The 63,740-nt window shown below is 40.1% G+C and overlaps 3 protein-coding genes across 5 annotated transcripts in view; 2 read left to right on the top strand and 1 right to left on the bottom strand.

Moving 5' to 3' along the window:
- Positions 1-3,084: 3,084 nt before the first annotated feature.
- amph (amphiphysin) lies at positions 3,085-24,041 on the bottom strand. 3 transcript variants are annotated; one of them, XM_068709297.1, is made up of 21 exons: positions 23,851-24,041; positions 21,417-21,497; positions 19,446-19,500; positions 19,249-19,343; positions 18,260-18,355; positions 18,060-18,167; positions 17,555-17,640; positions 15,604-15,679; positions 15,316-15,398; positions 14,577-14,715; positions 12,741-12,860; positions 12,505-12,588; positions 11,981-12,007; positions 10,993-11,016; positions 9,980-10,264; positions 7,533-7,574; positions 5,498-5,785; positions 5,192-5,242; positions 4,638-4,826; positions 4,385-4,486; positions 3,085-4,260 (listed from the first exon to the last, which is right to left on the bottom strand). In XM_068709297.1, exons 1-21 carry the CDS (start codon positions 23,917-23,919, stop codon positions 4,156-4,158), a joined length of 2,205 nt encoding a protein of 734 aa, XP_068565398.1. In that variant the 5' UTR covers positions 23,920-24,041; the 3' UTR covers positions 3,085-4,155. The 3 variants fall into 3 exon arrangements, with proteins under 3 accessions (XP_068565398.1, XP_068565399.1, XP_068565400.1); XM_068709298.1 differs by having other exon boundaries at positions 9,980-10,261; XM_068709299.1 differs by having other exon boundaries at positions 12,741-12,851; positions 23,851-24,040.
- Positions 24,042-28,900: 4,859 nt separating this feature from the next.
- On the top strand, positions 28,901-35,506 carry inhbab (inhibin subunit beta Ab). The gene is made up of 2 exons (XM_068709296.1): positions 28,901-29,683; positions 32,907-35,506. The coding sequence occupies exons 1-2, from the start codon at positions 29,266-29,268 to the stop codon at positions 33,680-33,682; spliced, it is 1,194 nt and encodes a 397-aa protein (XP_068565397.1). The 5' UTR covers positions 28,901-29,265; the 3' UTR covers positions 33,683-35,506.
- A 20,059-nt stretch (positions 35,507-55,565) lies between these two features.
- The window catches only part of LOC137871450 (cadherin-7-like), a 10,107-nt gene continuing 1,932 nt past the window's right edge, over positions 55,566-63,740 (top strand). The window contains exons 1-8 of the mRNA XM_068709248.1: positions 55,566-55,793; positions 56,273-56,567; positions 58,929-59,048; positions 59,752-59,919; positions 60,531-60,718; positions 61,527-61,777; positions 61,861-61,997; positions 62,755-62,876. Of these exons, the coding sequence (XP_068565349.1) occupies positions 55,566-55,793; positions 56,273-56,567; positions 58,929-59,048; positions 59,752-59,919; positions 60,531-60,718; positions 61,527-61,777; positions 61,861-61,997; positions 62,755-62,876 (1,509 nt within the window). The remainder of the gene's footprint in view (positions 55,794-56,272; positions 56,568-58,928; positions 59,049-59,751; positions 59,920-60,530; positions 60,719-61,526; positions 61,778-61,860; positions 61,998-62,754; positions 62,877-63,740) is intronic.

Genomic DNA, 63,740 nt, shown 5'->3' with positions numbered 1-63,740 from the left:
TCTTTATTCAGGGTCATTTGTGAGAAAGTCATTTGTGTGCGTTCAGAGGAGTGTTTTTGACTCAGCATCATGCGATCACTTACCTGTGGTCTGCACTGTAAATCAGATGCTCTTGTAAAGAGGAGGGGAATTGTGTCTTTCCTCTCAGTCAGCAAAGGCCAGATCAGTGTCTCTTTTAACCCCCTCCTAACTGTTTAACTTGTCTCGAGGTTCTTCCAAGGACCTGCAAAACATTTGTATCAAGCAGCCTTACTAATCTTTAACTAACAGCCTAAATATCATTAAATAATAAACTCATCAACATCTATCTGTGTATGTCACAAAAAAGACAAAATGTGAAGGACAAAAACACTTTTTTTCAGCATTTATTAATTCTTTTATTTATTCATTCCTGTATTTAGCTATACACTTATTATTAGATTTATTTATTTATAATTAAGACATTTTTCCTCTTACTTTATTAATTTTCACATTTATTAATGCATTTAAATATTTCCTCTATTCATTTCAGCATTTATTTATTCTTTTATTTATTCATTCCTGTATTTATTTTTCACATATATATATATATGTATATATATATATATATATATATATATTTGAAGTCAAAAGTAATTTCAAGAGGGTACAGGACCGCATGGGATCACTTTCTGATTTCAAAATCATAGCAGCATTTAGAAGGAACAAAAGTATCAAAGACCTTCTAGTACATGCCTCCCTTGGCGGCAAACACAAAAAAGAAAAACATGGCAGACACTTTAGAAATATCAAATTCATGGTGAACCAACATACTCACCTGAGTGCACCTGTCTGGCATGTGACTAAGCCAGAGTCAACAAACTTGGTCTATTGCATTGACTGCTGTGTCTGTAATAAACTTTATATTGGTCAGACCAAAAACAGTTTAGTTCTAAGATTGAAACAACATTTAGAACGCCTTAGGTGGTCTGGGACCGGTCTACTTTCTGTTCCCAGAGTCAGAACTAAACATGGAGAAGCAGCGTTCACTTCTTCTGCTCCACATTTCTGGAACAAAGTCCCAGAAAGCTGCAGGTCTGCAGAGACCCTCAGCTCCTTTAGATCCAGACTGAAGACTTTTCTGTTTGCTGCCTTTGATTGAACCACATTCAAGGATATTAATCCATTTCTGTATTTTACTACTGTATTTATTTCTTAAACTGCTTCTTAATGTTTTAATGAATGTTCTTCATTGTTTTAAAATCTCCTTTTCTTTTGCATTAGTTTTGATGCTTGTAATGGTTTTATGTGAAGCACTTTGAATTGCCTTGTTGTTGAAATGTGTTATACAAATAAACTTGCCTTGCCTTGCCTCAATCAAATTAATTGGAGCTAGCGGATCCTTGTGTGGGTAATGGAGTGGTCCTGGTTTGGGAAATACATCCTCGTAGGTTATTATGTTTTATTGTGGTTTGATGGCACTTATTCTCTTATTTATTTATATTTTTACATCTTCTTAGCACTTAGAGGTGTTGATCTTCCCCCATATACATTTCCAGGACCCCCCACCTGTAAAAACACAAAAAAAATAATTATAACAAATTTACCTCCTCTGATGATGGCTGGGACACCTCCATTTGGAGACCCGCAAGCTAATTGAATAGCTAATACAAACCCATTTTTGAGAACAAGTGTTCCTAATACAAAGTTTGTGAGCCCGTGCATTCTGGCCGCCTAAGGGCAGCCAGATTTCTTCTTTTTCCCCATCACCTAACCTGACAGTGCCACAACTTTTCCATCATCCCAGCCATTATCCAAACATCTCTCCCATAAACACCTTTCATTTGAATTCCTTTTAGTTCATGTTGGACCGTTTTAAAGCTACCCGACCTTTAGAGGAACCTCCACTCGGGAGACGGACCGTGGACATCCTGCGACTTCTTTTAGATCTCTACTCCTGCTGCCCGGCTTGCATCTGCTCCGATACTCTTTTTAAACCCCTTATATTATTTTATTGTTTTATTATATTTTTATTTATTCATTTTATTCATTTTTTACCCCATTGGTTTAAACTTTTAGTCTTTTAAAACTTTCTTTTCCCAGGTTCTATTGTACTTTTATAGGGGGATTTTAACAAGCTATGCTTTCCAAGAAATAAACTCCAAGATCTTTTTAGACTGACTGCACCACAGTCTGCTCTACTCAACATAGTCTCAACTTTATCCCCACGAAGGGCACCAATAAATCAACACTACCACAAGAGAGTGAAGCTGGCAGCTTATTATCAACACAAACAGGATTCAGAGCCGCTGCCTTTCACTCACAAATCAGAATGAACTTCCACAAGTGTATTGCAGGTACCTCATTGTTACAGGACCACAGTGTTATTGCAGCATTCAGGAGGAATAATAGTTCGCAGGACCTCCTGGTTAAAGCAACATCACAACCCTTTACTAAGCCGAAACCCAGGGGACAGGGTGAATATTTTTAACACCGCGACTGCTTTACTAATCGATATACCAAGGAGGTCTTCCATGCAGTGACCCGTGACAGTCTGAAATCTAAAAAACTGAATTAATTTCATTAAATGTAAACAGTGTGGTTTGCAATATGTGGGTGGAACTGGCAACACCATTCCAATTTGATTTACCCAACCCAAATAGAATATATTGAATAAGAAAAAGCTACTGACTCCCTTTAAGAAACATTTCCTCCAACATGGCTGGAAATCTGTTCTGACAACAGTTATACAGTGTACTCCTAGATGGAGCACTCTCCAAAGACAGAGGGTGGAAAGGATCTGGATATATCCAGACTGGATACCACACATCCAAAACACCTCAATGAGAGACAGGAGCTTCGTGGTGTGAGGCAGTGATGGACAGTCACTACATCACTGGTGGTTCCCAGCAAGATAATCACAATCCCCTAACTCCCTAACCCAACCACAACCCACCACAACCACGTGACATGTTGAGATCTGGGAAAATTGACACACTGTGGTGAACTTCCCCAAATCTTAACTACAACCAATGGGACTCTATGGCAGCTATACCAAAGAAACGAGCCACCGTCTCCAAACTGAATAAACATCAGCACAGGCATAAGACAAACAGACACAACAAATGTCAGGACTCTAGCATAAACTTTACAAAACTTATATTCTGTGATTCTCCAATCACCTAATTCCAAAGAAAACTTTGACAATTTCTATCTCAAGAACTCTTATTTATTGATCATGACAAATATTTATGGAATGTGCATCACAAAAAGGTCTAAATTAAGGTTCAACTTTAATATCAAAAGGAAGTGACATTATATTTGTTCATCTAAACAACTGTAGCAATATGAGACCTTAAATATATCAACAACATAGATTGCATATTGCAGTTGTTAATAGCTTACCTGTGATCATACACTTATAGTCTTCTGGTTGGCTCTGTTTCTTGCAAATACAATGTAAATAACACGTGACTTAAACAGCTAAACAGTAATATTTGCAATTGTGGGAAGATTTTTTTTTTGGAAAACTTACTTTGATAAAAGATTTGAGATTTTCATGCTGGATGTGCACTGCTTTCTTTGTCAATGCTCAGATGATAAATGTCTCATTCTTTTGTCAAGAACAAAGCAACACTTGTTACCGACTAAACTCATCACCACATTTGCCAAAGAACAAATCACCACATACGCTCAACAATGATATAATAGAAACACACTCCGTGATTCAAGGGCTACAGTTATGACACGTCTTAAAATAAGAATGTTACACTCGAGAACATTTAAATAGAACACAGCACTACAGAGTCTTGAATAGCAGAGCAACATAAGTACAACAAACGTCTTCTTTTTTCTTCACAAACAATAGCTTTTTGTGAAGAGATTGCAACATTCCCAATGCATTATACTTTTTTTTTCTTTCAAAAGCAACAAAAAAACATCTCAATTCCAGAGAAGGGTAGACCATATAATCACATCATGCTTAGTAATTTTCAGTTATACTGGGAATAGTACTACTTTTTCTGACCATGAATTCTAGTTTGTGTAGATTGTACAGTTTCAAACCATCGTGTTGTCCAGCAGACCGCTGCAGCAGGTTACAAGGTGTTTTAGGTGTCGGCTACATGCTGACTGGACAGCTTGGACACAGATGTCTCAAACTTCTGCTCGTTTCTCTCCACAAGCTGAAGAGACTTCTTATGCCAAACGCTGTATAAAGTTTTCTGGGAATAATCCTTTGTGAGCACCAGCGCCAAGTGTTAACCACTCACTTTCTTTGATCCCTGTGAGCCAGCCGGCATCCTGCAACAACAACCACAAAATGACTATCAGCCTGAATCACTGTTCACATTATGTTCATTACTTCCTTCCTGTATGCTGGTGGCTTTTAATTACCAGACCAAAATGTCTCACCACCACTTCTCACCTGATCCTCTACTGAAGCAGTGGGAACCACCAACACCACTTCACCTCTTTTCAGTTCCAGCTCATCTGAATTTGCAGCCTCAAAGTCATGCATTGTCTCCACCTGCTGGAAGAAAAACACCATCACCCCTCTGCTGACAACAGGTTGAGCATGTAAACTATTTCTGTTGAAAACAACATTACACCACATCAACTGTGTATTTTAGAATCTTCTGCTTTAAACGTTTGAAGTTGGTATCTGGAGTAAGACCCGCCTTGTAGAGGAAGTCATCAGGGAGTCCCGACACTCCACCAGATGGACTCATATGTTTGATAGTCTGGTTTACAGCTGTTACACCGTTGTCACTGACGGCAGTGGGAGAGATGATGTCAGCATCACGGTCGTCATCTCCTTCATTACTGGAGGCCGGCTCGATCACCACGGAGGGGATTGGCATCTTTTCCTGAAGACAAAAAAAATGTAGTCTCACATTAATAACCTTTCACTTTCTCTGAGTTATAATAATAAATAAATAAAGAAGCACAACTAAATGTTTTATACTTAATTACATCGAAATGAATTATGTATTGTATCTCCACGTTACTGATCATAATTTAAAATTCAATGAAGAACGTGTTGTAGTGTTGATTGGGTTAGTTGATTGTCTACTAATGGTCATGTTAAGGGTTAATACTTTCAGACACTGGGTTTACATTTATTATTGATTATTACAGACCCATTCACATTTGAAACTAAATGATAATTAACTTGAATGCTTTTAATGCTTGTTTTGATTACCGCTCATAATGAAAGTTGAGTGATAGTTACCGATGGAGCTGCTTCACCTGGAGATGTTTTAGCTTCGTCAGCAGGAGGAATCTGTTTGCAAACAGAAATCATTTCATAATACAGGAACAGTCACATACGGAGTTAACACAGTCTGCTGCACATTAGTTTAAATGTATTCAAATATATTTATTATTCAGAACACATCAGTTTGTATTTTGGACAAACATGCAATATAAAACTATTTCCCACAATTTCCATGTTAGACAGGGTTGGCGTTAAAATAAAATTGAATTGAATGATGATGATAGCTAGTATTTATTGTTTGTGATAAACACTTCCACTCACATCAGGCTTGTCTTCCTTCAGGCTGCCAGAACTTTCTGCTGTATCTTCCTCACCAGCAGAGGAAGCTCTAAGTTCCTCCAACTCTCCTCCAGCTCCCCCTGCTGGAAGCTCCTCACCAGCAGGTGGCGCTGGAGGTTCCTCACCAGCAGGTGGAGCTGGAGGTTCCTCACCAGCAGGTGGCGCTGGAAGCTTCTCACCAGCAGGTGGAGATGAAGGCTTGTCTTGTTCCTCAGCAGCTTTTGTCACTGAGGCTTCTGGAGCGTCGGTTGAGTCTGCGGTAACTTCATTCTTTTGTAAAGAAAGATGATGGTCAACCCTAACATTGTTTCTGCAATCACTTTGCCCTCTACATGTCTAAATGGACCGTTCATGAATACTCATCCAGCCTCCATCTCTGCTTGTGTTGTTCATCTCAACCTGCATACAAGTTGAAAGTACTGCCCACACCGTACACAACACCTTTCATTTGCAAACCCGCAAAAACCTGGCTTTTCTTCCGTCGACCTTCACCAACTGACTTTAACAATTTCTACGTCTATACCTTCTATCCATCTCTTAGACCCCATCCCAACTAGGCTGCTTAAAGAGGTTTTACCTGTAGTTAGCACCTCGTTACTAGATATTATCAATCTGTCTTTACTAACAGGCCATTACATCCTGTTACAGAGACTAGAACATTTGATTGGCATTAAAAGAAACGCACTAAGCTGGTTTAAGTCCTATTTATCAGATCATTCTCAGGTTTGTAAATGATGAAACCTCGATGAACACCAACATTAGTCATGGAGTTCCACAAGGTTCTGTGCTTGGACCAATTTTATTCACCTTATTTAGGCTTCCTTTAGGCAATATCATCAGAAAACACTCCATAAACTTCCATTGTTATGCAGATGATACTCAATTATATCTATTGATCAAGCCAGATGAAACCAACCAGTTAATTGATACCATTATTACAAAAAATAGAAATGCCAGCAGAATGGTGGATAGGTGAGATAAGAACTAGTTTACTATTTAGAAATGATGCAAAAACAGAATTTAAATATTTTTTTATTATTTTTTTATATATACTAGCTTTGACTGTAACAGTTTGTGTATTTGCACAGAACTGTCTAGGTACGGGGTCTAATGGTATATTAGATTGATGCACGTAACACAGAACCAAAGTCCACAAGTTCTGTCTGAGTTCAAGTTTGAGCTGTAGGCCGTTAACAAAACGATGTGTGGTTAACACAACAAGCTAACGCATAGATGTGCCTACCACTGCAAGGAGGAAAAAGTAAACCTCGTCCTTTTCACCATGTTAGATGCAAAAACTGAACGGGATGCAACAATTACAGAAGCAATCTGCATTTACATTGGCTTGGCTTTATGGCCATATTCCATAGTATTGCTCAGATATAACAGAACTAATAACTCTGTGTGCTTTAGCCACGTTATATCTATATCTATATAGATATATATATATATATATCTATATAGATATATATATCGCACTGCAATACATAAATGTTTGGGTGCTTTGAATATCTATTCAAGGTTAAGCTAATATAAATACTGCTCCTAATGGGTTCATTTCATTTTTTTATTATTCTAGTTATTTAATATTTTCAGTTTAATAGCATAAAAGATTATCCTTTTATAGCGTATTTTGACCTGTTGCTTTTTTGAAACAGGGTAATACAGAAGTGGTTGTTGTTTTTATAATAAAGATACTTTACCAAAGTTGGCCCAGCAGGAGGATTGTGTCTATCTTTGACACCTTCACTTCCATCTGTTCTATATAAATGAAAACTAATTGATCCGTATGCATTTGGTTTTCATTTCTGCAGTACCAATTATATACCGATCAGATTATATTTTTGAGGTTACAAAGCACTATGGATCAAACAGTAAGAAGAGATACACATAAGAAAAAAGTATAATGTCTATTGCAAAAAACAGATTAAAGGATAGAACTGCTAAACAGAAGAGTACATAAAATAAATTAATAGACTATTCCAAGTCACAGGATGTACTTAAATTTAAAACTCACCATCTTATCAAAATCAGCAAAGAATGATGGGGCAGTAGCATCCTTCAGGGAGCATGTGTCAAAAGCAGAGAAGAAGAAGAGTCACAACTGACAATCACAATCTGGAAATACATGATTTTTCATTCAGAGAAGAGAAGAAGAGTCTTTAGTGTATGAAGATACAGGACGTACAGGGAATAAGGCTTCTGAGGGTCTGATGATGTAAGCATGCAGTTAGGGTCAATGTCTACTTTAAAGCAACTAACATCAGCAGTGACCTCTGACCTCTGCTCTGACCTCTTTGTTCCACTCAAAGACGAAACGGATAAGTTCGGTAGTTAGACCTGGCCACTGACAGTTAACGAAAATCTCAAAGATTGAAACTTACAGCTGGAAGGCTGAATGGTAAAAGCAAAAATTACAATGAACTAATATCAGAAGTTCCTGTTGACTGAAATAGCTCTGAACAATCTGCAACTAAAATATGTGAAAGCTGTAATCAGAACAGTTGAATTAATCTCTGCAAACTGCTCATTTCAATGTGTCGATGGACAATGGGTGGAAATTCAAGTTTAGTTTGAAAAATTACCTGTGAAAATCCATTAAATGCATTGGTCACCTAAATTGAATTGCAAAGACACAAATGAGTGTTTGAAGGTTCCAGGTAAAATAAGTCTAAGATGAGCTGCAACGATGGACTCGATGTGTGAATGAAAGAATCAAATGAACAAGCAGATAAAGCAGGCAGGAGGAGAAGTGGGAGGAGCTCAGGCTGGGATCCAGGTTTCAGGAGAACTACTTTCACTTCGATTCTCAAACTGTGGGAAGGTAGAAGACGGAAAACGGGTTTTAATTTTTTCTATTCTACCCTATACTAGTCTACCACAACGAAGACGGAGGAAGTCAAGTACCTCTTCCTTTTCTGTGTCTAGCTCGTGGTACAACTTCCCAAATCTCCGGTTTGCAGACTCATCTTCGGACATGTCTGAATTTTCTGGTTCTTTGTGAATTCTGGTAAGGATTACATCTTTAATTCCCTCTGCTGTTACAGAGAAAGCAGCAGAAGCAAAGTTTTGTTGATTGACAGAAGAGCTGAAGCCACTGTTGTGACTAACTTCCTGCCAGGACATGGCGTTGGAGGCAGGACCCTCAGTCCCTGAAGAGGCTGCTGGGAAAGTGCTGGCAAAAGGGTCTGTATCCCATCCACCTCTTCCATCGCAAGTGTGCACAAGTCCACCTTCTCCTGAGGTCGCAGCAAATGGATCAAATTCAAAACCACCCCCCTTGTCTCCAAACTGTGTCTGAGCAAAAGGATCTGCATCAAACACACCTCCTCCCTGTGTTTCAGCAAAAGGATCTGAATCAAACACACCTCCTCCCTGCGTTTCAGCAAAAGGATCTGCATCAAACACACCTCCTCCCTGTGTTTCAGCAAAAGGATCTGCATCAATTGCACCTCCTCCCTGTGTTTCAGCAAAAGGATCTGAATCAAACACACCTCCTCCCTGTGTTTCAGCAAAAGGATCTGCATCAAACACACCTCCTCCCTGTGTTTCAGCAAAAGGATCTGCATCAAACACACCTCCTCCCTGTGTTTCAGCAAAAGGATCTGCATCAAACGCACCTCCTCCCTGTGTTTCGGCAAAAGGATCTGCATCAAATGCACCTCCTTCCTGTATTTCAGGTGAGGGAACTGCATCAAACGCACCTCGTCCCTGTGTTTCAGCAAAGGGATCTGAATGAAACGCACCTCCTTCCTGTATTTCAGGTGAGGGAACTGCCTCAAACGCACCTCCTTCCTGTATTTCAGTTGAGGAAACTGCATCAAATGCACCTCCTCCCTGTGTTTCAGCAAAAGGATCTGCATCAAATGCACCTCCTGCCTGTGTTTCAGCGAAGGGATCCGAATCAAACGCACCTCCTCCCTGGGTTTCAGGTGAGAGAATGGAATCAAACGCACCTCCTCCCTGTGTTTCAGCAAAAGGATGTCTGTAAATTGATTTGAGATCAGTTACTTTTCCTGGCAGCTCTTCTTCTTCTGAACACTTTCTGTCTGCTGCATCGCTCTCTGGGGAATCTTGTTCTACTGATTGAGACCGATCTGCTGCTACACCATCATATCCACAGCCCAACCCCTCCAAGACATTCACTGGGGGACAATCTTCATATGAAATTTCATCATCGGCACTCGCCCAGCCTCCCCCTTGACCTCCATCTCCCCACTCCTCAGCAGTCTCATATTCAGACCCAGACCCATCTGGAGACCTGGACCACTTGTCCCCTCTGTCCTCTGTACTGTCCTCAATCTGTTCACCATACTCATTGGTGAATATCAGTCCTGGGGTGGACTTCCTGCGATCTTCCTGCCCTGCATCTCCCACTGAGTCTGACTGCCTCCTCTGAACTTCATTACCTCGAACTGCAGAGGAATGAAGGTCGGGGTTAGTTTGAGAGTTCCAGCTGCTAACCTCATCTTCAGCTGCTGTGGCTACCTCACTGTCCTTAGGAGGTGTAGCTGTGTCTGCACCTGGCTGCCAGCCATCTGTCTGGGGCAAGTCATGAGGAGGTGAAGCTGTGTCTGCACCAGGCTGCCAGCCGTCTGTCTGGGGCAAGTCCTGAGCCCCATGTGCCCCACCCTGTGCCCCCTCCGGCCCTACAGCAGGGGCCTCCACTCCTGGAGCAGCATCTTCATTTGCTGACACTGAACCAAAGTCAGCGGACCAGTCGGCGACGAAGCTGGTGTCTGCAGCCTGCTTGGGAAAAGCAGGAAATGTAGTGTTAAAGTTTGACCCCCCTTCTCTAAACCCACAGTTCTGAGTCAAACTGGATGCAAATACACAGTGCGTGTGTTTTTAAGACCGAGACAGGAATGATGTGAGAATCTAGAGAGGTTGCACATAGAATACAACTATGATCAGACTGTCTAAGTAAGAGATGCATGACTCAGTTTTCTACTTAACAAATCTGTATTATTTGCTGACTGATGTTCTACAGGGTGATACAAGGTGAACATGTGATTTTACTGATGTTCTACAAGGTGTAGACACACGTCTACAAGATATGTGATTTTACTGATGTTCTACAGAGTGAACATGTGATTTTACTGATGTTCTACAAGGTGAACATGTGATTTTACTGATGTTCTACAGAGTGAACGTGTGATTTTACTGATGTTCTACAGGGTGAACATGATTATAGTGATGTTCTACAGAGTGAACATGTGATTTTACTGATGTTCTACAAGGTGAACATGTGAAAATATTGATGTTCTATTGGTGAATATCATCAGCGTGGGGACAGTGAGTTGAAATTAAAACTCACTCTTAATTCATAATTCATTGTGTTTTAGTGATGACAATAAACAGATGTGTAACTGTGTGTAACAGTGTGTAAGAGATGTGTAACAGGTGTGTAGCTGGTGTGCAACTGTGTAACAGATGTGTAACAGGCGTGTAACTGGTGTGTAACTGTGTGTACTTACAGGTTGAGCTGTTTGGGCGTTTGCCTACAACAATCAGAAAAGCGTAGAAGATGGTTCAGAGACATCTACTCTGATCTGTGTACTGATGTAATGTATTCATTGATTTATTTTTAGAAAAGTATTGATTTGTAAAGTTACTACACTAACTTCACTTTTACATTCATACCCCAATCTCCAAATATATCTAACTTTAACATCATAAATTTAAAAGATGTTATTCATTGTGCAGTGTAAATTCATATCTTACCTCTTGAACCCTAACCCTATTTTTATTGCATACCCATACTAAAAAGAGTATATATCTGCAACCACAAGGTGTATTTGAATAATTCTGGTGTTATAATAAAGGGAGGACTTGTGAGATTTGTTCATATGTGTAAATATCAGTATATTTGTTACTGGTTAAGAGTAAATGAAGATGGCACACAGCACAAATTGAAAACTTTCAGGTTCGCCAAAAAAAAAAGCACTTTCAGGATGATTATTTCTTTGTAATGATGCAGCTGCAAGTCAAAACCTCTCCCGAATCATAGCACAATATGTGAACAGTCTCTATGCAAAGTTTGACTTTGATAACGTGAAGCAGAACAACATTAGAGAGGTTTTAGTACAGAGAGTTCAGACGAGGTCTCCAAAATGGTCATTTTGGCACAATGTGTGTCATTTTAATTTTCTCATGTACCAAACTATATATTTCACTTGTATATCAAGTCATTGCAAGTCACTTGCCTAGGTGACGCTATATGGATTTTGATGTTTGGTAATAACTTTAGTTAGCTTTTGAGTTGTGTTTGGAGCATGTAAAAACGGCTTAAATATTCTTGTAGCCCAGGCTCTGCTGTTTAATCTGAAGTATAAAATCATTATATTCGTTCTTGATAAGTGCATTCTTATTCACTCTGTACGCTAAACTTTCTCCACAGCCCCCCAAAATGGGGGCGCTCAGGCTCAAGAGGCAACTACAATTAAGACAGAAGACTTTACTTACCGACCACATATCCCAAGGCACAGCAGTCTGAAAGAGGCAGAGCACATATTGTTCATGTGGCTCATATTATAAATATAAAAAATATCAACATATTATTATCAAATGGGATGGATTTGGAATGATAAACTGGACGTTTGACTCTGACCACACATCTTCACTCACTCATGTAGTTCACAGACATTTAGAAAATAATATATTCATGATTATTGTCTATGTTTTACTTATTTTTTGTATTTTGCTACAGCATCAAGAGATTAACTCTCATTTGAACACAAAACTCAACAGATTCCATAATCAGGTAATCAGTGACCCGTCTACCTGAGACTGTGTCAAATGAAATATACTGAGAGCAGGAAAATCAGCAAGTTTTTGTAGTGATCTACTTCAGTCTCTTAGTCACCAGACCACTTTGTTGGTGCAACTTGGCGTTCTAGCATTGTTTTGTCCATCAAACATATTCAAGTGTTCTTGAGTACTCTGGTCAAACTGTTGCAAGTGAAATGTGAATGTCAGTTAAAGAGAACCTGTGGTATCGGAGAAACACTTTCATCTGGCTGAAAAGCATCAAAGTCCATGTCGAGAAGAGATTCTCCTGGTCTTTCATTGGGCTGTGGGCAGCAGCAGCAACAAACAACATCATCAACAACAACACCACACAAAGAGGTAAGCATGTGTATAAAAACACACAAGGTACATATTATCTGCATCGGTTTGTTTTAGGAAATGTTGCCAAATGAACACAGAAGAGGACTCCACAGACCTGCGATGGTGAGGGTGCTGGTAAAAAATCTCCTCCAAATAGGTCGATGATCTGCTCTTCTGCCACCTCCTTGGTAGGTGTAGCTTTTGGTGGTGGAGGCACCGGCGGCCCCTTTTTAAGCTGCCAAAAAAAACAAAGATGTATGTTGTATAAATTGTAAAGTCCTCTGAGGCTAATTTGTGATTCATGATTTTGGGCTATAATTGAATAAAATTATTGAAATTGCTTATTATCAGGCTGCTCTAATAGGTCTCTGAAGACTCTTCAGTCTATCCAGAATGCTGCAGCACTAGGAAAAGAGATCATATTACTCCTGTATTAGCTTCTCTGCACTGGCTCCCTATAAAATCTAGAATATAATTTAAAATCCTTCTGCTTACCTATAAAGCCCTAATTGGTCAAGCACCATCATATCTTAAGGAGCCTATAGTACCATATTATCCTACTAGAGAGCTGCGCTCCCTAAATTCAGGGTTACTTGTGGTTCCTAGAGTCTTAAAAAGTAGAACAAGAACCAGAGTTTTCAGCTATCAAGCTCCTCTTCTGTGGAACCAGATTCCAGTATCAGTCCGGGGGACTAAGACTTTCCTTTTTGATAACGCTTACAGTTAAGGCTGGTTCAGGTTTATAGTTAGGGCAGGCTCAGATATATATAGTTAGAGCTGGCTCAGGTTTATAGTTAGAGCTGGCTCAGGTTTATAGTTAAAGCTGGCTCAGGTTTATAGTTAGGGCTGGTTCAGGTTTGCCTTGGATCAGCACTAGATATGCTGCTATAGACCCAGACTGCTGGAGGACTTCCTTTGATACACTGAGCTCCTCTCTCCTCCTCGCTTCTTTATATTCATGTCCCATTAATGCACATTACTAATTTTGCTTCTTCCCCGGAGTCTTTGTGCTTTTTCTTACAGGTTTCTATGGAACATGGTTTTACCTGGACCCTGGTTGTGCCTTCTGCCATGTCCCTGTTGACACCCACTGATATTATTATAGCGTGTATACCCTATATAGTGTTGGGGTTTGTTTTTTTTTGCTTCAGCTTAACATCATTTTGTTGAATTTGGTTAATAAATGACACCTTTTAACATGTACTCCTGCCCATCAACCGGCTGCATTCAACATTTCAAACGTTTTCCTCAGCCAAGCATCACCAATTTACCACCCCTTCATATTGGGTGGTGGCATGACATATACAAACACATATGTACACACACATCACAGATATACACATACATTACATATATACACACACATATTTGTCCAAATGCCTTTGACAAACATGTAAACGCTATTGAAGGCTAACACTGAGAGTCAGTGTCTCGTGACCTTAACTATTCTAATCTCAGCCATCAACTCTACTGTATAGAACACCTATGGTGTTATATATATTCACTCAACACATACAGTAAAACAGACAAATGTTACATGTTCACTCACCAGTTAACAGACAAAAAGAGGGCAGCAAAGAAAAACAGTCATATAAAGTTACTGTGAAGTTCCAACAGTTGACTGAACCAACAAACAGATCTGATTAAAGTAAAATATATAGAAACACTATATCTGCCGGTACAGAGGTTACAACACAGTTATTTATAAATCACTCTTAAATAATCTACCAATCACTGTTATCAATCAATCATTGTTTTATATATATATATATATAAATACACACGATTAGATCTACCTGTGATGGAGATCTGGATTAAGTACGGATAACATCTACCCATGATGAAGATCTGGATCCAGTTAGGATTAGATCTACTGTGATGGGGATCTGGGTCCATTTACAATTACATCTACCTATGCTGTGAATCTGGAATGATTAAGCATGAGATCTACCTGTATAGGGGATTTGGGCCGCGGTGGTCCAGGTGAGACTGGGCGGAGCATGTGATTAGAGCTGGCGTCTGGACTCTCAGGTGGACTCTCATCTTCTGGTGGTGATGGGGTTCTGGCGAGTCGCAGTGGTCCTGAATCACTGCGTGACAAGACAGAATTCATGTGATCACATGGTGTCAGAGTCTTCTGATGGCCAGTGTCAGATGTTATAAACAGACACCTGTATAGCAGGTGTTTTAATGTAATGCCATAAAGTGGACTAAAGTGTACAACTGGCATTCCTTATCTGTCCCTATATACTTTCATCTTAATGAACAAGTTTATTGGGAAAGGACTTTTTAGATGTCCCACAGACATAAACGTAACATTGTTTAAGGAAACATGAACTGGAAATCTTTCTGTGATGTTGTGCATACGTTTCCAACAATATATCTAACAGGTTAGACTCGGTAGATGGTGATCTGTTTCTAAGTAGCAAAACATCAATGTTTTAGACACATAGCACTTTAACTTCACATCATCTCTGAAGACATAACATTAAAACACACAGATGTGACCCAGTTAACTGAGATCAATGGACTGAAAACGCCTGAGATCGTCTCATCAAGAACATTCTCAAAGCATTATAGCAATCTGAAAGATGATTCGATCACACAGAAAAATACACACTTGATCATTTCCGTGAAATAAAATCAAATATTTTACAAAACTACGATAACGTTTAAAAATAAAAATTGACCTCGGTGCTCCTTGGATGGTGAACATTTTGTCAGAGTGCTGCTCAGCCAGTTGAGTCATCACCTCATACAGCTGCCTACATACCTGAAGGGGAAAAGTTAGAAGAAAAACAACAAGTTCACCTCTCCCCATGTTACATGTGCTGTCACAAAGTGCCCAAACACACTGATGTCTGTCATGAGTCAGACTGAAATATAAGCTTTAAAATTTTCATATTGTTGTTCTAATCGTAAAAAATTGTAAAAAACAAGTAGTTACACCCCCTCCCCCCCCCCCCCCCCCCACTCACCTGAGATATCTCGCGGTGAAATTTGGCCTCCAAATTGGTTACACTTTTGTAGGTGCTGATGTAGAAACCAACCCGGCTACCAAAGTGAAAGAAAAACAGTTTTTGATTGTTAGTGATTTTATGTCGTTGTTGCTTTCCAGATGATCTAAACTTTGTTGATTAAACTCTTCTTCTGTGGATCTGCACACATTTTACAACAGAGGAAGTCTCAATAGTGCAGGAAGAAGCAGTGCTAGAAGGTTTGTATTTGGTTAGTCAGTCAGCTCATGAACATCTAATGTAAACTGTCAGGACGACTTCACATTAAGAGAGACTCAGCACCTGAATCTTCTGCAGTATCTTTACAAGTGGATGTTTTCTCTAACATTTGTTTTAAGGAAATAAGCCAATCAAAGATGTTTGACTTTCAATGAAATGCTTTAATTGTACTATAAGTGTAACTAGAAGCTGACTCAGGTCTATTATCAGGGAGGGTTGTTTGATTCAGCCACATGTTGTGATCATAGTTACATTTCTGTTTGAAATGTGAGAATAATTGCAGTCAAATTGAAGGCAACAAACATAAAGAGGACCACGCTTAGCTGCTGACAATGAATGAGTTCAGGCTCCACTGCAAACCCACATCCTCCCTTTGTCAGTTTGTCAGTTGAGTTGACTGAATGAACTCACTATTAGATACGTTTCCAGTGTACAAAGAAAAGCGTAAAGACTTTGTAAAAACCTTTTTCAATTAAACTCTGAGATCTGAGATCATTATCATGGAATCACATTTCTTCCTATCTTGGTCCCCTCTCATCTAACAGTGCAGAAACCTCAGTATGATCATTGGCACCCACCTTAACTTTGACCAGGATATTAGTTTAGTTGTCTGTTAGTTCATTTGTATCTGCAAAGGCCTTGGAAACAGTAATTCATGCATTCAATTTGTTCCGGTTATATTATTGCAATGCACTCATGCCACACGCAACAAAACCTCAATAAACTTCAGCTTATTCAAAACGCTGCAACCAGTCTTGAGTTCAGAGGAGAGAACACATCACACCAGTTTTAAAATCACTTCATCGGCTCTCAGCCTGAATGCAAGCTGAGATCCTGGTAGGTCATTCCTCTGTCAAACCTCAAAACTAAAGGCGACGGGGCCGATTCTGTTAAGGCCCATCTATAAAAACCTGCCGGAGGAAATCAGGGATCTTCTTAAAGAAAATCACTATTTCAGACTTGCTTTTTATCTTCTTTGCTGTTGTTTTATTATTCTTTTGTGATCATAATATTGTTTTAACTGTTTGCATATTGTCTTCTTTAATTGTATGAAAAGCACTTTTTCACTTATTTTGCTTTTTAAATAATTTTTACAAATAAAAGTATTATTATTATTAATATTAATATTGTTATTATTTTCATCATACCTTGCATTAAAATGCGGAGCAGGAATTTCAATCCATTTCTGCCTCTTTCCTTTCAAAACGGTTTTTAGACACCAGTGTTTTTATTTGGGATTCTGAATTATTCTCCGTCTACCCCCTGCCCCTAAAATTGTGAAAGTACAGGTGTAAATGCACCCAAAACGCATTGAGGATGGATTGTGATCGGCATACAACCAATTATGAAAATATATTTCCACGTTCTCACATTTTTTACCAACACTCATTTTCTTTAATAGCTGTAGTAGCACCAATAATAGCAGGATAATAATAGAACAATTAGGACTATTGATAACATTTTAAAAATAGTATTGTTATTTGCAGGTGCTAATCTTATGTTTTTCAGCAGAAGAGATGCTAGATTTTTAGTCTGAGATTTGAATTTCAACTCTTTCTCGAAACCCAGTTTCCATAGAAACAGGTTATCAAACTCCACAGAGTGTAATGTCAGTTATTTCTTCCTGTTTAACATGCACAAAGCAAAATTTCGTCATCAGCTATCAGGCAGGTGTGTATGATATCTGACTCACCTGTCCCAGAGACTCGGTAGTTCATCCTGCAGACCAATGTTCAACTCATCAAACACTTTCTGAGCCTTTTTCAACTCGTCTTCTGCCTTCAAACAATAACAAGCCTGTTTAATAAAATGAACTCCATACAGCACCTGTACAGGTGACATACAAAACCTGAACAGGTGACATACAGAACCTGAACAGGTGACATACAGAACCTGAACAGGTGACATACAAAACCTGAACAGGTGACATACAAAACCTGAACAGGTGACATTCAGCACCTGTACAGGTGACATACAGAACCTGAACAGGTGACATTCAGCACCTGTACAGGTGACATTCAGCACCTGTACAGGTGACATACAGAACCTGAACAGGTGACATACAGAACCTGAACAGGTGATATACAGAACCTGAACAGGTGACATAAAACCTGTACAGGTGACATACAAAACCTGTACAGGTGACATACAGAACCTGGTCCCTGAAGTTCTAATCTCCCTGTCACACGAGGACTCACCTTCATCATCTTGCGGTCGTTCTTCATCCCTGACACCTGCAGGGTTTCAACGTGATGACGAGCACTGTCATAGTCGATGAGTTTCCGACTTCGTTTGGCCACACGAGTCTGAAAGTCACAAAGTCTCAGTTTTTAGATGAATGAGTTTCTACATCAACACTGGGATTGATTTTTTAATCAAAAGATAAAGTGTTTGTTACTTTGAGGTCAGGAAACTGTAGCAGGTACTCATCCAGGTTCAGCAACGTCGAGTCCACCAGTTTGTTGTGAAAGTCTTCCCACATTGCATCACAGTCCTGCAGGAATCACATAACAACTCATGTTGGCATAGCAACACATCAAAACTTTGAAATTATTCTGTAAGATCTACAATGCCAGGGATCAGCATGCCTCGTTTGGGCTTTGGGTTAAAGCCAGCCAGAGAGACTAGAGCACCACTCCAGGTCTGTTGTGGCCAATTCATAGCTTCAGTGAAGAACTCCTCTGGGCCATAACCTCGGACCACTTTGACTTAATAGACCCTGTAGGAGGAGCTGTTGCCACCAACAACAAAGCTCCCAGGGTCACAAGGAAAAACATTGTGGTCGGGCTTAAAATAACTGCCTAAACTAAGTAAAACATAACAACGTAACATAAACATCAGTTCAAAAGGACTCAACACTGGTCTCCTGGTTGAAAGTCCCGTGTTTGTTTGACACATCCACCTTCTCTCACCTTTCCCCCCGAGCATCTAATAATGATGCGGATAGGTTTACATTGTAGGTACTTGAAAGACTGGCGAGTCTTATATAGACACTTAAGGGTGTCTTGTGAACCGGTATCAGTCGCTGAGGGCCGGGACAAAGTTATATTTACTTATGTATGTACTTGACAACAAGCTGGTAACATGTAAACTTAGATAATAAAAAAGTCTTAGAGTTTAGTTTTAGTTTGTTCCCGGTTCAGAAATCTGTTTAAAACTTTGTTTGAAAATCACAAGTGTTTCAGTTTATCTGGTGAAGACTTGCACACCTAGTCACTTGTGTGTTACAGTGAGACCTGGTCGCCTGTGTGTTACAGTGAGACCTGGTCACTTGTGTGTTACAGTGAGACCTGGACACCTGTGTGTTACAGTGAGACCTGGTCACTTGTGTGTTACAATGAGACCTGGACACCTGTCCTGTAATGTGGGTGATTTTATGACTCTGACCTTCCCAATGACCATGATGTCATCTTTTCCATGCCAGTCTGGTTCATAGACTTCATGCAGAGACTGTGTCAGGTTGATGGAGGCCTGCTGCATCCCTGCAGGGTCAAAAAGACAGTGAGCTGTGAACGTAGTCATTCATTTTTGATATGTTTTATACATGATGTATGATATACTGAACAATAAATACTCTTTCTCGCCTTTAATGGCAGACATGTAGGCCTTCATCTCCCTCTGCAGCCGCGAGCCTTCAGACTGACAGAACAAACACAGAGCTGGTTAATAACACGGACAAACATCAGTCGTTGTACTTTAGTGAATCGTGAATGCCTCCAGTTTTCTGGGATTTTGGTGTGTTTAATAGGTGAATTTGAAGTCAGGTTCATGTTTGTCAAAGATGAACTAAACTAGGCCAGAGCTAATGTCAACAATGAAAGAAACGTCCTTGATAGAGAGCTGAGCATCACCACAGACCGACCTTAATACAAACTAAACCACAGACCGACTTTAATACAAACCAAACCACAGACCCACTTTAATACAAACCAAACCACAGACCCACGTTAATACAAACCAAACCACAGACCCACGTTAATACAAACCAAACCACAGACCCACTTTAATACAAACCAAACCACAGACCCACTTTAATACAAACCAAACCACAGACCCACTTTAATACAAACCAAACCACAGACCGACTTTCATACAAACTAAACCACAGACCTACTTTAATACAAACCAAACCACAGACCCACTTTAATACAAACCAAACCACAGACCCACTTTCATACAAACTAAACCACAGAACCACTTTAATACAAACCAAACCACAGACCCACTTTAATACAAACCAAACCACAAACCCACTTTAATACAGACCAAACCACAGACCCACTTTCATACAAACTAAACCACAGACCCACTTTAATACAAACCAAACCACAGATTCACTTTAATACAAACCAAACCACAGACCCACTTTCATACAAACTAAACCACAGACCCACTTTAATACAAACCAAACCACAGACCGACTTTCATACAAACTAAACCACAGACCCACTTTCATACAAACTAAACCACAGACCCACTTTAATACAAACCAAACCACAGACCCACGTTAATACAAACTAAACCACAGACCCACTTTAATACAAACCAAACCACAGACCCACTTTAATACAAACTAAACCACAGACCCACTTTAATACAAACCAAACCACAGACCCACTTTCATACAAACCAAACCACAGACTCACTTTAATACAAACCAAACCACAGACCCACTTTCATACAAACTAAACCACAGACCCACTTTAATACAAACCAAACCACAGACCGACTTTCATACAAACTAAACCACAGACCCACTTTCATACAAACTAAACTACAGACCCACTTTAATACAAACCAAACCACAGACCCACGTTAATACAAACTAAACCACAGACCCACTTTAATACAAACCAAACCACAGACCCACTTTAATACAAACTAAACCACAGACCCACTTTAATACAAACCAAACCACAGACCCACTTTCATACAAACTAAACCACAGACCCACTTTAATACAAACCAAACCACAGACCCACTTTAATACAAACTAAACCACAGACCCACTTTAATACAAACCAAACCACAGACCCACTTTAATACAAACCAAACCACAGACCGACTTTCATACAAACTAAACCACAGACCCACTTTAATACAAACTAAACCACAGACCCACATTAATACAAACTAAACTACAGACTAACTTTAATACAAACTAAACCGCAGACCCACTTTAATACAAACTAAACCGCAGACCGACTTCAAAACAAACTAATCTGCAGACCCACTTCAAGACAAACTAAACTGTAGACAATTTATATTGATATAGATTTGAGCCATTATTTCAAAGGCCTTTTCTGTTTGGTACATGTATCAATATGCAACACGGTGTTTTAGGGAGCTTACACATCCATTTATGACCAAATGTTTGAGTGGAAATGATGAATGGAAATACATCTATGGAAATAATGCACACGCACATTTCTGTCTTCATGCTAACCAGAGTTTTGGTTGGAAATCTACACAGTTGTGTGTATTGTATCGTTAGCCGCTACAGTGAGTTTATTTAGTCGAAAACTTTGTAATGCTGGTCCGTAAACATCTCTCACCTCCTGTCTCCTGAAGTTTACGACCACTTGTTCAAACTGCTCATCTTTGGTCTCATCTGCTTTTCCCAGTTTCTGCAGCACCTGAGAAATGACAAAATTATACAGATTCATGAATGCTGACATAAAATACTGCCACTTTTCTAAATAAACAGTCACATTTTAACAACAATATGTTACATTTTGACTGTTATACAGATACAATTGTATCTCAGCTCCACCTAAACATCATCAACATACATGTGACTAAGTGCAAGATAATGTAAAAACAATAAGCATCCTAAAACCTTGATGACTTTGTTCTTGTCTACTGTTTTAATAAAAAAACCTGACAGCAGCTTTACAGACAGGGAGTCAAGAAAGAAAATTTAAATTTTACAGGAAATGTTCTGAGTTTTTTTTTCCTTTTTTCTACAAAACAATAAATTGTCCATAGATTTACATATATTTGCAGTAATTCAAAACTTTGTTGTCAAAATTACAGGTAATTAAACATTATTTAAGATTACATTTATACATATTATAATTTAATGCATTTGGAGAGATTCTAAATGTAATTTCATGTTAAATGTAAGTTAATATTTTATAGATTTTTCTTGTTCATGATGATGGCCTAATGCATATAAAATTACAGAAATCAGTCGTCATTCAAAGGGTTTTTTCCTTAGAATTGCAGGTCCTTAAACATTTTGATAAAACATTTTTCATGTTTTTTAAAAGGTAATTAATAGTAATTGTACAAACTCAGGAGTATATTACTGTAGAAAGACCAAACTAGACATTTTGCTGGGGGGGTACATTATCGTTTCAATTGTTATTATAAAAATGACCAATACAAATTAAAATTTAGAGTTTATATATATATATATATATATATATATATATAAAAAAACTCCCAATTCCCAAATGAAACACTAAAAGGAAAACAGCTAAATCAATTCAACATCCTGGAGAATCCCAAGAATATATATATAAAAAAACTCTAAATTTGAATTTGTATTGGTCATTTTAATAATAACAATTGAAACGATAATGTACCCCCCCAGTAAAATGTATAGTTTGGTCTTTCTACAGTAATATACTCCTAAGTTTGTACAATTACTATTAATTACCTTTAAAAAACATGAAAAATGTTCTTGAACTTTGATCCATTTCTTCTCTGCCATATAGTTCAGAACTTACATTTTTGGGTCCATGGCTCCTTTAATGTTCAATGCAAATTGTTTTACATTATAATTCTCCAACATGACTCACTAATATTGTAAATTTGCACTAATTCTGTATAAATTAAAAGTACATATTATGTGTTGATATATTCTGTTGTCAGTGGCCTTAAATTAAGCTCTTTTTGACGTACCATACTTGTTTTTACACTGTCCAATGAACATTTATAAACTGTAAATATTCTCTGTATTAATGCAGTTTATTATATGTCATTTTGTGGGAAGGTTATTTGCTGTAGTTTGAGTATCCGAGAAACAGCTACCTTTAGAACATGACTCTGCTAAGTGTTTAATAATGAATTGGCCCAGTGTATGAAACCCAGCAACACCTCCGATCAACCTGCTCAATGTGTCCCTGAACGCAACACAAAGGAGTTTATGTTCCATCTTTAGGAAACAGAGTTGATCAACACACAGTGTGACAGAACTTCCTGACAGCTGGTTGAAACCATCACTAACAAAAACTCTCTTCTCCTGCTTGGACTCATTCTCAAATGTCAGCTTGCTGTGATCTCATTGGTTGGCTGTCTGCCCATGAAAGGAGCTGGACAGCAGTAACGTCACATACTGATATATATATCAGTATGTATATATATATATACTATAAAATATATAATCTGTGAGAATGAACAGTGATACCTGCAGGACAATTTCTACACTGTATCAGTATATGTAAATATATATATATGAAGTATGCATTATACATGTATCGCTCAAATCAATTAATTCCGGAACCCGCAGTCCAAGAGCCCTCTCCTATAAATAACGTGCAGGTAGCTGATCCTGCGTCAGAAGTGACGTCATCGCGCTACACACAGGGCATCCCCTTCTGCCGACCTTGGATCAGGAGAACACCTTCTCACCGTCATTTATTTAAACACGTGAAATACATGTGTGACGTGACATCATAGCAAAGTGTTACAATCAGCGTTAATCCGCTCGGTCCGCTTCAGTCATCAAACACTCTCCGTCACTTTGATGATTTCACTGTTTTATGTGCTGATTTTAACGGAAACATCATGACGTCACCCTCTCTGCGTGAATCAATATCTGATCATGAAAAAAAACGTGAATATCGGAAAAGACGAATAATATCACGAGGCACTGCGGGCCTGCAGCCTCCACATCTCCGACGTCCTCCATCTGTCGCCCACCGTCACCACCTGCTTCATCCTCATCATCACATCCTCATCATCATCAGCAGCAGATCTTACCTTCTCCTGCGCGCGGTTCAGCCTTTTCTGCACGTTTTTAGCAAAGATTCCCGTTTTGATTTCCGCCATGATGAGTGCAGAGAGAGAGAGAGAGAGGCGGATTAACAACTAGAGAGACGAGCTGACAGGAGGGGGAGGTGTGTGTGTGTGTGTGTGTGTGTGTGTGTGTGTGTGTGTGTGTGTGTGTGTGTGTGTGTGTGTGTGTGTGTGTGTGTGTTTTGAGTGGGCGGGTTTTAAAGCGACAAGTCAGCTGATTGGATTGTTTTTGTCAGCCAACTAGTTTCTTTTGTTTAAAGGAAACTGTGTATCAAACACTGTCGTTTTAAATAACATACAGTCTGTACTGTCCCTTTAAATGTAAATGCATTCAGTATGTATAATATACAGTCTGTACTGTCCCTTTAAATGTAAATACAGTCATTATATGTAATATACAGTCTGTACTGTCCCTTTAAATGTAAATACATTCAGTATGTATAATATACCATCTGTACTGTCCCTTTAAATGTAAATACATTCATTATGAATAATATACAGGCTGTACTGTCCCTTTAAATGTAAATACATTCATTATATGTAATATACAGGCTGTACTGTCCCTTTAAATGTAAATACCTTCAGTATGAATAATATACAGTCTGTACTGTCCCTTAAAATGTAAATGTTTCATTATATATAATATACAGTCTGTACTGTCCCTTTAAAAGTAAATACGGACAGGAAAACACTGCATTACAGACATGAAGACACTGCATTACGACATAAAAACACTGCAATACGGACATGAAGACACTGCATTACGACATGAAAACACTGCCATATGACATGAAAACACTGCAATGCGGACATGAAAACATTGCAATACGAACATGAAAACATTGCATAACAGGCATGAGGACACTGCATTATATGCATGAGGACACTGTAGTATGGGTATGAAAACACTGCAATACGCCGAGTATGAAGACACTGCAATACGACATGAAAACACTGCAATTCGACATGAAAACACTGCATTACAGGCATGAGGACATTGTAGTACGGGTCTGAAAACACTGCAATACGGACATGAAAACATTGCAATACGGACATGAAAACATTGCATAACAGGCATGAGGACACTGCATTATATGAATGAGGACACTGTAGTACGGGTATGAAAACATTGCAATACGACGAGTATGAAGACACTGCAATACGACATGAAAACACTTTAATACGGACATGAAAACACTGCATTACAGGCATGAGGACATTGTAGTACGGGTATGAAAACACTGCAATACGGACATGAAGACACTGCATTACGACATGAAAACACTGCAATACGACATGAAAACACTTTAATACGGACATGAAAACACTGCATTACAGGCATGAGGACACTGCATTACAGGCATGAGAACACTGTAGTACGGGTATGAAAACACTGCAATACGGACATGAAGACACTGCATTACGACATGAAAACACTTTAATACGGACATGAAAACACTTTAATACGGACATGAAAACACTTTAATACGGACATGAAAACACTGCATTACAGGCATGAGGACACTGTAGTACGGGTATGAAAACACTGCAATGCGACGAGTATGAAGAAACTGCAGTACAGGTATGAATGTGAATAAGAAAAAAATCGACTATGGACATTTTAACCACCTTTTAGTCATTACATTTAATCAAAAACTTTCTCTCTTGATTATATCAGCTATCTTTTTTATTTAGTCTTCGTCCTATGTCAAGTTTCCTTTTTAGTCATCAGATTATACTGAACTTCTCAGTCTATCTAGTCAAGCCAAAACCAATCATTTTGTCATTTCACTCCTTCCACATAAGATTATATATTAATTGTTTGAGTATCCCAGTGTGATGACCCCTCCTGTCCACTAGGGGTCAGTGTCCCGGCTCTTCTGTGTCTTTCAGTCTCTCCACCTCAACATGGACTCTCTTCCTTTGCCAACACGGCTGCTGTCCAGTGTTGTTTGCTCCACACATTTCACACATCCCCACATACTGACGTCACTCTGACTCTCCGTTTGTTTTTTAGTTTACATAGATGCTGGTTTTATCTGGACCCTGGTCCTGACTGACACCCACAGTTACTATCATTATTCGTCACATTTCTATTACCGATACAATTCCTTTTTTTATCATCATTATTATACTATATCCACTGTTGTTCTAATTATTAGTTGTCATCATTTTCCATTATTATTCTGCTTACTACACCCGTTATATGAATCATTTCTGTCATATGTTACAACCCAGCTCAAAGGCTGCAACGTGGAGGGAGACCAGTAATAAATACACATTTATTTATATACATGAACTAAACTCAAATCAGGATCAGGTGTGGAGTCCTTATAGCTGGGACTACACCAGGATCAGGTGTAACTCATCAGCTGACGAGCAACAACCTGAAAGACACAAAGAGCAAACAGGACACAGACCTCTAAAGGAAGGGACGGGTCATCACACCCCCTTCCATAAAAACACCTTTTACATTTATTTATTGCCAACTACATACAGATTTCAAATTTACAGATTTCATACCAGTGTAGTTGTGGTGCATCCACCAGCCCGCTAATCGATCTCTACGCTGCAACTCCAACATGTGGAGAAGCATCTAACATCTAGAGCTGAGAAGGAGGAAGGCCAGAGAGTCGACACAGTGATATGGAACAGCACATGGTTTCATAGGAGGGTCCGTTCATGCAATGAGCTGCAAGAACAAGTGGTGAACACAGAACTGGAATATAATTAAATATATTTAATATAATAACATAATTACCAGCTAACAAAAAGTACAGAACCAAACCACCGTAAGCGTTAATCTGAAGTAGCATCCAACAGGTTCCTCTGACACAAAAGCTCACTAGACAACCAAGTCATCCACAGACGACAAAGAGGCAACCAGACTACAACTCAGCTCACACCAACCAAGGTATGAACTGTAGCGCTCATTTTGTAAAGCTAATAGGCTTAGCTAACAGTTTGTATGTCACAACAACATGCAGTTCACGACATCCCTCCTTTATCTACCCACTTGCTTACCACATGAACCATTCATACCTACTCCACACTGTGCAGCAGTCTTCAGGTTCTCAGGTTAAACACCTGCAAGGTAACTGGGTCCAATACCCAGACACCCAACAGGCTGTGCAATGCTCTCATTTCAGAGTCCAGAATTACCCAGAAACATCCAGAACATGACCATGATCACAGCTCTGCTTTATGCTCTTAGAGGCTTGTGTAAACAAGGAGATGCACTTATGACGTCTGGTGACTAGTAGTTCTCTTGAATACCTGTTGAATGCACTTATTGTAAGTCGCTTTGGATAAAAGTGTCTGCTAAATGACTGTAATGTAATGTTATCTATATATATATATATATATATATATATATATATATATATATATTAGTGCTGGGCAACGATTACAATTTTTAATCACGATTAATCGCATTGTTATGCACAAAATTCACTAATGAATTAAAAAGTAGTGTATTGGGTACTTTTATTTTAAAAGTCTTGAGGCTCCTACGTGACGTCATTCATGATCCTGAGAACGTTCCTCAGACCGACGTCTTCTCAACACTAGTCGTCCTCAGTTTGTATCTCTCCACTTCTCTGTGGCGTCTGTTAGCTTGTCCTTAGTTTATCTCTACTTCTCCACACGCTGCATCAACGTAGTGATGAAGACTCCTCCACCGCTGCCAGTGAGCAACGGATTTTCAAAATATTAATTTAAAAAAAACTGTTAACGCAATAAAATACTTGCCGGCGTTGTGAACTGAATCAAAATAGCCTCTTTTAATGGAGGACTTTCACTTAAAGGAAGTGTGCAGCATTGAGCTGGATCTACAAGTAGAACTTGAATGTAGTTTTGATAAGTTTGTTTTCTTAAGTGTATAATCACAATCATTGGGATGTCGTAACCTTAGAATGAGCTGTTTGTAGCTACATGTTTCTACAGGTACCCAGAACGAACAAACCTACAACCTACAAGCTCGGCCCAACAGAGAAGTTACCGTTGGTTGTATTCTGTAACAAGGGGCGACTGTGCTAAGAGGAGAGCAGGGCGGTCCTTCAGTCAGAGGGTCAGCAAACTATTTAAAGTTCAAAGTTACAGACTGTTCAAAATAGTTTTAAAAGTGGTTATTATAGAAAACAAAGGTCTGATGATGAGTTTATATATGTGTGTGCGTGTTTATATATATATATATATATATATATATATATATATATATATATATATATATATATATATATAACACGCACATATATATATATATATATATATATCATCATATATCTGCAATTTTAGGTCAGGACAACCAGTTTAATAGGAACCAGTTAGTGTCTTTATGTTTCTGGATCAGATAGGAAGACAAAATGTGTTTTAGAGGCTCAGGTGAGGATACTGTAACACCTGCTTCCACCAGCAGAGGGCATGCTGATGTCACAGTGTGTACGTGTGTGTGTGTGTGTGTGTGTGTGTGTGTGTGTGTGTCTGTGTGTGCGCGCGTGTGTAGGTGTGTGTGTGTGTGTGTGTGTGTGTGTGACACGTCTGTTCTGAGGTTGCTCCATCTGCTGTGTGCAGGACTATAACAACAAACTCCTTTAAAAATGTATTTTACACCAACAGAGTTTCTCCTCCACGTGAGGTGATGATGATTCTGTGCTGAGTCACCAGTGTGTGTGTGTGTGTGTGTGTGTGTGTGTGTGTGTGTGTGGTATGAATGAATCAGGGACACTCTCTCTTCCTACTCTTCTCTCCTTCCTCCTCCTCTTCTGTCGTGACGTTCATTCAGGAGGAAACACCACAAAGAGTCCTGAGATATTCTGAGAGACTTTACTCACAGTTTGTGCGCGTGCATTTGTGTGTGTGTGTGTGTGTGTGTGTGTGTGTGTGTGTGTGTGAATCACAGGGAATACCTCTGTGGATGGGGGGAGGGATTAAACAGAGAGAGGTATAATTACAGTAACAGAGCAGAGAGGGAGAGTAGAGTGACCCTGCACACGGTGTTCATTCAGCTCGGACCACCAAACCATCAGGACCAGAACCATCAGGATACATAAGGACCAGGTCTGCAACACCATAGAGATTCAAAGACCAGTCTGAGGACCAGAACACCAGTCTGCTGCTCCTCTGTGAACTCTACTGATCTGTGAGGATTTTGAAGTTCAACGTGAGCTGCTGACTTCTTCGTGTTTCTGTTGCTTCTCCTCACTAAAGACCACTAAAGACTCTACTGCTGGACTCTACTTAGTCGGAGCTCTTGAACGAAAGGATCTTGAACTGTTCACCAGCTGCTTCCTGTTTCTGAATCTAGACCGGCTGTCTCTCACTCAGATACTCTACAAACTGTATTGATATTGTCTGTCACTCAGATACTGTTGGAGCATCATGTCCTCTCAGTTTTTGGTGCTCTTCTTCATGGCTGTCGGTCTTCTCGTCGACGCCTCTCCGACAGTCTCTCCTGCTCTGGAGGTTGATGTAACATCTCGACTTCAGGAGGGGGTGCCGTCTTCAGACTGTCCATCCTGCTCTCTGCTTCAGATGAGGACCAACTCATCTTCATCAGGAGGACAGAGCGACATGGTGGAAGCTGTGAAACGTCACATTCTCAACATGCTGCACCTGAGCACTCGGCCCAACGTGACGCAGCCGGTCCCTCGAGCAGCGCTGCTCAATGCCATCAAGAAGCTGCACGTCGGCCGCGTGGCTGAAGACGGCAGCGTGGAGATCCAGGAGGAGGGCCGGGGGCCCTGGGCCCCAACACCACCTGAACCACCATCTGAAATGATCACCTTTGCAGAGCCAGGTGAGTCTGACAACCAATCAGAGATGTCAGGTTTACTTTTAATTTGAACAGTTAGGAGTTAGTAAGTAAGAGAGTTTCAGTCACTGCTCCTAACTGCTTGTGCAGAGGTGAAATCCCATATATGAATCCTATGCGACAATTAAAAAAACGTAAAGTTATGACTTTAAGTTTTTTTTTATAAATGTACAGTTACAAGGGTAGAGCGTTACAGAGTTTACAGATACAATGTTAGAGAATTACAGTTAAAAAGTTACAGAACTAAAGTTACAAGGTTACACGGTTATGGTTTTACAGAGTTACAGTGAAAAGATCACAGAGTTGCAGAGTTGCAGAGTTACAGAGTTAGAGAGTTAAAGAGTTACAGAGTTACAGTTACAGAGTTAGAGTTAGAGTTATAGAGTTACAGAGTTACAGTTACAGAGTTAGAGTTATAGAGTTACAGAGTCACAGAGTTACAGAGTTACAGAGTTACAGAGTTACAGAGTTAGAGAGTTAGAGAGTTAAAGAGTTACAGTTAAAGAGTTACAGAGTTACAGAGTTACAGTTACAGAGTTAGAGAGTTAGAGAGTTACAGAGTTACATAGTTACAGAGTTGGAGAGTTAAAGAGTTACAGAGTTACAGAGTTACAGTTACAGAGTTAGAGAGTTACAGAGTTACAGAGTTACAGAGTTACAGAGTTGGAGAGTTAAAGAGTTATAGTTACAGAGTTACAGAGTTACAGAGTTACAGAGTTACAGTTACAGAGTTAGAGAGTTACAGAGTTACAGAGTTACATAGTTACAGAGTTGGAGAGTTAAAGAGTTACAGAGTTAAAGAGTTACAGAGTTAGAGAGTTACAGAGTTATAGTTATGAGGTCACAGTGGCTCATTGGGTATGGGTCATCTGGTAATCTCAAGGTTGGCGGTTTGATCCTTGGCTGCTTTGTGTCTTGTGCCGAAGTGTCCATGAGCAAGACACTGAACCCCTCATCGCTTCTCAGCAGCCCGCTGCTCCCAATAAGCTAGGGATGGGTTCAATGCAGAAGTTAAATTTCATATATATGTACCTCATGTATAATGACGTTTTTAAGAATAACAGAGTTACAGTTAACGCTGCTCACAGTTAACAGTGCTCACAGTTCTAACAGTGCTAACAGCTAACAGTGCTCACAGCTAACAGTGCTAACAGCTAACAGTGCTAACAGCTAACAGTGCTCACAGTGCTAACAGCTAACAGTGCTAACAGTTCAGACTCCACTGAGGTCTGTCTCTCTGTCTGTCTGTCTGTGTCTCTGTCTGTCTGTCTGTCTGTCTGTCTGTGTCTCTGTCTGTGTCTCTGTCTGTCTGTCTCTTTGCCTGTCTGTCTGTTTGTGTCTCTCTCTCTCTCTGTCTGTCTGTGTCTCTGTCTTTCTGTTTGTCTGTCTGTGTCTCTGTCTGTCTGTCTCTCTGTCTCTCTGTCTGTCTGTGTCTCTATCTGTCTCTTTGCCTGTCTGTCTGTGTGTCTCTCTGTCTGTCTGTGTCTCTGTCTGTCTGTCTGTCTCTCTGTCTGTCTCTCTGTCTCTCTATCTGTCTGTCTGTCTGTCTGTCTCTCTATCTGTCTGTCTGTCTCTCTGTCTGTCTGTCTCTCTCTGTCTCTCTATCCGTATGTCTGTCTCTCTGTCTGTCTCTGTCTCTGTCTGTCTGTCTGTCTCTCTATCTGTCTGTCTGTGTCTCTGTCTGTCTGTCTGTCTCTCTGTCTGTCTGTCTGTCTGTCTGTCTGTCTGTCTGTCTCTCTATCTGTATGTCTGTCTCTCTGTCTGTCTGTGTCTCTGTCTGTCTGTCTGTCTCTCTGTCTGTCTCTCTGTCTCTCTATCTGTCTGTCTGTGTCTCTGTCTGTCTGTCTGTCTTTCTGTCTGTCTGTCTGTCTGTCTCTCTGTCTGTCTGTCTGTCCGTCTGTCTGCTCTGTTATCAGCTCATTCACAAAAATACAAAAAGTTCAAAGTTTGTTTACAGATTTCACAGTCACAGACTGGTTCTATTGATTTTCCTCAGTGTCTGAGTGAATGTTATCTTCCACATACTAACAGATGAAATAATGATCAAGTTGAGCTCCATTCATGTGTCCATAAATTCTTTCATTCATCCTTTCATTCATCCCTTCATGTTGTTTTTTATAGCACATCGGTGCAGCTGCGTGAGCGACTAGACATTGGAGTTAAAACCTTGTTGATCAATCAGGTGAATAATCAGACGTTGTGAACTCTAACTGAACGTCCGACAAATGATCTGATTCTAAGAGGAGTCTCATCCTGTCACAGTTTAAGATCCACTCATTAAATCTGGTGAAGTTTTGTGTTGATGAACGTGAACCAGCTCGTGACCGACTGCATTGTCCCGCTGCTTGTTTGCTTACATAAATGTACAGAATGGCTTTGTGCTATAAATAGTCATCTCTTTGAGAGGAATCTTTAATTAAAAATGTCCCTCAAAGGCCGCCTGAAATTAGAGGACAGTAACGAGGGAGGGGGGGGGGCATACCAAGTGGTCTCAGGCCGTAAATAATCTCTTCATTCAGACAAATCTAGGCCTCAGTAATTATTTTGCAGCAGGAAACAAAGAGAGAGAGTGTGTGTGTGTGTGTGTGTGTGTGTGTGTGTGTGTGTGTGTGTGTGTGTGTGTGTGTGTGTGTGTGTGTGTGTGTGTGTGTGTGTGGCCTTCAACAGGCCTTTTCTTTTTTTAGTGTCTCTGCTCATATTGAGTATATTTAGAGGTGGCTCCATTCATCCATTTATTGTCAATGACATTTTCTTTGTTCATTCATTGAAATGACAGGAAGACAGGAACAGAAGGGGGGGGGCTGTTCAGACAGTGGGGTCACAGTTTCTTTATGTTGTCGATCATTTACTTCAGACACAAACAGCTGCTTCAAATAATGTTTCTATTTATTGTTCAAACTGTGAGAAAGTAGCTTCTCAGTGACAAATAAAGATGTCTGAAGGTTTGACTTGAGAAAACTGAGCTTCTTGTTCTCTAACAACAGGACCATCACACTGAGGTCAGAGGTCATGTACAAAATGACACTTTAATTAGGATGCACAATAATAAATGGTGATAGAACAGTACAGACCAGTAGAGACCACTTCTGCTACACGAGTCAGTCCTGTTAACAGCATTCATGTGAATGTTTTATTAATCTGTTCATTCTGATGGATTTGTCTGATTCCTGCTAACATGCTAACATGCTAACATGGCTCTCTGCTGCAGGAGACTCTCTGAACACGGTGACCTTTGACATTTCCAAGGAGGGCAGCGGCTCGTCGGTGGTGGAACAAGCGAATGTCTGGATCTTCCTGAAGATGTCCGCGGCAAACCGAGTGAAAGGCAAAGTGACGCTGCGACTGCTGCAGCTTCATCGTGAGGATGACGATGAGAAGGAAGAGTGTGTATCAGAGAAGATGGTGGACACTCGTCGTAGCGGCTGGCACACCCTGGCCGTGTCCCGCAGTGTTCAGACTCTGCTGGACGGCGGCAGCAGCTCGCTCAGCCTGCGGGTTTCCTGCCTGCTGTGCACCGAAGCCGGAGCCTCGCCCGTCCTGATGCCGGCCGGTGGGAGGGATCAGTCTCACCGTCCGTTCCTCATGGTGGCGTTGAGAGCCGAAGAAGAAGCGGCTCAGCGACGAGTCAAACGAGGTCTGGAGTGCGATGGGAAAATACGCATCTGCTGCAAACGACAGTTTTATGTGAATTTCAAAGATATCGGCTGGAACGACTGGATTATCGCTCCGTCTGGTTACCATGCCAACTACTGCGAGGGCGACTGTCCAAACCACATGGCGAGCTTCAGCGGCTCATTGCTGTCCTTCCATTCAACGGTCATCAATCATTATCGTATGAGGGGCTACGGCCCATTTCAGAACATTAAGTCGTGCTGCGTGCCGACGAGGCTGCGTGCGATGTCGATGCTGTACTACAACGAAGAGCAGAAGATCATCAAGAAAGACATCCAGGACATGATCGTGGACGAGTGCGGCTGCTCGTAAACATAAAGACGTTAGAAACACTTCCTGCTTTCTGCAGGAAAAATATCAGTCCAGGCACTTTCCCAGTAAAGATAAAGTATTTATGTTTAGTGACAAACCATTGTATTTCTTATTGGGAGAGACTCTTTTCCACATTGGAACGACCTGAGAATACTATGCAACAGCTCCTGCAAAGTCAAACCTTATGCGTCTACATTTATATGTGTGTTTGTCTATTGTTTTCTATTGTTACGGTTCAGTCTGTGTAAAGATTTCTGATGCTGTTGAGATACTTGAAAGAAATTTGTTCAACCGGCTGCTGGAGCCAAACATTCTGATTATCATTATGATATTATTGTTATATAAGTTGAATGTTGATAGTTCCACACATTCCTGGTAGACATTTAGACTCAGAAGGAAGCCAAAGACACGGATGATGAAAGTTTGGTTCACTGAAGTATAAATGAGATGTGTCAGTTAACGAGCTGTGAGTAAATTAACTGAACAATGTGTCAGTTAACAAGCTGTGAGTAAATTAACTAGACCATGTGTCAGTTAACGAGCTGTGAGTAAATTAACTAGACCATGTGTCAGTTAACGAGCTGTGAGTAAAGTAACTAAACGATGTGTCAGTTAACGAGCTGTGAGTAAATTAACTGAACGATGTGTCAGTTAACAAGCTGTGAGTAAATTAACTAGACCATGTGTCAGTTAACGAGCTGTGAGTAAAGTAACTAAACGATGTGTCAGTTAACGAGCTGTGAGTAAAGTAACTAAACGATGTGTCAGTTAACGAGCTGTGAGTAAATTAACTAGACAGTCAGTTAACGAGCTGTGAGTAAATTAACTAAGCAATGTGTCAGTTAACGAGCTGTGAGTAAAGTAACTAAACGATGTGTCAGTTAACGAGCTGTGAGTAAATTAACTAGATAGTCAGTTAACGAGCTGTGAGTAAATTAACTAGACAGTCAGTTAACGAGCTGTGAGTAAATTAACTGAACAATCTGTCAGTTAACAAGCTGTGAGTAAATTAACTGAACGATCTGTCAGTTAACAAGCTGTGAGTAAATTAACTAAACAATGTGTCAGTTAACGAGCTGTGAGTAAATTAACTAGACAGTCAGTTAACGAGCTGTGAGTAAATTAACTGAACGTTGTGTCAGTTAACGAGCTGTGAGTAAATTAACTAGACAGTCAGTTAACGAGCTGTGAGTAAATTAACTGAACGATGTGTCAGTTAACAAGCTGTGAGTAAATTAACTAGACCATGTGTCAGTTAACGAGCTGTGAGTAAAGTAACTAAACGATGTGTCAGTTAACGAGCTGTGAGTAAATTAACTAAGCAATGTGTCAGTTAACAAGCTGTGAGTAAATTAACTAGATAGTCAGTTAACGAGCTGTGAGTAAATTAACTGAACGATCTGTCAGTTAACAAGCTGTGAGTAAATTAACTGAACGATCTGTCAGTTAACAAGCTGTGAGTAAATTAACTAAACAATGTGTCAGTTAACGAGCAGTGAGTAAATTAACTAGACAGTCAGTGAACAAGCTGTGAGTAAAGTAACTAAGCGATGTGTCAGTTAACGAGCTGTGAGTAAATTAACTAGACAGTCAGTTAACGAGCTGTGAGTAAATTAACTGAACGATGTGTCAGTTAACGAGCTGTGAGTAGTATTAGTATAAATTATTTGGTGAACAGAAATCCACCACAAAAGCTTTCATCAGTCTTTCATCTTCATTGTGAAAAAAAGTAATCCTGTTGCAAACTTTATCTAATTTATTTGCATTTTGTGCCTTTTTTAGCCTCATCATTAAACAATGATGTCTATCAACGTTCAATCCTCATCATTGTCTCTTTATTTTGTGAAAATAAGATTCATTCGAACACCTGATCAGATTACTCACTGAGCACATTAATGCTCCTCAGAGGATGAACCCTTTGGATCAGAACAAACTACATGTAGCTTCACAGAGAGATGTATTCAACTTAAAGTGTGTATTAGTAGTGTAGTTAAGTATGAACATTCTAATTTACGTGTGTTTTAATGTTAAAATGCTATTTAAAAAAAAAAAATTCCCACATGACCTGACATATTTTTCCACAATGATGACTGATATATCCTCATCCATAGTCAGTGTCATACCTACAGTAAGTTAGGCAATGTACTGCTGTCGACACCACGTTCATTCACACACAAACACAAACTAACTAACTTCTCTTACACTACAGTCATTTAGCAGACACTTTTATCCAAAGCGACTTACAATTCAGATTCTATCACACCGTAGGCACAAGTAGGGAGCAATTTTGGGGTGAAGTGTCTTGCTCAAGGACACATCAATATGCGACTAGCGGAGCCGGGGATCGAACTGCCGATCCTCTGATCGAAGGACGGCCCTGCTCTCCACTTAGCACAGTCGCCCACTTCTGCAATGTAAAATTACTATTTTTGTCAATGGATTCCTGTGGCTTTGAAAAGAGGGATATAATGACTTCAGTTCATCATTGGAAACAACGGTGAACATATTCTAACTTCAGAGTACACTTGATGCTGATATACAAATTTGAGGTAGACGGAGAACTGAAACTGTGATATTGTTCTCATCAAAGCCCCGAGACAAAAACAGTCATTTTACCTCACAGCATACATACAACCCCACTTAAATCCAAACTAACCCTTTCATGTATTTCCAAACTTAATGCAGCTAACATTGACTCAGCTAGTGCTATCATTCACATTATCAATAACCTTATTGATGAGATACTCTGGTAACCTACGTCACTGCTTTTTGCTCCTCTGTTGTTTCCAGCCATCCTCCTCTGTTGTTTCCAGCCATGCTGCTCGGTGGTTTCCAGCCATCCTCCTCTGTTGTTTCCAGCCATCCTCCTCTGTTGTTTCCAGCCATGCTGCTCGGTGGTTTCCAGCCATGCTGCTCGGTGGTTTTCAGTCATGCTGCTCTGTGGTTTCCACGGACTTTTAGCTGGCTGGTCATCAGTGTTGGGCCCTAAATTTATGGATCAAGCCTGAGGAGTTCATGTCTCTTTGTTGTTCTCTTCCTGCATGAGCTGCTTCTGTTTTGAAAAAATGTTGAGAAGTTTGTGGTCAGTATGTGAGTTGGGGTACTCATTACAGTACCCAAACATACAGTTTGGTCTCGAGACCATTATATGTAGGTGGCATTCATGTATTCATGTGACAAGTTAATACTTTTTGTTTGTGTATGTTTTCACACTTAGCCAGGTCTAGTTTCGTAATATTGATTTCTATTCGTTTGGCACTACCACTTTGTCTTTTCTTCCCCACATTTTGATAACCTTTGCAAGTACCTGTGAGATAAATATAATAAATCACTTTCATTTTTACTTCTAGTCTTTGGTTGTCGTGCTAACCTTCTCTCTGCTCAGAGAGATACAGTGGGGGGAAAACATATGTTCCAGTCTTGCTTGGTGAATTAAGGCCTTATTTAGACCTAACTAGACTTGCTGATTGTTGGATCAGTAGAAAGACTAATGAACATGGTTGTGGTGAGTTTCATTTTGTTTCTGTCCACTGTGAATGAAGACAGTTACCAGGTAACTTATTTCAGTGTAAGAGAGAAAGTGGAATTCAGAAGGTGTACAGTTGTTTTTCTGTTTAGGCGTAGAATATTTATGTTTATTGTTTATTAATAAGACTAAAAAAACTGCGAGAGCTTGCGTAACAATACAATTTATGCTTGTGTGCAATGCGTACATGTAGGCACTGCAGGCACGGCTCCGCAGCAGGAAAAATACACTCTGTCGGTAAATAAAGCACACACTGGAGATCGTATTGATTCAGTGGACTACATTTACCCTCAGTACCGATCGGACATCGACATAACATGTAGCAAATTTTCTATTTAAGTCTTCAGTCATTTTAGCAAATGTTTCAGAATCTGAAAGAAGAAAAGTTCTGATAAAATGTGAAGCTCAGAGTGTTGTCAGGTCAGTAGATGAAGAGCCGTTATTTGTGATTTTATGATCCTGACTGATTCGTGATGTTAAATGCTGTGTTTGAAGCCAGTCGGCCTCTCTCTGCCTCCTGTTCAGGTGATTTTCCTTTTCAGAGATCAGGATCGGTCTGAGCTCCACTCTGCTTTCACACTTTCACAAAGGCAGTCAGAGTGATGTAGAAACCCAACACTTGGCTTTTTGTTTGCAGGTAAAAACTGGAGCGATGGCCGGCAGACAGAGAGGCCCCTCCACTTCCTCCTCGGTTCGCTCTGCCATCTGGGCTGAGCAGCCACTGATGTTGGTTAAGTTAAACCTTTGCAGGTTGAGGAGAAGCGGGCCAACCAGAGCCAATTGGCACAACGACGCTCTGTTTGTTCGCTGACCTACAAACTCATCGCTGAGTTGACAAGTTGATTTAAGAAACACAAAGACGGCTGCTGAGGCAAACACAAAGCACTCTGGGTACTGGAGCACATCGCGTTAACAGAAACACTTCCTGAAAACAGCCCAAAATACGACTCAACATTAAAACAAATATCAAAACTGAGCTGCCCTCTGAAGAAAAAAGCACTTTGATTTAATTAAATGCTGAAATCTCAGACGGCAAAATGGTCTAAAGTCCACAAACAGTGTGGTTACTCCTGCTTTCAAGCGAGATGGCCTGTTGTATGATGTATGAAATATTTTATGCTACATCCACAGAATGACAATGTGGTTATAATGGAGCATTGCAACACAATGTTATGAGTTTGAATCCAGTTTGTTTTCCTGTTTTTACATTTAAAAGGGCTGAATAGTTGTTCTACGTGACACGTTTACTCTATGCGCTCCACAGGCAAATATGAAGAAAGCTCTTAGAGTAGATATTCACAAGAGGAGCTACTCTCAGTATGAGCTGCTATCGTCAGGCAGACAAAACAGAACTCAGCGGTGCAAAGTGAATCCCTTTAGGAACTCCTTTGTGCTTGTATCAATTGGAATTTTGAACAGTAGCCCAAAAGAAGTGGAGGGTACAAAGGATGTACTGGAGAACAAAAACTACAAACTGATTGACATCTCAGTGTGTGAATGGTATGTTTATATTTATATTATCTTTATTGCATTTTTCTGTACTCTTTATTGTCTTTTTTGTTTTGTTTGTGTTGTGTGGCAAGACACAGCTCTCACTTTGGTCATACAAGGACCAGATGGCTCACAGTAACAACCCAGGTATCCCCTATTCCCTCACACAGGACTCTCCTTAGTTCACAAAACACATCCAGACTGGATGGGCAAACTCCAATGACCCCTCCAACAGACCTGCAAAGTAAAATGCTGTTCCACGGCCTGGATGGAATCCATATTGCTGCTCCTGGATCTGAGGCTCCTTTCCAGCACCTTAGAATAAACTTTCCTAGGGAGGCTGGGCATTGTGATAATTGGATTACACTTGCTGGTCCCCCTTTTTAAAGATGGGAACCACCACCCTGGTCTGCCACTCCACAAGCACTGTCCTCGACCTCCATGCAACACTGAAAAGGCGTGTCAGCGAAGACAGCCCAACTATGTCCAGAGCCTTCGGCATTTGTCTGCTGTTTCCTGAGACCCCTGGGACAGCCAAGCCTGAAAGGACTCCTTCTTCAGCTGGACAGCTCCCATGGTTCCCGCCTCAACATGCATAGATGATCTTTCTGACCACAACTCCTTGCAGCGACTTCCATAATGGAGGCTTTGAACATGACCCACTCAGATTCCATGTCTCCATGCATAAGCACAAGCAACAGTAAGATAACTCTCAGCCACCTGCAGTTGCATAGAAAGGACCACTTTGCCTTGGGAGATCCAACCAGGAGCCATCACCCCTGACCACACAGCTCCCAGGGTCACAAGGGTACACAAAGCCCTCCACCATGTAAAGGTGGCAATTAATTGGAGTATCTAATATGAATGCGGCGGTTTGCGATCAGAGCGCTGACAGTCGAATGTGTCACGATCTTGGTTTTGATTTAGTTTGTTTCCAGTTTTATTTTTAAGTTCCCAGCCTCTTGTGTCCCGACTGTTTAACCCTGATTTACTAAAGCTGTTATGAATCACCTTATAGCTTTAACACATTTCAATAGTATTATATTATTAGTTTATCGATTATTGATAAGATGGCAACTCAAATGTGTTTGTTGTCCGCACTGTATTTAGTAATATTAACAATAGGGAGCGCCTCATGGGGAACGTTAAATATGCATCATAATCATTATCATCATCATCATCATCATCATTAGCACCTCCAACATTTAAATCAGTAAACTGTGCCTGTGAACGGAGGTGAACCTGACCACACATCAGGTCCATAGAGTTCATTACAGGTCTGAGTTTAACCTAGTTCAGTGTGTTCAGAGAGGACAGGAAGAGTGAGTAGAGAAAAAACGTGAACAAACAGCCAGAGTTCATTATAGGTCTCAGATATAACCAGTTCATTCACCTGATGGCAGCTGGAAACATTCAAAGACTGACAGACACTGAAGCAATGTTTGTACAACACATCAGAGTGTAACACTTGGGGGAGTGGGTCACTTCACTGGTTTAACTGGAGGAGAGAGGGTCACTGGTTTCAATGGATTAGAGTGTGTCACTACACTGGTTTCAATGGATTAGAGTGTGTCACTACACTGGTTTCAATGGATTAGAGTGTGTCACTACACTGGTTTCAATGGATTAGAGTGTGTCACTACACTGGTTTCAATGGATTAGAGTGTGTCACTACACTGGTTTAAATGGATTAGAGTGGGTCACTACACTGGTTTAAATGGATTAGAGTGGGCCACTAAACTGGGTCACTACACTGGTTTAAATGGAGGAGAGTGAGTCACTACACTGGTTTAAATGGAGGAGAGTGAGTCACTACACTGGTTTAAATGGATTAGAGTGTGTCACTACACTGGTTTAAATGGATTAGAGTGGGTCACTACACTGGTTTAAATGGATTAGAGTGGGTTACTACACTGGTTTAAATGTAGGAGAGTGAGTCACTACACTGGTTTAAATGGATTAGAGTGGGTCACTACACTGGTTTAAATTAGAGTGGGTTACTACACTGGTTTCAATGGATTAGAGTGGGTCACTACACTGGTTTCAATGGATTAGAGTGGGTCACTACACTGGTTTAAATGGATTAGAGTGGGTCACTACACTGGTTTAAATGGATTAGAGTGGGCCACGAAACTGGGTCACTACACTGGTTTAAATGGATTAGAGTGGGTCACTATACTGGTTTAAATGGATTAGAGTGGGTCACTAAACTGGTTTAAATGGGTTAGAGTGGGTTACTACACTGGTTTCAATGGATTAGAGTGGGTCACTACACTGGTTTCAATGGATTAGAGTGGGTCACTACACTGGTTTAAATGGATTAGAGTGGGTCACTACACTGGTTTAAATGGATTAGAGTGGGCCACGAAACTGGGTCACTACACTGGTTTAAATGGATTAGAGTGGGTCACTATACTGGTTTAAATGGATTAGAGTGGGCCACTAAACTGGTTTAAATGGGTTAGAGTGGGTTACTACACTGGTTTAAATGGATTAGAGTGGGTCACTACACTGGTTTAAATGGATTAGAGTGGGTCACTACACTGGTTTAAATGGATTAGAGTGGGTCACTACACTGGTTTAAATGGATTAGAGTGGGCCACTAAACTGGTTTAAATGGATTAGAGTGGGTCACTACACTGGTTTAAATTAGAGAGGGTCACTACACTGGTTTAAATTAGAGTGGGTTACTACACTGGTTTAAATGGATTAGAGTGGGTTACTACACTGGTTTAAAGTGTAATGTATATAATTAGAGTAAATTATATACGTCCAGTCTCAACCCGCATATAAATACTAAGGACATGCAAGTGATACAAGTATGTAAGCATAGAAAAGACATTCCTATGAGCCAGATTGACTGTGCCTCTGTGTAAATCAATTTGTATCACATTATGTTTTATTGTCCTACAGTATAAACTTATTTTTATTCCAGTCATGTTTTTTGTCTTCACTTTTCCCTTCCTCCCTTAGTTACATTTGGTCTACTCTTTTATGAGTTGTTGTTTTACATTATGTTTTACAAAATAACATATTTTTTTAAATCTCCTGAATCCGCCACAAACAGACTTTGTAAATCATCAAATGTAGTCATTTTAAGTGTCTCATTCAAAGAGCCAATCACAGGCCTTTCGTCTCCTGTGACCACTGTGAAGAACAGTTCGTAACGATTAGGTTTATTTTTACAGGTGAGCTATTTTTCTGTGTGAAGATGAAACAGTCAAAGCTGTCTGACGGAGGCAGTAATGGTGTGAACATGCAGAAGGACTGCGAGGAGGGAAGACGTCCAGAGAAACGTGATGAGAGGTGGAGGATCGTCATGTGAGTCAAACTGAAGGATCTATTTTTTGTGTGTGGGCAAGCTGCGGGATACGTCAGTGCTGTTAGCTGGGGGAAGGCCTGATAACCTCAACACCACCTCCACTACAAACTGCTACTCCATCACTGAGCACACTAAGCTGCTATTCAAAGACATTCACACCCACAGCTTTACTCACACTCTGCTGCTGCTAAATTAGACCAGAGTTCAGTCGTCAGGACACCAGTCGGCTCGTCTGTGTCTCTAGTAACTCATGTGACAATATTAAAACAGGAACACTGAAGTACATCTTAATGACTCTCTTTTTTCTTTGACTCAAATGTGAAAATCACTTTTACTCAGAGGAGAAATTCTGTCATATATTGGCCATATACACATACGCATACAAGGAATTTGATTCCGGTTTTTCGTTGCTCTCATGTACATACACAGAACAGTACATACAAATACAAAATTAAAATATATAAAAAATAAAAAACAAGGACAACAAAAAGCAAAAAAATAACGACTATGCACAATATAGATATATATCCAAAATGTATATATATATATATATATATATATATATATATATATAATATGAACATAACCCTATACAACAATACAACATCAGTGTCAATGGAATTGAGGTGATAGTGCAGAATGGAGGTAGGAGTGCAGTATGACTACTGTATTAAATGTTCATCAGAGTGACGGCCAGCAGAGAGAAGCTGTTCCTGTGTCTGGTGGTTTTGGTGTACAGAGCTCTGTAGCACCTACCAGAGGGGAAGAGTTGGAACAGCATGTGTCCAGGGTGTGAAGGTCTGCAGTGATCTTTCCAGCCTGTTTCCTGACTCTAGAGGTGTACAAGTCCAGGATGGAGGGCAGGCCGGAACCAATGATTCTTTCTGCAGACCTGACAGTCCGTTGTAGTCTGTTTCTGTCTGTTTAGTGGCCGATCCAAACCACACAGTGATGGAAGAACAGAGAACAGACTGACTTGATCACTTGATTCAAGATGTTTCAAATAAACAATAAAATTACAAGACATGAAAGACAATGACATATAATTCTAAGATAAATGTTAAGGTTGTTTTATTGTCAAAACACTACACACTGATTCACACAACCACACACACAAGTAGCAGAACACCTCAGATATTTTGAAATAGTTTATAAAAACCTAATCTTGTTGCTGTCGGGCACACAGTTCATACGATCTTAAAAAATGTAAAATACACAAAACCAGAACTGCAAACTGATGAAAATATTGATTTCTCTTCACATTGTAAAACCAATCAGTGTTGAAGCATTTCCAAAGGTTGCATTTTGCACTGAAAATCAGAACCAAACATATTCTAAATAGAATGTAGTACAACAAAACAGCAAACATTTGTGGAAACAAAAAAGAAAGCATGAATTACGGTGTTTTCCTGTTGCTAATGAAAGCAGGCCTCTTGCTGCCATGTTGGCTTCCATTGTTGTTTTAAACAGGATCTCACCTGTGGACTTTGTATAGAGGTCTGGGGACTAGATGTTGATTTAAATGGTAAAAGGACTGTACTTGTATAGCACTTTTCTAGCGCTTTAGCACTACATGTCATCATTCATCCATTCACACACATTCATACACCGATGGCACAGCCTTCGGGAGCAATTTGGGGTTTAGTGACACATCAACATGGACTGGAGGAGCCATGGATCGAGCTGCCAATCTTCTGATTAAAATTAATTAAAATTGAAAGATCTGGACCCAAGAGGTCTGGGGACTAGTTGCAAATTTAAAGGGACTAGTTGCAGATTTACAGGGACTAGTTGCAGATTTAAAGGGACTACTTGCAGATTTAAAGGGACTAGTTGCAGATTTACAGGGACTAGTTGCAGATTTAAAGGGACTAGTTGCAGATTTACAGGGACTAGTTGCAGATTTAAAGGGACTAGTTGCAAATTTAAAGGGACTAGTTGCAGATTTAAAGGGACTAGTAACATATTTACAGGGACTAGTTGCAGATTTACAGGGACTAGTTGCAGATTTACAGGGACTAGTTGCAGATTTAAAGGGACTAGTTGCAAATTTAAAGGGGCTAGTTGCAGATTTAAAGGGACTAGTTACATATTTACAGGGACTAGTTGCAGATTTAAAGGGACTAGTTACATATTTACAGGGACTAGTTGCAGATTTAAAGGGACTAGTTACATATTTACAGGGACTAGTTGCAGATTTAAAGGGACTAGTTGCAGATTTAAAGGGACTTGTTGCAGATTTACAGGGACTAGTTGCAGATTTAAAGGGACTAGTTGCAGAGGTACCTCCTCTCCTTCATTCATTGACTCTCTGCTCTGTTTTCATTCAGATGGTCAGTATCTTTTTTCACACTTCATTTTGGCTTTCTAAAGAGTCAGTTTGTCCAAACACCCACAGAGCAGAGCGACAGATGACTCATCTTCATCAGACGAGCTGCCTGATTTAAACAGTACAGAGTAGTAAATGTTTTTAATGTCATTAAAATGTTCATACTGGCACATGCAGGTAGGCTACTTCCTTGGAGGATAGAACACAGAAAATCCTATAGATTTCAATGCAATTTGTTGTGCGTTTGGATTGTAATGTTGACAAGTTTGAAGGGTTAGGGATGAAGTTAGATCGGTCTGCTGTCCTGCCCCTTCAGTCTTCTCATTTGAGAACTTCACACAGTGCCCGGATATCGATTCTTATTTGATCTAGGTGTAAAAAAAACAACCTGTCAATAGGCAGCTCTTTGATTTATATATTTATATGAGAGATTAAGATAATAAACGACAGACAGACAAACGATGGCCTTTGTTCTTGAAGACGTTGTTCTTGCTGCATGTTTTATTTTTGTTGCTCGGCAACCACTGAACGGGTGCTAACGTTAACTAATATATATATATATATATATATACGTATATATACGTATATACATGTGTATATATATATATATATACGTATATATATATATACGTATATGTACATACGTATATATATACGTATATATACATATATATACATATATATATACGTATATATACGTATATATATATACATATATGTATATATACATATGTATATATATATATATATATATATATATATTGCTTTGTTTGTGATGTCTGTAGATTCTCCATTTCTAATGCAAAATGACCACTTGCTTTAATTCGAGCTGTGGTCTGTTGTTTGGGTCATTTGACATGTCTTCAATTCACCTAAACATAATGTCTCTTGACAGAGGTTTAGTCGTCTACTCATAGAGTCATTTGACAGAGGTTTAGTCGTCTACTCATAGAGTCATTTGACAGAGGTTTAGTCGTCTACTCATAGTGTCATTTGACAGAGGTATAGTCGTGTACTCATATAGTCATTTGACAGAGGTATAGTCGTCTACTCATAGTGTCATTTGACAGAGGTATAGTCGTCTACTCATAGTGTCATTTGACAGAGGTATAGTCGTCTACTCATATAGTCATTTGACAGAGGTATAGTCGTCTACTCATAGAGTCATTTGACAGAGGTATAGTCATCTACTCATAGTGTCATTTGACAGAGGTATAGTCGTCTACTCAAAGAGTCATTTGACAGAGGTATAGTCGTCTACTCATAGTGTCATTTCACAGAGGTAGAGTTTTCAGTTTATCTGCTGCGGATTGAGCAACACGTCCATGTCCATGGCTGCAGGTGAGTAAGACAACTTTGTGATGTCCACAGGTCTTGAAGTCGTCTTCGAAAGTACTCAACAGGTTTATTTTTGAGAGAAGGGTGTTTTGTTTTATTTTGAAGGGGATTTTTTATGCAGCAGAGTTATTCACACTCCTTAACAGTATTTTCCGTTAATGCCTTGTAATGCTAATAGACACCCGCCATTTCACAGTATAGAAGAACACCCACAACGTTTGTTTTCATGCTAAGTGAGCGAAACGCAAGTACGACACCGACTACATGAGATATGGATTTTCTTACATTGAAGACAAAAGACAAAAACCTCAGTGTGTTTTGTGCAGCGAGGTTCTGGCACAAGAAAGCATGAAGCCGTCAAAACTGAAGCACATCACAGATACAGACAGACAGACAGGTGTCCTGAAGGAAGACAACAAGACAACAAACAACAAGAGACACTAAACTACAACAGGAAGTACATTACAGCTACAGACAGACAGTCTGACAGGAAACAACAACAACAATAATAATACTCTTCAGCTACTTTATTGTGTCTAAAGAAGAAAAGAGACCAATCACAGGCTGGTTTCATCATCACATGTCTTCAGTCACACTCAGAGTCCCTCCAGTCACCTGTCCAGGTGTTTGAGGACATGTTTCAACAGCTTCACTCAACACATTAAACAACAGTCACTGATTTATGGACACATTTGATCTTTTGAGTGGTTTTTAAATAGTTTTACACGTGTGGTTCAACATGAATCATATCCTGAGTTTTGTATTGATCAAGAAAACTGTTGATGATTTAGATTTAGATAAAGATAAAGATTTAGAGTCTGATTTGTAGACCTGCTAGTGCAGGATTTGTGGTTTCAGCTCCTCTTACCCTGAAACTTCTGTGTCTTGTTTCTGGACGTTAATAAAAGCACCATGTGGTCAGTTTGACTCGTGATGGGATAACGGGTCGTCGGTTCGATCCCTGGCTCCAGCTCTGCTAGTCTCATGTCAATGTGTCCTTGAGCAAGACACTTAACCCCAAAATATGGGGTGTATAGATACTGAATTTTAAGTCGTTTTGGATAAAAGCATCTGCTAAATGACTGTAATGTAATGTAATTATTAGGAAATACTTTGACATCATTTCCAGTTATTAAGTTTCATGTTTCTACCTCGTTCCAGCTCACAGGAATTTTATTAAGATATATATATGTATATACACCACGTCTGTTTGAAATGTTGATGAGAGAAAATAACATCAGATGATTCACTTCAGTCTGCAGCTGTTAAATAGAGCAGAAACCACACACACAATCACACAGTCACACACACACACAATCACAATCACACACACACACACACACACACACAATCACACAATCACACAATCACACAAACACACAATCACACAATCACACAGTCACACACACACAATCACAATCACACACACACACACACACACACACACAATCACACAACCACACAATCACACAAACACACAATCACACAATCACACACACACACAATCACATACACACACATACACACAATCATACACACACACATACACACACAATCACACACACACACACACACACACAATCACACAATCACACAGTCACACACACACACAATCACAATCACACACACACACACAATCACACAATCACACAAACACACAATCACACAATCACACACACACACACACACACAATCACATACACACACATACACACAATCATACACACACACACACACACACACAATCACGTCACAATCAAGTGTGTGTGTGCGTGTGTGTGTGTGTGTGTGTGTGTGTGTGTGTGTGTGTGTGTGTGTGTGTGGCGGTCCGATCCCCAGCTCCCCCTGTCCTTGACTGAGACCTGAACCTCATGTTGATCCCCAGGTGCTCTACAGCAGCTGCTCCTCCACGTTTGCTTTGAGCAGTAAACGCAGCAGCGTTCAGGTTCAGCTTCACACTGAAGGTAACGTGAGGTGACAGATTCTGAGGTTTGGCATTTTAAAGTCTCCTGGTTCAGGAGGGGGGGGGGGGCACTAACACTCCCACTCACATCACAGTGCTTCTAGCTGAGAGGAAAGAAGAGATAAACCATTAATCTGGTTTAAAGACTCACAGTTCATGTCAGCACTCTTTCTGTTAATCTGTCTGTTAATCTGAATAATTTCAGTTAACACTTACAAATACATACATGTGCCTTTGAGACCAAGCGGTGGGTTTAATGAACAAACCGTCCAGGTAGTTCAAAGCTCACAGGTAGAGACTGGAGCTAAAAAATACTTAAGAAACTTGCTTTCTGCACATTTTATAGCAACTTCTTCAAATTAAAACATTTTCATTTATATTTATAAAAACCTGGTAGGCCGTCTTGATCTTTTCCTGCCACGAGGCAAAACAAACAGGTTGTAAAAAGGTTCCTGTTTGGGAAAAAATAAGAACCAAACCAACTGAAATGTTCCAAATGTTCCAAAAGCAATGAAAATCATTAGTAATTGTTTCTAAAATAAACATTGTTGTGATCAATAAATTGACAAATATGCCTGATGTATCAAATGTGATACAAAAAAACATCATATATGTAAATACAATATTTACATATATTTTTTTTGACTAAAGGTCCAATAAACACTTCAATATCAAAAAATCTGAATTTTCTGAATATTATATGATGTGTCAGGCTTCACAGTATGGAGATACAATTATCATTTAGACATTAAATCTTTCAATTATATTAATATTTTATTTGTATTTGCCTCAGAGGGCTTTATCTGTAGAACATACAGTAGAACATACAACCTCCTCTGTCTCAGGACCCTCACATCGGAACAGGAAAACCCCCAAAAAGAACTACTTTATCGAGGAGGGGAAACTCAGAGAGAGCAACAGAAGAGGGATCTCTATCCAGGGAGAAGTTCATAATAGTATCAGTGGGTGTCAGCAGGGCCACGGCAGGAGGCGCCACCATGGACCAGGTAAGACCACAATCCATGGAAACCTGTGAGGACAGGAAGCACAAAGAGAGGAGCTCTGTGTATCCTAGGAAACCCTTCAGCAGTCTAAGCTTATAGCAGCATAATTAAGGGCTGGACCTAATTATAAACCTGAGCCAGCCCTAATTATAAACCTGAACCATTCCTAACTATAAACCTGAGCTAGCCCTAATTATAAACCTGAACCAGTCCTAACTATAAACCTGAGCCAGCCCTAATTATAAACCTGAGCCAGCCCTAATTATAAACCTGAACCAGCCCTAATTATAAACCTGAGCCAGCCCTAATTATAAACCTGAACCAGTCCTAACTATAAACCTGAGCCAGCCCTAATTATAAACCTGAGCCAGCCCTAACTATAAACCTGAGCCAGCCCTAACTATAAACTGGAACCAGCCCTAACTATAAACTGGAACCAGCCCTAACTATAAACCTGAGCCAGCCCTAATTATAAACCTGAACCAGTCCTAACTATAAACCTGAGCCAGCCCTAATTATAAACCTGAGCCAGCCCTAACTATAAACCTGAGCCAGCCCTAACTATAAACTGGAACCAGCCCTAACTATAAACTGGAACCAGCCCTAACTATAAACCTGAACCAGCCCTAATTATAAACCTGAACCAGTCCTAACTATAAACCTGAGCCAGCCCTAATTATAAACCTGAGCCAGCCCTAATTATAAACCTGAGCCAGCCCTAATTATAAACCTGAACCAGCCCTAATTATAAACCTGAACCAGCCCTAATTATAAACCTGAACCAGCCCTAACTATACACCTGAACCAGTCCTAACTATAAACCTGAGCCAGCCCTAACTATAAACTGGAACCAGCCCTAACTATAAACTGGAACCAGCCCTAACTATAAACCTGAGCCAGCCCTAACTATAAACCTGAACCAGCCCTAACTATAAACCTGAGCCAGCCCTAACTATAAACTGAAACCAGCCCTAACTATAAACCTGAACCAGCCCTAACTATAAACCTGGACCAGCCCTAACTATAAACCTGAACCAGCCCTAACTATAAACCTGAGCCAGCCCTAACTATAAACCTGAACCAGCCCTAACTATAAACCTGAACCAGCCCTAACTATAAACCTGAGCCAGCCCTAACTATAAGCGTTATCAAAGAGGAAAGTCTTAAACCGTTAAGCCTATAAGCTCCTTACGATATGATGGTTTCTGACCAATCAGGGTTTTGTAGGTGAGGTGAAGGATTTTAAATTCTATTCTAGATTTTACATGGAGCCAGTGCAGAGATGCTGATACAGGAGTAATATGATCTCTTTTCTTAGTTTTTGTTTGTACACGAGCTGCAGCATTCAACTGAAGAGTCTTAAAGGAACAGTGTGTAACATTTAGGGGGTTAATTGGCAGAAGTGCAATATAATATTCATATTATGCATTTATTTAATTAGGGTGATTTTGTTAGCTTAGATAAAGCCATTAATATCTCCATAGGGAGCCGGTCCTGGTCCACTGAATCCATATTTCCATAGGGAGCCGGTCCTGGTCCACTGAGTCCACCATGGTGCACTGCTGTGTTTCTACAAACTGAACTGTGACTCTACAGAGAGTTATTAGAAGTGTTATCAGAAGGTCGTGATGGGAACTGAACCCAGTATTACATTATTAAGAGTATTGAGAAGCTTTGGTGGTTTTTATTAGTATTTTTTAATGTTTTGGTGTAATTTAATATCTCGCTGAAGCGCTTATCTCGTTTGATCTCTGACAAAGCAGATAAATCAATTTTAAAAAAGCAATAATTTAGTCATGAAGAAGAACAGAGTATTGATTGAAGAGTAGCTCCTTAATTAAAGTAATAAAATCCTAAAGATCTCTTTCTCTCACTGAAAGCCACCGTAGAGGTGTGATCTCACACACTGTTCCTTTAAGAGACTTATTAGAGCAGCCTGATTATAAATTGCAGTAACTTGTCTAGAAGTAACAAATGCACAAACTCATCTTTCCGCATTGCTTTGAGACAGGATGTGCCTGATTTTTTAAATGTTACATAGGTGAAAAAAGGCAGTCCTTGACATTTGTTTTGTCTGGGCGTTAAAGAACAAATCCTGATCAAAGATAACTCAGAGATTCTTTACGGTGCTGCTGGATGCAGAGCAATATCATCTAGAGCAGAGGTAGCCAACACGGTGCCCAAGGGCACCTGGTCGCCCGCAGGGACCACGTGAGTCGCCCACAAGGCATGTTCTAAAAATAGCGCAAGTATGAAGGCAAATCACTGTCAAAATCCGAGAGCGCAAATAAGATCCACGACCGCACGTGTAGAGGTCCCGCACGTGCAAATTAAACAGCAGCGCATGTATTTTACTTTGACGAGTGCTTTCACATCACTCCGCGTAGAATATCTCTGCTCACGCGAGCAAAATTGCAGCCTGCGAGGAGAAAACCATGCTTTGAGTGTGAGGGGCGTGTCCCCTAGTGGAGGATTACTATCACTGCTCTTCTGCTGCTACTTTCACCTGGTCACTCGCGAGTAGTTTTTCTTTTTGACACTAAGTGGGCGGACCCAGTCACCATTGTACATTTAATTGGTTACAATCCTCGTCTTTGGATTGGCCGGATATCACTCGGATATTAATCTTATATAACTGATCATTTGTATAAACATGGGACAGAGTTCATGATTTGTTAAAAAATGTTACAAAGGTAGTGGTTAGTACAAACAAGACATGATGTGAAGATATGACAGTGATGATTTCATAAAAAATGTTAGAAGTGATCATTTGTACAAAAAAATAACAGGTGTGATTTTGAACAAAATACACAATCATTGTTAATAATTATTGTGAGGAATAATCAACATTGACATGTGATCAGACAGTCTCTTCACATATTGTTATTATTAAAAGGTGATCTGAGCAACTTTGTTATTCAGGAAGTTTGTATCAAACAAGTAGCCCTTCATACTACTCAGAACCTTTGAAGTAGGTTGGTGATCCCTGATCTAGAGAAACTATATCAATAGATCATTGATTTATAGTAGAATAACTTCAGTTTAGTCTGAGTTCAACAACAGGAAGTAATGACAGCTTGTGACATTTTATATCATTTAATATGTGTGTGTGTGTGTGTGTGTGTGTGTGTGTGTGTGTGTGTGTGTGTGTGTGTGTGTGTGTGTGTGTGTGTGTGTGTGTGTGTGCTTGCCTGCAGCTGTAGGTGATTCACTTCCTGTGAACACCTGAGATCAAATCAGCTGCAGGCTGTCAGAGCTCAGAACACCTGAGACTCATGAGCCTGAACTCTCTGGGGTGTGAGAGCCTTTAGACTCAAACAACACAGCCTCAGACGATCACAACTAATCAGCTGTCTTAAGATCCACAACAACAGTCGGGTCACAGATCTGATCAGAGATTTGTCTCTAAGAGTTCCTTCCCCTGCTAACAATCATTTTAAATATCAAAACATCAGTGTTGTGGATTTGAGTGTCCCTTGTTGTCTCTAGTGTCTCAGGTAGACTCTCTTGTGGACTCTGATATCTCTGGTGGACTGTGGTGTCTTTGGTGGACTGTGGTGTCTCTGGTGGACTCTGGTGTTTCTGGTGAACTCTCTGGAGGAGTGTGGTGTCTTTGGTGGACTCTGGTGTCTCTGGTGGTTACTTTGTTGGACTTTGATTACCCTGGTGGACTCTGGTGGACTCTGGTGAACTATGGTGTCTCTTGTGGTCTCTGGTTTCTTTGGTTTCTCTGGTGGACTCTCTGGTGGAAACGCCTACCTGACGACAAACTACAATAACCTGAATAAAATGGTGAATAAAAACAAGCAGCAACAGTTTGTTTCCAATAACTGATCAGCTCTCTTCACAGACCAGCGGTGAAGTGAAAGCAGTTCATCAATGATCGTCATCGTTGGTGACAGTCGAAGCTCTTCAGAAGAAGAGAACTCTGAAGGTCTTCGTGTTCCAGCTGAACCTCCTGCAGCTTGTCTGGTATTTGAGTTAAAGGTCGAGGATCTCCTCTCACACCGAGTCCTGCTGAGTGAAGTCCTCCTTCAGGTCCACAGGCCAGGATGAGAGTTATTATGACCTGGTCTGGAATCTGAAGTGAGTCTGCTTTAAATGTCCACATAGAGACAGAGGATGTATCATTTAAATGTAGAGATTTTAGATATAAATAATAATAATAATAATAATAATAATAATAAATAATAATACTAATGATTTGACTGCTCTGTTCTCAACATTACAAAAGAAAAACAAGTCAAGATATTTTGTGCTAATTAAAAATTGCAAAGACAAAAATATCCGCCAGTGTTTTGCCTCAACGGTCAGAATGAAAGCTGCAGGTTTCTGTCTTCTCTTCAGCTGCTTTATTGTGTCTAAAGGAAAAAAGAGACCAATCACAGGCTGGTTACATCATCACATGTCTGTCGTCCCTCCAGTCACCTGTCCAGGTGTTTGAGGACATCTTTCAACAGCTTCACTCAACATATCAAACTGTCACTGATTTATGGACAGATTTGCACCAGGTTCAGAGACGGGTCCATCTGGTCCCACACCACCAGGTTCAGAGACAGGTCCATCTGGTCCAACACCACCAGGTTCAGAGACAGGTCCATCTGGTCCAACACCACCAGGTTCAGAGACGGGTCCATCTGGTCCCACACCACCAGGTTCAGAGACGGGTTCATCTGGTCCAACACCACCAGGTTCAGAGATGGGTCCATCTGGTCCCACACCACCAGGTTCAGAGACGGGTCCATCTGGTCCAACACCACCAGGTTCAGAGACGGGTCCATATGGTCCCACACCAACAGGTTCAGAGACAGGTCCATCTGGTCCAACACCACCAGGTTCAGAGACGGGTCCATCTGGTTCAACACCACAAGGTTCAGAGACAGGTCCATCTGGTCCCACACCACCAGGTTCAGAGACGGGTCCATCTGGTCCAACACCACCAGGTTCAGTTACTGACACAGACTGACACAGACTCTGAGTCCATGACCGGAACAGATCCCGGATCAGATCCCAGAGCAGATCCCGGTGCTGGTCTCATCTGACCCCGGCTTTACCTTCTTTTCTTTTTATTCCATTTTAATACATTTACAAATGTTATACAAAAGTGTAGGTAGTATGAATTAATAATGTGTTTTCATGATGTAGTGAAGAGGCTGATGAAGTCCCCCCCCCCCCCCCCCCTCGGGTGAACAGGGTCTTTGTAACAGACCGACGAGCGGCAGCAGGACTCCAACAGAGAGTTCTCCATGTTTCTTCCTCTCGGAGCTGCTGCTGGAGTTCTTTTTCCTTCCAGTAATCTGAGCTGATCAATAATCATAACATAATAATAACATAATAATCAGAGAAGCTGCAGATCAACAGGACACAGATCAGCAGCTGGATGGTAAGACTGTTTTTGAGATTAAATTCTGCTTTTAAAGCCGCTGTGTTTTTCAGTTTGTTCAGATTTAAATATTTTAATAATTACTGAAGAGATCAGATTCACATGTTTGACCCGCAGTGAACACTGTATATTATTATATTTATATATAATATATATTATTACTTTGGAACATTGAAAGTAAAAAAAAAAAAATGTTTAAAGCAAAACTTATGCAAAAGAGAGATATAATCCTGTTTTTCACAATAATCCTGTTTTTTAAGATGATTTTCACAAAAAGAACCGCTCAGTGTTTCTGTTGTTTATCTTCAGAATGAAAATGATTTTTGATACCATTTATAATGCTATTAAGTATTTTCTGCAAATTAAATCAAAGATTCAGGGTCCCTGTTAAATATTATCTCATATATATTTACATACATATAAGATTATAATATAACTATAGAATTATATATGTAATTATAACTTGTTTTGAAACTGTTTACAGTAAAATAACTATTTCTCTTTTTTTTCTTCCTTTTGTTCTAAAGGATCAACTCCTCCTTTATCACCTCCTCCTGTGTCCTCCATCATTCCTCTGATCGGACTCCTTGTTGGACAGTTTGACATCTGGATGTTAAACAGTTTGAAGTCTCTTCGTTGGACAGTTTCACGTGTGTTTGTTGGACAGTTTGAAGTCTAGATGTTAGACAATTTGAAGTCTGGATGTTAGACAGTTTGAAGTCTCTTCGTTGGACAGTTTGACATCTCTTTGTTGTACATTTTGACGTCTCTTTGTTGGACAGTTTGACGTCTCTTCCTCTTTGTTGAACAGTTTGATGTCTCTTCCTCTTTGTTGGACAGTTTGACGTCTCTTTATTGGACAGTGAAAAGTCTCTTCATTGGACAGTTTGAAGTCTCTTTGTTGGACAGTTTGACATCTCTTCTTTGGACACTTTGAAGTATCTTTGTTTGACAGTTTGACGTCTCTTCGTTGGACAGTTTGACATCTCTTTGTTGGAGAGTTTGAAGTCTGGATGTTAGACAGTTTGACGTCTGGATGTTAGACAGTTTGACGTCTGGATGTTAGACAGTTTGAAGTCTCTTCATTGGACAGTTTGACGTCTCTTTGTTGGACAGTTTGAAGTCTCTTTGTTGGACAGTTTGATGTCTCTTCCTCTTTGTTGGACAGTTTGACGTCTATTTGTTGGACAGAGTGACATCTCTACGTTGGACAGTTTGACGTCTATTTGTTGGACAGAGTGACGTCTCTTTGTTGGACAGTTAAAAGTCTCTTCGTTGGACAGAGTGACGTCTCTTCTTTGGACACTTTGAAGTCTCTTCTTTGGACACTTTGAAGTCTCTTTGTTTGACAGTTTGACTTCTCTTCGTTTGACACTTTGAAGTCTCTTTGTTGGACAGTTTGAAGTCTCTTCGTTGGACAGTTTGACTTCTCTTGGTTGGACAGTTTGAACTCTCTTCGTTAGACACTTTGACGTTTCTTCATTGCTGTCCGTCTTCTCAGAGATGATGTCTCTCTGGTGTCTGAGCATGCTCAGTGTGTTCGTCCTGTCACTGTGGGAGGAGCCACGCTGTGAGGCGATGACCCTGAACTCCGTCCTCCTTCGCCAGGTGTCAGGAAGAGGATGCGATGAAGGACTAAGACGAGGAGCAGCAGCAGGTGTTCACTGCTACCAGAGGATGAGGAGGAGCTGGGTGTGGAACCAGTTCTTTGTCCTGGAGGAGTACACCGGAGATGAACCGCTGTATGTTGGGAAGGTACAAAAACACTTTGATTTATGTAAATTATACTGACAGATGAATCAAATCTGAGAGTTTAGACTTCAAGAACACGTTCTCTGTAACATTGTTCACATGTTCAGGTTATGTGTTAGGGTTGGGGTATCAGTTATCGTTGATAGTTTACCCGATTATCTCTGTTAGTTTACCCAGTTATCTCTGAGAGTTTACCCGGTTATCTCTAAAAGTTTACCCAGTTATCTCTGATAGGTTACCTGGTTATCTCTGATAGTTTACCCGGTTATCTCTGATAGCTTACCTGGTTATCTCTGATAGTTTACCCGGTTATCTTTGTTAGTTTACCCGGTTGTCTCTGATAGTTTACCCGGTTATCTCTGTTAGTTTACCCGGTTTTCTCTGATTGTTTACAAGGTTGTCTCTGATAGTTTACCCGGTTGTCTCTGATTGTTTACCGTGTTGTTGTTGACCATTTACGTGGTTGCCTCTGGTCCCTGCAGATCCACTCTGACATGGATAAAGGTGATGGTCAGGTGAGGTACGTCCTGAATGGTGAAGGAGCGAAGTCAATTTTCACCATCGATGAGAACACAGGAGACATTCATGCCACCAAAAGGCTGGACCGAGAACAGCAGGCGTACTACACCCTGAGAGCACAAGCTCGAGACCAAAATACCAACCTGCCTGTCGAACCTGAGTCCCAGTTCGTCATCAAAGTCCAGGACATCAATGACAATGAACCCAAGTTCCTGGATGGACCGTACACTGCCAGGGTAGCTGAGAGGTCTCCAGTAGGTGAGTCTGAACACCTGCAGACTAAATGAGGGGTTTAGTTTAGCAAAAATTACCTGTTGACACTGATCTAGGACTTCATCACCTGAGAATATATGAAGTGATCAGACACTCCACTTGTCCCAATATAAAGTGATCAGTAATGGAGGTGAAAGGAAACAGAAACGTCTTCAGTAGATTCTCTAGAACCTCTTACATGATGCAAATATATTCAAGTATTTATTCAGGTACGGCAGTTAACTACAACAGTATCTGTATTTTATCCACCTTTAAACTTCTACTTCACCACATTTATTATATTGTTTGTAAAATAGCATCAGTAAATAAGTTCATATTATCTCCACAATAATTCATCACTGATGATGTTTCAATAATATAATATTAAATAGTGTAGTAACATTCACAGTTTTATACATTATGTGCAACAGCATGGACATTGAACATTTTTAATTAACCATAAACACTTAGCTGTACTTACCAATAACCTTGTTTATATTTTTTTACATTATGCATGTTCAATATATTTGGGATTTGTGGATTTCTGTTCATGCCATTTTTTATTCTTGCACTTTTATTGAGGTTTTGTATTTACAGTCTTTAAATTTGCACTTGTCCCTAATTTGTACTGCAGCTGTTTCCCTCTGGAGAAGTTCTATCTATTAATAATAGCTCTATCTATCTATAAATTATAACCTGTTATTGTTTGTATCTGTGTTATTTTTCTCAGATGGACATTTTTATTGCTTCTCATATTTTCTGTTGTCATACGTGATGAAAATTTGGACTACATACATCAATAATCAGGCAGAACATGTGAAGAAACCTGTGTTTTACCTCTCAGTAAAGATTTGATGGGACAAGATGAGTTGACTCAACATCTGTGAGTCCGACTGCAGAAGCTTCAATAAAATTTACAGAAAGACAAACGTTGACTTTATGCTTTATTCAACAGAAATTGTCACCACTCATATTTATTGTATTATATTTTATATATCTTTTTATATATGCGATAAATTGTCCTTCTTTCATGGAGCAAAGCCTTTCGCACAACTGTACTTGTATAAGTATGTGTGTGTGTGTATGTATATGTATATATATATATATATATATATATATATATATATATATATATATTGTATAACCGGAGTGACAATAAACATTTTGAATCTTGAATCTATCTTATTTTACATTTTGCCAACCATACTTACATGCTTTTACTTCAGTTACATTTTCAATGCAGGACTTTGACTTTACGATTCTTATATTGCAGGTTTTCTACTTTTAGTTCAGTAGATGATCTGAATACGTCCTCCACATCTGATTAAGTGTTACAAACTGTAAAATTATGAAATCCAGTTTTCTCAAACCAGAGACATCTTTTAGCAAGTAAATATTCTTTATTTCTACTTTTCAAGACAAGCTGCTGCATGAGCACCAATAAATGAAAGAATAACTTAAAACCACTTTCACAGCCTGTGAAGTTCTTTATTTATTTATTTGTATTTTTTCACTTTTAAATGACAAAATCTTTGATTTATTACAAACAGCAGTTTTGTTAATTGATGTTCTTTTGTTGGACAACGTCTGTGCTTAGATCTATATAACGGAAAATCTCATCAACAGTATAAATGTGTTGTTGTATTCTAAATGGTTTGTGCATACTGGGGTCGCTTGACAGTCTTGGAATTATAAATTGGATTTATGTGTGATGATGTTAGTCCCCATTGAAGACATTTCATGGTATTCACTAGAGGCCGAGGTCATTCACAGAGTTTTCATGGTGTTTCTTAAGGTTATTTTTGAGGACTTTTTGGTGGATTTTTAAAATAATCTAAGCCCTTATATACTCTAAACTTTCAAAATTTGAATTGGCACCTAAACAGAAAAACTTGACACACAATACTGAGCTGCATCTCAAATGAATCCTCAGGTTCCCAGCTTTCAGATGACATATATGAAGTGTAGATGGTGTTTAATTTCTATGTGACTTGTTGACCTGCTATCTCCCCATAAGATCCCCCCCCCCCCCCCCCCCAAAAAAAAAAAAGACAAAACATGGGTCAATGTTGAAGAGGGGTGGAATAGAAATGGTCAGAATGAGGAACATTAATCCTGTGACTAACAACACAGCAGACACTGACATGAGAGATACAAACATTTAAGAAAGATTGACTTCTCATTTACAGCAAATAGAATTGAGTTACTTGAACTTGGAGTAAATTAGCAAAAGTAGAGCATCTGGAGGACAAAGAGTGCACAGGGATAAATCCAATGTGTCCATGTTTGTTCACACGGAAGAGGAGAAGCAGCTGATGAAGAAAAGGAAGTCTGACCTCAGTTAAATCATTTTATTTTTCTCTGCAGGTACGTCGGTGGTGACAGTCGTGGCAACAGATGCTGATGATCCCACTTATGGAAACTCTGCCAGACTGGTTTACAACATTCTGCAGGGTCAGCCGTACTTCTCTGTGGAGCCAAAGACAGGTGAGCACAACACCTGAGCACAACACCTGAGCACAAAACCTGAACACAACAACTGAGCACAACACCTGAGCACAACACCTGAATACAACACCTGAGGACAACACCTGAGCACAACACCTGAGCACAAGTCTTATGTCCCGGAGTTTCATCTTAAACTATGATAAAAATAAAAGATCATTTTAAATGTGTAGCTCAATCTGTTACATCAGTAACTACGACAACAAAATGCACAAACGCAATATTCTTCTATCAATCCTCCTAAAGACTCAGGTCCTGTCTGTCTCTGACTCATAAAGATTACATTTCATCACCCTTTAATACTATAGTTTCTATGACACTGATTATTAAAGACTGACGAATGTAGGTAACTTTAATTATGAATAGAAAACATGAAACACAAACTGAATTCAAAAGATCTTTAACAAAATAAAGTGATACTGATCTCTTATTAACTTGTCTAATGTGTTTACTCCCCGACATTAACATGTAAATGATGCTGCAATATGTTTATGGTTCACAGAGAACTAGTGTGTGTGTGTGTGTGTGTGTGTGTGTGTGTGTGTGTGTGTTTGTATATATATATATATATATATATATATATATATATATATATATATATATATATATATATGTAGATATAGATATATAGATATAGATATAGATATAAAACATTTATTGAACCGGACTCTCACCTGTCCTGCAGGTGTGGTGCGGACAGCTCTACCTGACATGGACCGGGAGGTGCGAGACCGTTACCTGCTGGTCATCCAGGCCAAAGACATGAAGGGTCAGATGGGAGGTCTGTCAGGAACCACGTCTGTCACGGTGATTCTGACTGACGTCAACGACAACCCACCTCGCTTCACCCGCAGTGAGTCTGACCTCACATACGACCTTGTAGATACAGGTGACAGGTGACCGGTTACACCTCCGTGTGTCCACACATTGACTTTATGTGGACGGCCCACCAATGCATATTCATTCAATCTTCTAATTTATTTGTTCAGCCCAACATCACAAATCACAAATTCTCCTCAGAGGGCTTTCCAATCCGTACACATACGACATCCTCTAACCTTTGACTCTCTGTATAACCGTGTGTACCTGTGTGTGTACAACCATGTATACCTGTGTGTATACCTTTGTTTACCTGTGTATAACCGTGTGTACCAGTGTGGGTACCTGTGTGTGTACCCGTGTGGATACCTGTGTGTACCTGTGTATAACCATGTGTACTTGTGTGTACCTGTGTGTGTACATGTGTACCTGTGTGTTTACCTTTGTTAACCTGTGTATAACCGTGTATACCTGTGTGTGTACCTGTGTGTACCTGTATGTATAAATATGTATACCTATATGTATAACTGTGTGTACCTGTGTACCTGTGTGTATAAATATGTATACCTATGTGTATAACTGTGTGTACCTGTGTTTGTACCTGTGTATAACTGTGTGTACCTGTGTGTACCTGTGTCCCTACAGAGAGCTACCAGTTCAGTGTTCCAGAGTCGGTTCTGGTTTCCACAGTGATCGCTAAGATCAAAGCTCTGGATCTGGATGTTGGTCCAAACGCTGAGATGGACTACAGGATCCTGGATGGAGATGGACTGGGAACCTTCAGGATCATCACTGATCCAAACACACAGGAAGGACTGGTCACACTGCACAAGGTACTGGTGCATTGGGAAAAGGTACTGGTTTCCTTCAAGAAGATTGTAAGGGTTACAGGTACGGGAACCCAAAAGCACGACTCAGAGACAGAATACAGGTCTAGATTTCTTTACTTGGTCCAGGCAGGGTCAAAACCGGGTCAGTCAAAAAGGTGAACAAATCCAATAAGGGGCAGGCAAAAAAGGAGAGTTAGAAACAGGCAGGATGAAAACAATCTAATCTGAAGGGAAATTTGTGACAAAGATACTAGTTTCCTAATAAAAAGTACTGGTTTTCTTGTAGGATGTACTGGTCTCCTCGTTGGAAGTCCTGTGTTTCCTAGGAAAAGGTAGCCACATTATAGAAGGTACTGGTTTCCTTGTAGCAGATACTGGGCATGTTGCAGAAGTGACTGGTCACCAGTGTCTCAAATGTCTGCTTCTTTTTAAGGATGATTGTTCTTGTTTTGGTGTGTTGTGATTTTAACAACTGACCCTCTGAGTCCATATCTCAGACCATCAGCAGTTCTAAACTCTCCGTATGTTCGATCATTAGTCGGCACTGAGCTGCAGCAGTTTCCTGGATTACTTTGTGTTTTCTGTGACAGTGGAGAGTCCTCTTATCAGCACTGTTGGTTTTACATTTGTCAGGGATGCATGTACAGACAACATTCTTTGTTTGGTTAAGAACCTTTAGACATATTTTTAAATCACACTTCAAGAACTCAACGTGAGACTGTTTTATCTCCACATAGTCATGATGTCGACACAATCGGCCTGAAATAGAAATCTACAAGCATTATTCTTTTCCCCTCTTTCGTCCCTCCAGACTCTGGACTTTGAGACCAAGTCGAGCTTCACGCTGTGCGTTGAAGTGTCCAATCGTTACGTGGACACTCGTTTCCTGTCGATGACTCCGTTCAGCGACGTGGTGACAATTCGACTGCTGGTGGAGAACGTAGACGAGCCTCCGGTCTTCTCCTCCGTCAGTCGGATGGTGGTCTCAGAGGCGGCTGCAGTGGGAACTGATGTGGGATCAGTTTCAGCTCACGATCCCGACACCACGTACAGCCCTGTCACGTATGAAACATCAACGTTTTTACAAGAACCAGAACCAGACAGTAGTGCTGATGTTTTAATCTTTTAAAACTGTGTGTCTGCAGGTACTTTATAGACAGGAAGTCAGATGTGGAGCACTACTTTAATATTGACAGCGCTTCAGGTGTCATCACGATAGCCAGACCTCTGGACCGAGAGACCATCGCTCTTCACAACATCACCATCTTCGCCACAGAGAGCTGTAAATCTTCATGCTAAGCTAAGCTAGCTGTTCCCCCTGGTTCCAGTATTCATGCTAAGCTAAGCTAGCTGTTCCCCCTGGTTCCAGTCCTCATGCTAAGATAAGATAGCTGTTCCCCCCGGTTCCAGTCGTCATGCTAAATTAATCTAGCTGTTCCCCCCTGGTCCCAGTCTTCATGCTAAGATAAGTTAGGTGGTCTCCCCTGGTTCCAGTCATAATGCTAAACTAAGCTAGCCGTTCCCCCCTGGTTCCAGTCTTCATGCTAAGATAAGCTAGCTGTTCCCCACAGTTCCAGTCCTAATGCTAAATTAAGCTAGTTGTTCCCCCCTGGTTCCAGTCCTAATGTTAAATTAAGCTAGCTGTTCCCCCTGGTTCCAGTCTTTATGCTAAGCTAAGCTAGCTGTTCCCCTGGTTCCAGTCTTCATGTTAAGATAAGCTAGCTGTTCCCCCCTGGTTCCAGTCGTCATGCTAAGATAAGCTAGCTGTTCCTCCTGGTTCCAGTTGTCATGCTAAGATAAGCTAGATGTTCCCCCCTGGTTCCAGTCTTCATGCTAAGATAAGCTAGCTGTTCCCCCCTGGTTCCAGTCGTCATGCTAAGATAAGCTAGCTGTTCCCCCTGGTTCCAGTTGTCATGCTAAGATAAGCTAGCTGTTCCCCCCCTGGTTCCAGTCTTCATGCTAAGATAAGCTAACCAGTTGCTAGCTGTAGCTTCATGTGTATGTGGACTGCCTGACAGGTGTGTCTCTGTGTGTGTCAGTGGATCGGTCTCAAGTGGGGAAAACTATGGTTCTGGTCTCTGTGATGGACGTTAATGACAACGCTCCGAGCTTTGCCATCGAGTACGAAACATTCGTCTGTGAGAACGCCAAACCTGGGCAGGTAGGAATGGTCACCTGGTGCTGTGTTTATAACTGATATAAATAATAACACTGATTGTTTTCCTTCACTTAACACGGAGACAGGAACAACTAGTTTTTAAATAAACATACATTGAACACGTAGTCTTTTGTTCTCAAAAAGACAATAAAAGACTGTGTTCAATGTAGATTTATATATACAGTATATATATATATATATATATATATATATATGTGTGTGTGTGTGTGTGTATATATATATATATGTGTTGAGGACAGAGTAGAATATATTTTTGATTTTGATTTGATTCAATTCTTCTTAATTTACTGTTAAACTTACACTTATAAGCGTAAAAAGAAGTAAATGTTGCTGCGGATGTTTCACTGCCTTAGTGCCTTTGAGCTGTTGACCTTCCACCTTCAGATCGTTATTTCTGTTGAAAGTGTTGGATCATCTCTGAAATCTGTTTTAATCTGTTTCTGATCTTCATCCAAATGTCCCATCACTGTTCAACTAATCTGATCCAGAATCATCCATTAATTCATCTTTATCCTGAGGACCCCCGAGGCGTTCCCAGACCAGATTAGAGATCTCGTTAACCAAATATTTTACATCATTGACGGAAAAAAATTTTTTATTCAATGGCGGAAAAATGTGAAGGCCGTCCGTCATGTTGAAGGACAAGAGACCTTGAGTACGGGTCACTGAGCTCATTACCGGTGCAGAAGGAGCTCATGATGCACGATTTTCAGAGTTGAATCGAGTGTTTGGAGGATCGGGTTCCCACGTTCCTGGAGAGTCTGGTGAGTCTCCAGTCTGGCTGCAGAGGTCTTTTCAGCTGTTTGTATCCTAGATGGACTGGAGGATTCAGAGCTTCACCTTCTG

Source organism: Cebidichthys violaceus, unplaced genomic scaffold (genome assembly GCF_023349555.1).
Source record: "Cebidichthys violaceus isolate CVI_PGR_0920_01 unplaced genomic scaffold, fCebVio1.0.p SCAF_141, whole genome shotgun sequence".
NCBI classification, from domain to species: Eukaryota; Metazoa; Chordata; class Actinopteri; order Perciformes; family Stichaeidae; genus Cebidichthys; species Cebidichthys violaceus.
This window is presented reverse-complemented; position numbering and strand designations above follow the sequence as displayed.

What these genes read in the sequence shown, in the direction of transcription:
- amph (XM_068709297.1), bottom strand. Translation starts at nt 23,919, where the DNA reads ATGGCGGAAATCAAAACGGGAATCTTTGCTAAAAACGTGCAGAAAAGG. An exon ending in TACAGTTTCCTGACCTCAAA is followed by an intron (nt 18,168 to 18,259) that starts GTAACAAACACT and finishes TGTGACTTTCAG; the next exon opens with ACTCGTGTGGCCAAACGAAG. An exon ending in GTGTTTCTCCGATACCACAG is followed by an intron (nt 12,008 to 12,504) that starts GTTCTCTTTAAC and finishes TGCCTCTTTCAG; the next exon opens with ACTGCTGTGCCTTGGGATAT.
- inhbab (XM_068709296.1), top strand. Translation starts at nt 29,266, where the DNA reads ATGTCCTCTCAGTTTTTGGTGCTCTTCTTCATGGCTGTCGGTCTTCTC. An exon ending in GATCACCTTTGCAGAGCCAG is followed by an intron (nt 29,684 to 32,906) that starts GTGAGTCTGACA and finishes TCTCTGCTGCAG; the next exon opens with GAGACTCTCTGAACACGGTG.